Genomic DNA, 72,089 nt, shown 5'->3' with positions numbered 1-72,089 from the left:
ATTCTGAAAAACTTGTGTCTGTCACTGAGTTTGTTATTTTCCCAATACTTAAATACCGTTCTTACAAGATCAGTGGCCAATACCAATGACTGTGATTTTTGTTATCGTATATAATGAAATGCCAACATTTGGAAAATCTACATAACTGCGAGCCACTGTTTTTCAAATGACCAATGTATTGTGCTACAAAACTATGTTGGATTAAAATATCTATTCAAAGTTCAATAAATTTTGAGGTAACATAGTCCAAGAAATTCACTGATTATGGTTTCAGGTTCCACATGGCAACTAATCTTTAAAGAATTTACCACAAAACAAATAATGTTAACAGACCATGTGAACAAAGGACACAAACCACACAATCATCTCAACAGACACTGTTAACATGGTGAAACCCCATTTCTATAAAAAACAGAAAAATTAATCAGGCATGGTGGTGCGCTTCTATAATCCCAGATACTAGGGCGGCTAAGATGGGAGGATCAATTGAGCCAGGGAGGTGGAGGTTGCAGTGAGCTGAGATCACACCACTGCACTCTAGCCTGGGTGACAGAGTGAGACCCTATCTCAAAACAAAACAAAACAAAATGGCTTGAGCCCTTATAAACACTGCCAGTTTCTTAGAACATAAATTTACCATATGGCCCAGCAAGTCCTGAAAACATATCCACACAAAGACTTGAACATAAATGTTCATAGGCAGTATTATTCATAATTAGCTGAAAAGTAGAAATAATCCAAACGTCCATCATCATCTCATGAATGGATAAACAAAATGTGACATCCATAGAATGAAATACTATTGGATAATAAAAAAGAATGAAAGTACTGGTATATGCTGCAACGTGGATAAAATTCAAAAACATCAAGGTAAAAGAAGCCAGACACAGAAGATCACATAGTACATGATTCTATCCACATGAAACATGAAGAAAATGCACATCTGCAGACAGAGAACAGACTAGAGTTTGCCTGAGGTTGCTTTTGGAATACGGACTGACTGCAAATGGTTACAAGGGATCTTTTTTGGGTGACAGAAATGTCCGAAAATTGGACTGTAACAGTTATACAACTCTATAAAGTTACTAAAAATCACTGGGTTATAAATTGTAATTATATAAATTAAATTGTATATGGTATGTAAATCGACCTCAATAAAGCTGTTAAAAAATAACAATTTGTTGAGTTTTGGTGTAGTATAAAATGATAATTTCTACAACTATCTGAAAGTTATCTTAAAATATTCCATCATTTTCTAACTGTATTTCTGTGTGAGGTTAGATTTTCTTCAAATAAGTAACCCGAAATAAACTGGAACAGATACTAGCTGTCTTCTGTTATGCTAGACGTTAAAGACATTTGCAAAAATGTAAACAGTGCCTGACGACTTCTCATTAAAAAGAAAATTGGGGGAGACAGATTATAGGCTCACACCTACAATCTCAGCACTTTGGGAGGCTGACGCTGGAGGATCGCTTGAACCTGGGAGAGAGAGGCTACAGTGAGCTGTTATTGTGCCACTGCACTCCAGCCTGGGAAACAGAGCGAAACGCTGTCTCAAAAAAAGGGCTGGGAGGTGAAGGGGGAGGACAGTTATTTTTCACTAAAAAATATGTAATTTATGTTAACATGTAATGGGTTTTCTACTATTATTTTAAAGTAAATCAATAAATATTTAAATTTTTCCTCAGTTAATTTTCTTTTTTTTTTTTTTTTGAGATGGAATCTCACTCTGTCACCTAGGCTAGAGATTGCTAGGCGCAATCTCGGCTCAATGCAACCTCCACCTCCCACATTCAAGTGATTCTCCTGCCTCAGCCTCCCAAGTAACTGGGACTACAGGCACGTGCCACCACGCCCAGCTCATTTTTGTATTTTTAGTAGAGACAATGGGGTTTCACCAGGCTGGTCTCGAACTTCCAACCGCAGGTGATCCACCTGCCTCAGCCTCCCAAAGTGCTGGGATTACAGGTGTGAGCCACCACACCCAGACCTCAGTGTTAGCTTCTAACATAGTAAATGTTGACAGATATAACCTGCATAAAAAAAAATTGAGGTTCCTCAATAAATTTTTACAGTATAAGGAGGTCCTGAAACCAAAAACTTTAAAAAGCACTTCACAACCAGGCCTCTGATTTCTAACCTGGAATGTCCCTGAAGCACCTTTGCCAGTTATCTGTCCTAACTGGCCTCTCTCTACTGATCTCTGCAGAGCGTTCTTCAACAGCTGAGGCCTGCAAAGAAAAACAAACAAACAAAAAAACAGTGATAAATACATTAATGAAAGAAAAATGTAAAGAAATAGATAGAGTTATTCCCAGATCTAGAGTTCTGATTACTATTATTATTATCTTTTTTTTTTTTTTTTTTTTTTTTTTGAGATGGAGCTTTACTCTTGTTGCCCAGGCTGGAGTCCAATGGCACAATCTTGGCTCACTGCAACCCCACTTCCCAGGTTCAGCAATTTTCCTGCCTCAGCCTCCCGAGTAGCTGGGGGATTACAGGCATGCACCACCACACCCAGCTAATTTTGTATTTTTAGTAGAGACGGGATTTCTCCATGTTGGTCAGGCTGGTCTCAAACTCTTGACCTCAGGTGATCTGCCCACTTTGGTCTCCGAAAGTGCTGGGATTACAGGCGGGAGCCACCATGCCCAGCCTCTGACTACTATTATATGTATTAGCTTTGTTAAAACGAAAAAAAGTAGTAACAAATTGCTGGCATCCTTAAAAAGAGGTACTCTTTTCTTTCAAGTAAAGAAGCTAAGTCATTATCTATACATACAGAGTCTCATACCATATAGAACCAATTTCTAAATTTCCAAGACACTCCAAAAACCCACCCACCACTGGTTGCCACTGGACCACAGCCATGATCAAACTAAGTAATCAAGCAAAGGATGGACATCTTAAAAGTCTCATTCAACTCTGGAATTCTCTGAGGCCAACTGTGAACACCGGCCTGTCAGAAATGCATACATGAAATTAAGAAAATCAAGAGAACTCTTGAAATAACTAAGAGTTGAAAATTAAGAATCTAAGAGGTCTCCAAATAAATTAGTATGTTTAGAGAAAAGTATAGGGTATAATACTGCATCTTGGGCTGTGCTCACTTTTTAATGTAAATAGAGAAAAGCCAAAAACAGAGTATGAGTTACATCTTACATGAGGATTTTTTTTTTTTTTTTTGGATACAGGGTCTCGCTCTGTTGCCCAGGATGTAGTGCAGTGCCAAACCATGGCGAGCTGCAGCCTCAATCTCCTAGGCTCACACAATCCACCTGCCTTGGGCTCCCAAGTAGCTGGGACTAGCTGGGTGTATAAGTGTGTGCCACTATGGTTGGCTAAATTGTTTTGTTGTTGTTGTTGTTGTTGTTTTGGTAGAGGTGGAGTCTCCCTATGTTTCCCAGGCTGGTCTTCAACTCCTGGCCTCGAGCAACCCTCTCACTAAGGCCTCCCAAAATGCTGGGATTACAGGCATGAGGCACCACGCCTGGCTGAAGATTAGATTTTAACATTTGACTTCTAATGCCATATGACAGACCTAGAAAATTTCGAAAGACACCTTCTTCAAGGCCAACTCAGAGTCTCTATGTACCCAATATGTCCAGCTCTTCTTCTAGGGTTGCAAAAAAATCACTGTTATCAATTAAGAAGGTAACTTGCATGTTATATAAAAAACCAATGTCTTGGTCGGGCACGGTGGCTCATGTTTGTAATCCCAACACTCTGGGAGGCCAAGGCTCGCGGATCACGACGTCAGGAGTTCGAGACCAGCCTGGCCAACACAGTGAAACCGTGGCTCCACCAAAACCACAAAAAAAAATAGCTGGGTGTGGTGTCAGGCAACTATAGTCCCAGCTACTCAGGAGGCTGAAGCAGGAGAATCATTTGAACTCAGGAGGCGGAGGTTGCAGTGAGTTGAGACTGTGCCATTGCAATCCAGCCTGGACAGCAGAGCAAGACTCTGTCTCAAAAAAAATAAAATAAAATAAAAAACAAAACAAAACAAAAAACATGATGTCTTTAAATATTAGAATCCTGTTTAGCACGCTGTGATGGTCATAATATAAGAAGTTGGAACTGAGATTAATAAGAGTAACATTAGTTGAACATTTACTAGGTGCCAAGGACTATTCTAAGTGCTTAGCACAGACTAAGAAACTCAAACCCTATGAGTTAAACATTTTTGTTTTTTCTTTTTTTTTGAGACGGAGTCTTGCTCATCGCCCAGGCTGGAGTGTAGTGGCGATCTTGGCTCACTGTAACCTCCGCCCCCAAGGTTGAAGTGATTCTTCTGCCTCAGCCTCCCGAGTAGCTGGGACTACCGGTGCCTGCCACCACGTCCAGCTAATTTTTTGTATTTTTAATAGAGATGGGGTTTCACCATGTTAGCCAGGATTGTCTCGATCTCCTGACCTCATGATCCACCCGCCTCGGCCTCCCAAAGTGTTGGGATTACAGGCATGAGCCACCACACTCGGCCCATTTTTTTCTTTTTTGAGAGAGGATCTCACTGTGTCACTCAGGCTGGAGCGCAGTAGTATGATCACGGCTCACTGCAGCCTCGACCTCCCAGGCTCAAGCAACCCTTCTGCCGCCTCAGCCTCCTGAGTAGTTGGTACTATAGGCACATGCCACTACACCAGCTAATTTTTGTTATTTTTTTTTTGTACAGAGGGGGTTCCACTATGTTGCCCAGCCTGGTCTTGAATTTGTAGGTTCAAGCGATCCTCCTGCTTCGGCCTCCCAAAGTGCAGGGATTACATGTGTGAACCGCAGCACCTGACCGGCAGAGAGGTTTTGGTTGGTCATTATCGACCAAATACAACGTGTGGGCCATGTTAGGAAAAACAACTAAAATATCATTTTGGAGACAACTAGGGACACCTGAACATGGACTGGGTACTAGATAATAATAAATTATTAATGTTGTTAAGAATGATTTAAGTGGCCGGTGAGGTGGATCACGCCTGGACTCCCAGCACTTTGGGAGGCTGAGGCAGGCAGATCACCTGAGGTCGGGAGTTCAACACCAGGCTGACCAACATGGAGAAACCCCATCTGTACTAAAAATACAAAATTAGCTGGGTGTGGTGGCACACACCTATAATCCCCGCTACTTGGGAGGCTGATGAGGCAGGAGAATCCCTTGAACTCGGGAGGTAGAGGTTGCAGTGAGCCAAGATCATGCCACTCACTGCACTCCAGCCTGGGAAACAAGAGCAAAACTCCATCTCAACAATAAAAAAAAAGAACGATTTAAGTATGATGGTTAATGTTCTCTATGTTTCTTTGTACATGTTTGAAAATTTCCAAGATAAAACATTTAAGAAAGTATTAAGGGCTCCTTCTGTCATATGAAGATACAATGAGAAGATGACAATCTGCAACCCAGAAGAGGCCCTCACAGAACCCAGCCATGCTGGCACCCTGATCTCAGACTTCGAGTCTGCACAACTGTGAGAAATACATTTCTCTTGTTTATATGCCAAAGTAACAACAATAATAAAAATAGTCAAGGCAGATCTTTGGTGATGATATTAGACTAAAAACTTAAGGAAGTAAAGGAACTGGCAAAGTGGTTTATGGGGAAAAAACCATTCAGGTAAAGGGAATGCAACAGAAAGGCTGTGAGACCAGTGAGGGAGTGAAGAGTAGTAGTTTAGGTCAGAGATACAAGCAAATGTAGTGCCTTGAATTTAAAGGCACTTTTAAAGATTGATTTTTTTTTTTGTTTGTGTTTGCTTTCCCCCCGAGATGGAGTCTTGTTCTGTCGCCCAGGCTGGAGTGCAGTGGCGCAATCTTGGCTCACTGCAACCCTGCAACTTCTGCCTCCCGGGTTCGAGCAATTCTCCTGCCTCAGCCTCCTGAGTAGCTGGGATTACAGGCATGTGCCAACACGCCCAGCTAATTTTTGTATGCTTAGTAGAGATGAGGTTTCACCATGTTGGCCAGGATGGTCTCGAACTCTTGACCTCGTGATCCACCCACCTCAGACTCCCAAAGTGCTGGGATTACAGGCGTGGGCCACCACACCCAACCCTAAAGACTGATTTTTTACCTGTGACGGGGTTGGGAAGACATGAATGTTTGAGTAGAAAGGCGACATGACACTGGGCACAGTGGTTCACACCTGTAATCCCAACACCTGGGTGGCCAAAGCAAGAGGATCACTTGAGGCCAGGAGTTAAAGACCAGTCCGGGCAATGTAGGGAGACTGTCTCTAAAAAAAACTTAAAAACTATTAGCTGCATGTGGTGACACATTCCTGCAGTCCCAGCTACTCGGGAGGCTGCAGTGGGAGGATTGTTTGAGCCTAAGAGTTTGAGGTTGCCACGAGTCTCGATCTTGCCACTATACTCCAGTCTGGGCAACAGAGCAAGACCCCTGCTTGAAAAAAAAAGCAAAAAAAAGTGACAAGCTGGGTGCAGTGGCTCATGTCTGTAATCCTTTGGGAGGCCAAGGCGGGCGGATCACTGGAGGCCAGGAATTTGAGATCAGCCTGGTCAACATGGTAAAACTCCAAATCTACTAAAAATACAGAAATTACCCGGGTATGGTGGCACAGCCTGTAATCCCAGCTACTCGGGAAGCTGAGACAGGAGAGTCGCTTGAACCCAGTGGGTGAAGGTTGCAGTGAGCCGAGAGCACACCATTGCACTCCAGCCAGGGAAGCAGAACAAGATTCCTTCTCAAATAAATAAATAAATTTTTAAAAGTGATAGAACTTACATTTTTCAAAAAGTCTCACTCTCACTATGATGGTAAGAACATACTGAAAGGGAGCATGATGAAAGCAGTTAGGAAGTTATTGCTCTAATACAGGTGAGAGATGATGGTGGCCTGGAAGAGAATGGTAGCGGTGCAGGTGATGAGTAAGTAGTATGTTTACTATTTTATTTTATATTTTATATTTTATTTTGAGATGGAGCCTCATTCTGTCACCCAGGCTGGAATGCAGTGGTGTGATCTTGGCTCACTGCAGACTCTGCCTCCCAGGTTTAAGTGATTCTCTTGCCTTGGCCTCCTGAGTAGCTGGAACTACAGGTGCGTGCCACCATGCCTGGCTAATTTTTTTGTATTTTTAGTAGAGATAGGGTTTCACCATGTTGGCCTGGTTGGTCTTAAACTCCTGACCTCATGTGATCCACTTGCCTCCCAAAGGGCTGGGATTACAGGCATGAGCCACAGCACCCAGCCTATGTACTGATATATTTTAAAGACAGAGCAAAATAATTGCTTATAGATTAGAGAAAGGTGTGTAACAAAGAGAAGAGACCAGCACAAAGCCAGGGTTTTTGGTTTCAGCAAGTGGAAAGATAATATTGTCATGAACTGAAATGAAGATAATGTGGGAAATGCAAGGATTTTTGGGGGGAGCGGGAGCAGAGTGGGGATCAAGAGTTCAGTTTTAAATCAGACATCCAAGTGGTGATGTTGAACAGGCATCCATATACACAAATCTGAAGTTAGAAGGGAGGTATGGGCTAGATTCATAAATTTGTGAATTAATAGTTTATAGCTGGTATTTAAAGCTTTGCAAGTGAAAGGAATCACCAAGCAAATGTGGACATAAAAGATGAGAGGCTTAAGGTATAACCCTGAAGGCACCTTTATATTAAGAGGTAAAGCAGAAATCCTTAGAAGATTGAGAAAGGAGGGGTACAAGGGTGTGGTGTCCTGGAAGGCAAGTAAAGAAAATGTTTCAAGCAGGTAGGAGTCATCAACTGTGTCAAATGCCATTGAGAGGGCAGTTGGTAAGGACTATGAATTGACCACTGAAATCTGCAAAGTGAGACTGACAGAAAATATTCAGGTAAAGTGGTGAAGTAAAGTCTGACTAAAGTGTGGAAAGTGGAAGGGAAGACATTGTAGATACCAAGTACAGAAAACTTACATTTTGATGAAACTGTATTTTTCTTCCTCTTTTGTTTGGCCAAGCAAGAATGGCTGAATTTTCAAGTTAAATGTGTATATGACAGGACTCCATTATAATCAAGAATTAGAGAAAATCAATATGGCTTCACGTAATAGAAAAAAGTTTCAATGGAAAAAATTACCATTAAAAAGGCCATGAGAAAAGGTCTTCAGGCTCCTTAGCACCTTTGGGTTGACAACACATCTATTATCCGGTAAATTTTGTTTCAGCATAAGGTCATGACAATATGTTTCAAAAGAAGTGGAGCAAAGGCACACTGGTAGCAACACACCACCTTACATAAGTAGAGTAGAACCACAAGAAAAAAAAATAGGGGAGGATATGGTCTCCACTCACCACAAGGCAGAGAATAAAGGGTGTGAAAGGAAAATAAGGCTTGGGATCCCCAAATCAGGAACCAAAGGGAAAAGTCAAGCTGGGAACTGCTTAGGGCAAATTTGCCTCCCATTCTATTCCTAAAAAAAAAAAAGATAGCCACTAAGATAAAAAAGCTACATACGTCCCTCACAATTTGTCTACAAAGGAAAATCCTTGCAAAGGACAGAACTCCAAGTCATTCATCTACTCACTGAGATAAATGCATATCTGTCTCCTTTGAAAAGGTAATCAGAAACTCAAAAAGAATGAAACTGTCTTTTATTTACCTATGACCTGGAAGCCCCCTCCCTGATTTGAGTTGTCCCACCTTTCCAGAATAAACCAATGTACACCTTACATATATTACTGTCTCGTGTCTCCCTAAAATGTGTAAAACCAAGCTGTGCCCAGACCACCTTGGGCACAAGTTTTCAGGACTTCCTGAGGCTGTGTCACGGGCACAACCTTAACCTTGGCAAAATAAACTTTCTAAATTGACTGAGACCTCTCTCAGATAATTTGGGGTCACATAACGGAGATAAAAGTGAAATGCGAGCCCCAGTGTTGCAGGTGGGGCCTGGTGGGAGGTGTTTGAGTTACAGGGATGGATCCCTCATGAATGGCTTCGTGCCTTCCTGGTCGTAATGAGCGGTTTGTTTAAAACAACTGGTTGTTTTAAGAGTGTGAGATCTGGTTAAGAGTGTGGCACCTTTCCCTCCTCTCTTGCTCCCTTTCTTGCCATGTGATACGATGGCTCCTCCTTCCACCATGATTGTAAGTTTCCTGAAGCCCTCACTAGAAGCAGATGGCTGCACTATGCTTCTTGTACAGCCTGCAATTACCATGAGCCAAATAAACTTTATTCTTTATTAAAGAACAGTGAAATGTTTCCATCTTTAAATGCATCATACAATGCATTTTTGATCCATAATTGTGTCTGCCCACTACCACTACACTCAGCATGTAAGAAGCATGAAAATATCAGCACATTAATTCATTAATTTAGAACTTTCTGCTTCAATGATTCCCTTTTCTTTTGCACTATTTCACTAGCTCTTTAATTTGGCACTCTGATGACCACTACTGATTTTCTGAAAATGTGGCTTGTGGACTGAAGCCTCAGCAATTCTAAATGTATGCCTCAATAATGCAAGTAAATACTGGTACTCAACTGTATCAGGACATTGTGCACTCAATATAGTAGTCTTCTGTAGACAGAAATCTGGATTTAACATAATTTTCTAGAAGTCATCTCACACAAACACTCTCAGAGTCTGCGAATTACAAATTTAAACAAATTGATATATCTGCATGAATCTACAACTGAGCAAATGGGACAATCTAAATGATCTGTCAAGACGTTAAGTGGCAAATTTTACATATGAATTACTAACGAAATTATCTCAGAATTTTAAGGTGCATGTTTAAACGATGAAAACATTCTGCTATTTCTGTGTAAAGGTGTTATTGAAGCCTGAATTCTCATGAAATATATATATGATATATATGTATGTATGTATATAGCATACATATATAATGTTTTCTGAGACAGAGTCTCACTCTGTCACCCAGGCTGGAGTGCTAGGATTATAGGCGTGAGCAACCGTGCCCAGCCTAAAAGTACATTTTAACCCAATACCAGACTCAAAAACTATACCCAGATGCAATTTTTCTTCCTGTTTTTGTAAATACGAACATTCTTCTCCCCAACACATATGATTTCATTTGTGTAAAGTATTTCTACAATAAAATAAAATGTCTTGTACTCATTTATGTGAGAAACTGAAATAGTATTTTCTACACTTTTTTTTTTGTTACAACTCTGAAGCTTTTTATCCTTTTTTCATAGACTTTTCAAACACTTTCAAAATGAACTTTATGAATTTCTTTCTGGTGCTGTACTTCATTCTTTAGTTATTAAAGGCTAAGAATAAATTAGGACCTTTAAAATCTACACTCCTTTTTACTTTTATGTGTTTTTTTTTTTTTTTTTTTTTTTTGAGACAGAGTTTCGCTCTTGGTGCCCAGGCTGGAGTACAATGGTGCAATCTCGGCTCACTGCAAACTCCACCTCTTGGGTTCAAGCAATTCTCCTGCCTCGGCCTCCTGAGTAGCTGGGATTGCAGGTGCCTGCCACCACACCCGGCCTAGTCTTTTTTTTTTTTTTTTCTTTTAAACCTGGTAGAGTAACACTTTTAATGTTGTCAACTGTTAAGATATTTAATATCTGAGAAGACACAGAGTTCAATATTAAATATCTTAACAGCTAATAACATTAAAAGAGTTACTCTATCAGGCTCTTACAAAGAAACATAAGATTTGGGTTTGGAAAAAAAAAAAAAAACACAAAAAAAACAAAAGTAGGCCAAGAATAGTAACCGGTGCCTGTAATCCCAGCTACTCGGGAGGCTGTGGCAGGAGAATCGCTTGAACCCAGGAGGTAGAGGTTGCAGTGAGCTGAGATCGTGCTACTGCTCTCTAGCCTGGACAACAAGGGCGAGACTTCATCTCAAAAAAAAAATAAAATAAAAGGCCGGCCACAGTGGCTCACACCTGTAATCCTAGCACTCTGGGAGGCTGAGGCGGGTGGATCACTTGAGTTCAGAAGTTGGAGACCAGCCTCGCTGACATGATGAAACCTTGACTCTACTAAAAATACAAAAATTAGCTGGGTATGGTGGCAGGCACCTATAGTCCCAGCTACGTGGGAGGCAGAGGCAGGAGAATCGCTTGAACCCGGAAGGCGGAGGCAGGAGAATCCCTTGAATCTAGGAGGCAGAGGCTGCAGTGAGCCGAGACGGTGCCACTGCACTCCAGCCTGGATGACAAGACCAAACCTGTCTCCAAACAAACAAACAAACAAACAAACAAAAAAACTATACATGGAGATATAAAGAGAAACACATACTGGGGCAAAAAAAATAAGACCAACAAAAAAGGTTTATTCTTAGCTAAAAGTAATCCTTCCTCAGTATTTAATCTATCTCCTTTCCCATGAAAAGGCAGCTAAAGGAAGTAACACATCATGTTTTAAAAGCCAGGCCAATGGCTCATACCTGATGTCCACTCTAAGCTTAGGATAATACTGAGACACATATTTCCTGATGAGACTGTAGGAAGCTTCTTTAGGTTCACAAAGGCAAGTAAAGGCCAGTGGGAGGACATCCTCCAATTTCACTTGTGGTTCTGGATCCACTGCAGAGCTCCTATTCTGAAAAATAATTATCAAAAATTATGATCATTATAGAATGTAAATGCTTCTACATACAACTCAAGGGCTTTCCTCAGTTGATGATCAAATTTGTCAATTTTGTGGCAACTCCTTTGATACAAAATTTTCAACTGAGAGCATTAAAAATACATCTAAAAGCTGGGTGTGGTGGCTCACACCTGTAATCCCAGCACTTTGGGAGGCCAAGGTGGGCAGATCACTTGAGGTCAGGAGTTCAAGACCAGCCTGGCCAACATGGTGTAACTCCCCTCTACTAAAAATATAAAAATTAGCCAGGAATGGTAGCCTGTAATCCCAGCTACTCAGGAGGCTGAGGCACAAGAATTGCTTGAACCCAGGAGGTGGAGATTACAGCGATGCAAGACAGAGCCACCACACTCCAGCCTGGGTGACAAGTGAGACTCCGTCTCAAAAAAAAAAAAAAAAAAACAACAAAACAAGAAAACAGCCGGGCGTGGTGGCTCATGACTATAATCCCAGCATTTTGGGGTGCTGAGGTGGGCTGATCACCTGAGGTCACAAGTTCGAGACCAGCCTGACCAACGTGGTAAAACCCTGTCTCTAATAAAAATACACAATTAGCTAGAACTGGTGGCATGCACCTGCAATCTCATTTATTTGGGAGGCTGAGGCAGGAAAATCACTTGAACCCGGAAGGCGGAGGTTGCAAAGAGCTGAGATTACGCCATCGCACTCCAGCCTGAGCAACAAGAGCAAAACTCCATCTCAAAAAACAAAAAAAACACATAAAAGTAAAAAGGAGTGTAGACTTTAAAGGTCCTAATTTATGAAGTGCAACACCAGAAAGTAATTTTGAAAGTGTTTGAAAAGTCTATGAAAAAAGGATAAAAAGTTTCAGAGTCGTAAAAAAAAAAAAAAAAAAAAAAAGTTTAGAAAAACATTATTTCAATTTCTGATACAAATGAGTACAAGACATTTCACTTTATTATTGCAGAAACACTTTATACAAATGAAATTATATGTGTTGGGGAGAAGAATATTAGTATTTACAAAAACCGGAAGAAAAATTGGATCTGGGTAGTTTTTGGGTCTAGTATTCAGTAAAAATGTACTTTCAGGCTGGACACAGAGGCTCATGTCTATAATCCCAGCATGCTGGGAGGCCGAGGCAGGCAGATCACCTGAGGTCAGGAGTTGGAGGCCAGCCTGGCCAACGTAGTGAAACTCTGTCTCTACTACAAGTACAAACATTAGCTGGGCATGGTGGCACATGCCTGTAGTAGTCCCAGCTACTGGGGAGGCTCAGGCAGGAGAATCGCTTAAATCCTGGAGGCGGAGGTTGCAGCAAGCCAAGATCGTGCCACTGCACTCCAGCCCGGGCAATAGAGTAAGACTCTATCTTAAAACAAAACAAAACCAAAAAAACTCTTGTATCTTCTCTAGTTTAAAAGATACTTCACAAAAAGCAGTATAATTCAGCCGGGCGCGGTGGCTCACCCTGTAATCCTAGCACTTTGGGAGGCTGAGGTGGGCAGATCACTTGAGGTCAGGAGTTCAAGACCAGCCTGGCCAACATGGTGAAACTCCATCTCTACTAAAAAATACAAAAAAATTAGCCAGGCATTATGGCGAGTGCCTGTAATCCCAGCTACTCAGGAGGCTGAGGCAGGAGAATTGCTTGAACCCAGGAGGTGGAGGCTGCAGCTAGCTGAGATCATGCCACTGCACTCTAGCATGGGCAACAGAGCAAGACTCCATCTCAAAACAAAAAGCAGTATAATTCATATAGCTGCCCATAAGGCACATAGGCTTAACCAGGTTGGACTGCTTGGATCTGCATCCTGGCTATTCTACTCACTAGATGAACAAATTATTTATAACTTCCCTAGACTTTAGCAGAAAGGCTAAACTTTGCACACTGCCAGGCACACAGCAAACACTCAATGAATGTTGCTATTTTTGGTAGCAGTAACAGCTCCACAGCACTCAAACTGTGGTATACTTTGTCTTACCTTTCTGTTCTGGATTTCTGAGGTGTTTTTCTTGATTTCTGAACCACAACAAAACTTCCAGAAGCACCTTTTCCTTTAACTTAAGTAAATTAATTTTTGTTATTCTAGTATTTATAACTTTACATCAGGCTAAGGAAATTACAGGGCATGGTAATGTAAGAGCTAATGTAAAGTGGTGTTTACTTCTTTAGAGAAAAAAAAAACAGTCAATGAAAAGTCAAAAGACTTCAGATGAAAGTTCCTTTACGTACCATCTAGCTGATGTTGAGTAATACTGTACAACCCAGTTAACCCTCTGAGCTTTTGTTTTCTCATCTACAAAATTTTGAGAAGATGCTACTGTTATACTAGGTTAAACAGTCTATTACAAACTTTCAAAACGAAATAAAAAATCAAAATAAAAATGTCCCACAGAAGGAAGGGATATAATCTCTTAGGGAAAATAAGAAAAGCCCTCACTATCTTAAAAGCTCCTTGGAAAAAGTTTAGACCCTAATTAGTCTCAGGCCACATAACTTCCCATAGTTTACCAACGATACATTATTCCTTATGGGAAGGGTTATCTAACAATTTTTCCGCTGGGCACGGTGGCTCATGCCTGTAATCCTAGCACTTTGGGAGGCCAAGGTGGGTGAATCATGAGGTCAGGAGAACGAGTCCATCCTGGCTAACACAGTGAAACCCCATCTCTACTAAAAATACAAAAAATTAGCCGGATGTGGTGGCGGGCACCTGTAGTCCCAGCTACTCAGGAGGCTGAGGCAGAATAGTGTGAACCCGGGGGGCGGAGCTTGCAGTGAGCCAAGATCATGCCACTGCACTATAGCCTGGGCGACAGAGTGAGACTCCATCTCAAAAAAAACACAATTTTTAGCCACTGCACACAATGCTAAGTTTTACCACATATTTCCAGTTCACAAAGCACTTTCATAAAATTTTAAAGTTGATCCACAATAGGCCAGGCACGGTGGTTCATTCCTATAATCCCAGCACTTTGGGAGCCGAGGTGGACAGATCACTTGAGGTCAAGAGTTTCAGACCAGCCTGGCCAACTTGGTGAAATCCTGTCTCCAATAAAAATACAAAAATTAGTTGGGTGTGGTGGCGGGTGCCTGTAAACCCAGCTACTCAGGAGGCTAAGGCAGGAGAATTTCTTGAACATGGGAGGCAGAGGGTGCAGTGAGCTGAGATCGTGCAGTGAGCTGAGACTGTGCCACTGTGTAACAGAGCAAGACTCCATCTCAAAAAAAATAGTTGATTCACAATAATTTACATAGGCTACAGCAGGTCATAAACTAAAACATGAAGCCATTGCATAAGGTTTGCTGACATGTACTATGTTACACAACAGGTCCTTGGCTCTAATAATCATATTAACTAGGTTAAGACCTTTTAGTCAATGATCATTCTGTTTTATTTTAGAGACAGGGTCTCACTCTGTCACCCATGCTGGAGTGCAGTGGCACAGTCATAGCTCACTGCAGCCTCAACTCAAGCAATCCTCCTGCCTCAGCCTCCTGAGTTGGGAGTACAGGCATGCACCCCTACATTTGGCTAATTTTTAAATTTTTTGTAAAGGCTGGGCATAGTGGCTCACGTCTGTAATCCCAGCACTTTGGGAGACTGAGGTGGGTGAATCCCTTGGGCCCAGCAGCTTGAGACTAGCCTGGGCAACATGGCAAAACCTTGTCTCTACAAAGAATACAAAAATTATCTGGGTGTGGTGGTGCACACCTATAGTCCCAGGTACTCAGGAGGCTGAGGTGGGAGGACTGCTGGAGTTCAGCAGGTAGAGAGTACAGTAAGCCAAGACTGCACCTCTGCACTCCAGCCTGGGCCAGAGTGAGATTCTGTCTCAAAAAGTAAAATAGAATAAAGAAATAATTTTTTTTGTAGAGACAGGGTCTCACCTTGCTATGTTGCCCAGGATGGTCTCAAACTCCTGGCCTGAAGCAACCCTCCAACCTCGGCTTACAGGCATGAGCCACTGCACCTGGCCATCAGTGATAATTTTAAAGGCCATTTAAATATCAGTTTTACATTTTGAGAAAGCTAGACTCTCAGCTCCACACAGCAGCAATCTGTTTTATTCAGTAACAGACCTTCAGACAACTGGCACCTAGGAGACAAGACATATCTGTGAAATTAAGTACTAGTTCAAAGTCCCTAAGTAGAGTTTAAATGCCTGAGTGGCACAGAATTCTATTCTGATCAAACAGGCAGTGGGTATAGAAAAAGCATAACCAGACTCTATGAATGTGGTGAACTAGGTTTTTAAAGTTAAGACGTTAGTAGTTATTTCATCACTCTGGACCTCTGAAGAGGGTAACATATTATAAAGTTTATTCTAGCTTTAGATTTCTATGGTTCTAAGCCTCCATGCACTATCCAAGGTAAAGTAGACTTATGCCTGAAATCAACATTGGTTCTAGTGCTAGTCACATTTCACTCAGGCTTCTCTGATACTCCTAATAGGCTTTAATGGTTAGATACTAATCAGTTAAAGTGAGCATATTTATGAAGCTAAAAATTAATACTAACAAGTCTATCATGTAAGTTAGGCTTGAATGGAAACAAACCTAAGACAAGGGCAATTATCATCTTTGTTATTCCTTTTTTTTCCAGACAGGGTCTCACTCTCACCGAGGCTGGAATGGTAAGATCATAGCTCATGATAGCCTCAACCTCCCAGGCTGAAGTGGTCCTCCTGCCTCTGCCTTCAGAGTAGCTGGGACTAGTGGCACATGCCACCAAATCCTGCTAATTTTGTATTTTTTCTAGAGAAGGGGTCTTGCTATGTTGCCTAGGTTGGTCTCGAACTCCTAGGCTCAAGTGATCCTCCCAACTCAGCCTCCCAAAGTGCTGGGACTACAGGTGTAGGCCACCATGCCTAGTCTCATTTTTGCTGTTTCAGTAGTAGGATTCCTTACCTTTTTCATGTTCAGTGCTACACGATTTCAAGCACAAGCAGCCCCCAAAGAAAAATCCAATTAAGAACAAAGCAAACTAGAAAAAAAGTTACACTATTTAAGTGGCACCAATGTTTTCAAAACCTAGCCTCAGATAATTCAACTAGGTTAAACTTAAGGAATTTCATCATTATGCAACTTATTTTTTAACAAAAAGACACAAAAAGCCTAAATGTTACTAACTGCAGACTTAAAGCTAATACACAGTGAAATGATCTTACTACTAACAATTGTGTAATACCTGTTTGATGATGCCTCTATTTAATTCTCTTTTCAGTGCTTGTTTAAGGAGATAAGCCCTTCTCTCCGGCTCCAGAGAAGGATACTTATGGATGATGTATTTTCGAATAGCAACCACTGATGCACCACTCTTCTAGAAGCATGCCTAGAAAAGATTTATCAAACCGTATACATTAAATCAGTTGTTTTTTTATTAGATACAGAGCCTGACATATATTTTCAAAATAAATTATTTTGGAAGTGAACTTGATAATGGATGACAAAAATGGTAGGGAAGAATGAACTTCAGAAGACTTCAGTTCATAATGGCTGCAGAGAAATAACAGAATTACTAAATATTTCTACTACAATTTTAAATTGTTCAAAACAGCCTAAAAGTTCATACTGAACATGAAGAACATTCTATGTATAATGAAGAACCTCTTTCCATTTTAATTCCATTCTATATTTAGAAGATGGATCTTTGGCATCAAAATGAGAAAAGCAGAACAAACCTATCACTTACAGGATCACAGATCTGGCCCATTTTAAGGCACGAGCTTAAGGAATGAGCATGCCAGGACATTTTCCTGAAGGCTCTGTATGAATGTCAGCAGAGAGAAGAATCAAAGATAATCTAAATAAATGGCATAAAACTGGGTTGACACACGGCAAAGTCCTGAAGGAGAATTTTGGGTAATAGTGAAGGTGTTCTATTTGAATTTAATGTGCCCTCTTCTATTTCCATCCTATTTTACTTATACTCCATTTGACTAATGCACCTGGAAGAATGAAGTAGCTCATTATGTCACAAAGGCAGCAAATACTTAATTTTTTCCAATGCTTAAAGTTTTGTTTTCCAACTGGTCACTGACTTGAAATCAAATGCTTTAAATTTTGAAGCACACAGAAGTAGCATCTGTCATTTATCTAATGGGCCAGTCCATCAATTTTGTACTGCCACGGTGTCTATTAAATGAATGTAGCACTTATTCATTCTCACTGAATAAGAACTTCATTGAATGTTTTTATACATTTGACAACAAAGAAAAATAACTCACAGGTTGATGGTCCAGAAAAGATTGTACAACACGGAACAAGCTGTATTAATATGAGTCATGTAATTCAAGTCTATGTCTCTGAAGTATTAATGACCTACTGAGGTTTACTCCTTATCTTACAAGAAAACACAAAGCAAATAAAATCAAGCAGAAAAGAACACTAAGGCTGAAACAAATAATCTTTTGCTCCACCCATCTGACAGTGAGATGGCAGTAGATATCATGATTCCTGTTTGATACAGAAAATGGTATCCATGGTCTGCAATAATTTGTCATAATGCATAGAATACACATTATCTATATAAAATCAATCATCTGCATAAATATGCACAATTATATTCAAACCATTCTTTAAGCCAAATTGATATCATTTTAATTTTTTATTTCACTATTTTAAAGTTTTAGTCCTTTTTCCATCCTCACTATGATGCTGCTCCTTCAAACCCAGGCTGAGTGGTCATCAAGTGAAATCCTTGAAGAAAGGCTATACAAAGAACAGAGATTTCACTACAGTGAGGTGATCTAGACCAATAAAGTTTTCTTAATGAGATGAGAGCATAAGAAGTCTTGAAGGAGTAAAGGGACAAGTCTGAAGGCAAACCCGTTTTCCAGTTTATATGTTAGTGCTATCTTCTCACATTCTAAGAATGACAACCAGGCTGCTCTTTTTTATACACATCCCACCTCTTCTGGTTAAAATCATCTGTATCCCTGTCTCCTCAATCCTGCCTCAGATCCTAACAACAGGGTCCCTGAAAGATATGTCTGTTCGAACTCCTCTTATCATCTGATCATAAGAACTAAACAAGGCAAAATTAAAAGACTTATACAATAAAGGCAATGTCAGATTAGAAGATAACCTTTAAAAATTAAAATAGAAAAACCACATCTAACAAAAGTCAATGGATTATAGCAAATCATAAATCTATGTAAGGAGGATAATTTTTGTAGGCACTTTGGAATATCTAGGTGATAAAGCAGTGTTTATAACAGGGTTCAGATGTGAAAGATATCCACTACCAAGATCAGACACTTAGCTTTACAAATGAACCTAGAGATATTTTTTAAACAAAAATTCTCAGTATTTTTCAGTTACTGAGTCACAATTAGATTAATAAGGGCAAGGACTTTGCTAGCCTTAGTTAATTTTATACCAGTAGCAGGGGCGCCCGACAGAGGGAAGGTAGTCCTTAAATGTTTGTTCAATGAATTAACATTTTCAGCCTTCAAATAAAAACTGTACTTAATCGATAAACCGAATTTAAAAATTCTAAAGTTAAAAATATTTGCTATAGCAAATGTATATTTTTTTTAAAAATTAAGTGTTCACCAAATGTGATTATATTAGAAAAACATGAACTCATAATGACTTTCCTATCTTTAAAACTCCTTTAGGAAGCAGAGCAAGATTTATGTCTAGATAGAAATATACCATTTTCAAATAAGAAAAAAATGAACATAATAAATCTAGGATGAATTGCTTGAAATAAAAACTTGCCCTAATGGCCTCAGTTAAGATTGCATCCATCTTGGGACGTGGGGAAGAAGCCATCGGTGTTTGTTTCTGGGCCCTGGCTAGCTGGCTGGCAGAAAGGGTAGCCCAGGAAGGAATTGTTTTTTTTCACTTTCTTCTCCTTTTCTTTAGACTGATCTTTCTCACTTTAAAACAAAGAATTGTTATTATAGAAAATAAACTCTCTAGAAAGACGTATAAAGTCAGAAGGAGGAAAAGACCAGGGAGGGATGAAAATTAATGCTTTAATTTATTCACAGGCTAAGGTGATATGTACCATAAGCAAAATTTTACAAAACAAGTCTGTCTTTAAAAACTGGGTACCATAAATGAATTAAAAAGGTATTTTTCTCTTAGGTGCAGAAGAGAGGAGTCACATAAATTAGCACTGGTATAAGGGCTCAGTACACAAGAGAAAAGAGAATTTTAAAATGCATATTAGTTAGCAACTACAACAGATGCAATATGGTATAGTGGAAAAAACTCAAGCTCTTAAGCCAGAAAACCTTTGTCTGCATTTTCACTCAAACATTTACTAGCTAGCTATATGATCTCAGTATATGATGCGAGTCTTTCTCCTAAGCTATAAAATAGTAATATAAAACCAACTACTTCCCAAGGTGTTGCAAGAATTATAAGAGTATGTTTATCAAAGCAATTTTGTAAGATTTAAAGAATTATATAAATTTTATTCTGAGTATATAATAGTGCTCTGTGCACCTAATAGATGCATTAGAACATTTAACAACAGAGGATAGGCTGGGTGCAGTGGCTCATGCCTGTAATCTCAGCAATTTGGGAGGCTAAGGTTGGAGGACTGCTTGAGGCCAGAAGTTCAAGCCCAACCTAGCCAACATAGTGAGATAACATCTCTATTAAACACACACACACACACACACACACACACACACACACACGATAGTCGCTATAAATTCCACAGACCTTAGCTATACTTAGGAAACTCAGAGAAAGAATACCCTGAATATTACAGCTAGAAGGTAGAGTTATTACTAAGTTATTCTTTTATGGTCATGTGCTGCATAACAATATTTTGGTCAACAGACCACATATACGATGGTCGTCCCATAAGATTATAATGGAACTGAAAACCTCCAATTACCTGGTTAACATGATAGTGGTGGTAATATCACAGTGCAACAAGTTACTCAGTTGTTTGTGGAGACACTGGTGTAAACAAACCTACTGTGCTGCCAGTCATATAAAAATACAGCACACTGGCTCATGCCTGTAATCCCAGCACTTTGGGAGGCCAAGGTGGGCAGATCACAAGGTCAAGAGATCGAGACCATTCTGGCCAACATGGTGAAACCCCCGTCTCTCCTAAAAATACAAAAATTAGCTGGGCATGGTGGCACACGCCTGTAGTCCCAGCCACTTAGGAGGTTGAGACAGGAGAATCGTGTTAACCTGGGAGGTGGAGGTTGCAATGAGCCGAGATCGCGCCACTGCACTCTAGCCTGGGTGACAGAGTGAGACTCTGTCTCCCAACAAAAAAAAAGCACATTACAATTATACATAATACTTGATAATGAACAGCTATGTTACTAGTTTATGTGTTTAGTATACTATACTTTTTATCATTAGAGTATATATGCTTTCTACCTTAAAAAACAAAGTTAACTGTAAAACAGCCTCAAGCAGGTCCTTCAGAAGGTATTCCAAAAGACAGCATTGTCATCATAGGAAATGACAGGTCCATGTGTGTTGCTGCCCCTGAAGGCCTTCCAGTGGAAGATCTGGAGGTGGAAGACAGTGATATTGATGACCCTGACCCTGTGCAGGCCTAGGTTAAGGTGTGTGTGTGTGTCTTAGTTTTGTTTTTTTTATAGATATGAGGTCTCCCAATGTTGCCCAATCTAGACTCAAATTTCAGGACTCAAGCAATCCCCCCACCTCAGCTTCCTAAGTAGCTAAGGTAGCTAAGGCTACAGGTGTACACCACTGCATCTGGCTTTTGTCTTTGTTTTTAGTAAAATTTTAAAAAATAAAAACTTTTAAAAATAGAAAAAAGCTTATAAATTTAGTGTAGCCTAAGCATATAATGTTTACAGAGTCTACAGTTGCACAAGGTAATGTCCTAGGCCTTTGCATTCACTTATACTCACTCACCCAAACAACTTCCAATCTTTTAAGGTCAATTCATGGCAGGTGTCCTACAAAGGTATACCATTTTTTATCTTTTATATCATATTTTTACTGTACCTTTTCTATGTTTAAATACACAAATACTTACCACTGTGTTATAACTGCCTACAGTATTTAGTACAGTAGCATGCTGTACAGGTTTGCAGCCTGGGAGCAACAGACTATCCCATAAAGCCTAGTTATGTAGTAGGCTGTACCATGTAGGTTTGTGTAAGTACGCTTTATGATGTTGGCACGATGATGAAATCGCCTAAAGATGCATCTCTCAGAATGCATACTCATTGTTAAGCAATGCATGACTCTATTTAAAAGTAATTTCTAACTGTTTGACCAGTTATGAAAAGAGTAGAATGAATACTACCAGCTCTCCTGCAAAAAAAAAAAAAAATTAAAAATTAAAAAGTAACTGCCATCACCTTATATAGATACATATCAACAGCAAATTTTACTTTCAGATTCTCAAAGTCAATTCTCCAACTGAATACTTCATCAAACATATATAGACTTTTACGTCACACTACCAATAGCTTGATACAGACTAATGCCTTCTAACATAAGCACACAAAAGCAACCCACTCCTGGCACAGAGGTAGGAATAAAATAGTGAAGTGTCTTCTAGGTCAGATTTTTATAATTATGTTTCATTTCTTATTGAAGTCTTGCCAATGCTTAAAATATCAGATACTCCCACAATAAATTACAAGCTCAAAAACATATTCCAAAGTCAATGACAGACTTTTGGATCATTCAAACCATTGTGTTCTGCTAACTACAGCATATTCTAACAGGTCATACAACTATAAAATAAACCTATTTCAACTGGTAATTCTAAAAATTAAATCTAAATAGCAAATACCTAGCATAAGCCAATGTTATAACACTTTAAAACAATCTGATCTAAAGTCCTTTTACACATTCTTCAAATACAAATAGCAAGAAGACATAACTCCTTACTCCTTTTTGGTTTCCTCAGAAGACTTATTTTCTTCTTTCTCTTCATTCTCAGGTTTCCCCTTTGGCTGCTCTGCCTCACTCAAAGTAGCAGGTGGAGTTTCATTCTCTTGTTCTTCTACAGTGGAGACAGATTCCTCTGAACTTATGTCTGGTTCTAAAAAATCAGGTGAGCAGAATTGCATAAGCAGATGTATTCCAATCTGAGTCAATAAAAGGGTAAAAGTTTATCTTATTAAATGGACCAGCCAAAGTCTCCAATTAACAAATGAATTCTAGAATGAAAACAAATGACCACTAATGCAGTTTTCTTACATTCTTTATGTAAGAATATACTTCAAACCAAAGTATATGCTTGAAGAATTTGATCATTTAAATTATGTGAACTACTTATTGCCATAATGACAAGGACTTCTTTGTGGCCTACACATAAAGAGAATTTTAAAATCCCACTTCTTTCTTAAAACCAAATTGCATAAGTACAATTCTAACATTTATACTAAGCGAGTGATTTCCATCCTCCTTTGGCTTTCTCTGCTTCTAAAATTGTTTTCTATATGCTTAGGATCACAAAGTATTATGGATAGAACTTCACTATAACAATGGTATCTGGGGATAAAGCTAGTAACTGCATTTAGGTTTTCCAAAATAAAATGTATTTTTCATCATGATATATCTTTTACTGCCCCTCATGCCAACAACTTGACCTAAATGGCTGCACGGGCAAGAATTTACTATTAGTTAGTCAGGTTTATTTATACTTTGTCTTACTCTAAAAAAGATGAAAAGCTAAGAATCATTCACGGGTTTTACTGTAATAAGACTTATAAATTTAATTTTACATTATTTTCTCTTCTCAAGAGTAACTGCTCAAGAGTTATGGCTTAATAAAGTTCAGTCACTCAACGAATATTGAATATGTAGTTTGTATAAGACTGTTTCCAACTCACTGAACTACTGTCTGGGTAAAATGTAGAGTTTATAAAATTTAAAATGAATGAAGTCTAATTTCTATGTACAAAATACTATGTACAAAATGGGATAGAGAGAAGATTAAACAAATACACAACTTGTGAAGTGACACTGTTTCTTCATAAACTCTTGGTTGACTTTTCTAATACTTTACATCTGAACCCTCTGGCACGTATTCTGAAAACTGATGTTATTAGTGATTTAGTGGCTTCAACTGGCTGTTAAACATAGATTAAGATGGACCACCAAGTGGCTTGTCCCAGTGCTGGACAAGATAACCTATTTTCAACTTACCAGCACCCATTTACTTTTTCAAATATTCAGATTCTCATGTTTCTTAACTGCCTTAGGCTAGGGTGCCCAAATTGCTTATAGCATTCATCGAAGGATTTAGAGAAAAAAATCCAGGCTCAGCCAGAAAAAAGAGTATATTGACTTATTATTGACATCTGTCCTGATGCACCAAGGGATACAGGAAACAAGGATGCACGTATTTTCTATTCTTTTTTTTTTTTATGGAGACAGTTTCTCCTGTTGCCCAGACTGGAATACAATGGCGTGATCTCAGCTCACTGCAGTCTCTGCCTCCCGGGCTCAAGCAATTCTTGTGCCTCGGCCTCCTAAGTAGCAGGGATTATAGGCAGGCATGCACCACCATGCCCAGATAATGTTTGTAATTTTAGTAGAGACGGAGTTTCACCATGATGGCCAGGCTGGTCTCGAACTCCTGACTTCAGGTGATCTACCCGCCTTGGCCTCCCAAAGTGCTGGGATTACAGGCGTGAGCCACTGTGCCCGGCCCTCTATTCCTAATACATGCTAGTCAGCAAATAATTGATTCTAACAGCCACAACAGAGGCAGCACAGTGTGCTCATCCCTGAAAAACTTGAGATAAAAGGCAAGAGAGAAAGGAAAAAAGGGAAAAGACAAGGAAAAAACCAAAAAGATCGTGAGAAGAAAAATAAACATGGGAAAAGGAGAAGAGATGGTTACAGATGCCATAAAGGAGCACCAGTACTCCATACTGATGGGTCTATGTTTCTTTCTATTTGTTATGCTCCCACCACTGACTGGCCCATCTTTTCTCTACCGATACCTGTTACAGATCAACGGATCACCATTTGCTTCTCTTAAGGCCTCCAGATGATTTCTGGAAGAACTTTCCACGTCTATCCTAAAGGCCCACGTTTTCCATTCTCCCACACTGCATTCATCCCGATGACACTTTATGTCCAGAATGCTACTCTTTGGCCATTCCTGTCATCCCCAACCATTTTTCTGTTTTTAATTCCAACATATCATTTTCACCTTCCAAAAATCTTTACAGAGAAGATGAAATCTTACTTTGCCCTCATGGTCTGGCAATGACATACCAATAGCTACTGATTCTCTCTCTAAATGTTTCCCCAAAATACTTAGCCATGAAAAAAGAATAATTAAGTTCAAAGGAATTTATGGGACACTCCAAATTGCAGTATAACTTTTGATGTTTTAAGTTGTGTCACCATTTTACTTTACCTGGCTTTTCTTCCTCCCCTTCAGCAAGCTTGCTTTTGGGACGAGTTTCCCGGGTAGAATTCACAGTTCGACGAATCGGCATGGTGCTATCTTCTACCTTCTAAGAAAAGAGATGACCATAATCAAACATGTATTAAAAAATTCTGTTTTATCTCTTTCTCAAAGGGCCTAACGGGGTGTCAGAAGATGTAGGAGAATTCTTCAAGTCGACTCCAGGATCTGATGCAAATTACTTTTAACAAGTTTTTTTGAAGTGAAATATGATTTTTAAGATACACTTTTTAAAGTATGTTATTTTAGCTTGAATTTCAAATGGAAACACATAATTATAGTTGATTTGCTATAAATTTAGAAGGTTGGAGGTTTTCTCAGGAATTTGAGGGAAAAAGGAAGATGAAAAGAATCTGATTTTGTTTCAAATTCACAACCTAAACTCCCCAAAGTAAGGGAAGGAGCATGTACCAAGAAGGAGGACCCAGCAGGGCCTGAAGTCAGGGATTGATCCAAGAGTGAGCTTCAAGAATGTGTCAGCCCCTACCTCACCTAACTTGTCCGCGTGGATCAGCTGAGCCCCTACTATAAGTGGGAGTGACTTAGGATGGACGAGTTTACCTTGAGACGTATCAGTCGCCATTTTAAATAATTTCTAGGCCCGAGCACAGGTTACACTCTGAAGCCTCTGCTATTAACCACAAGGATTTTTCCTAATGGTTTCAGTGTGGTGAAGAATCAACCTAAAGCACAGAAAAGACCTGGTGTGAAGATTAAGAGAAACAAAACTAAACTAAAACTTCTAAATTTAATACACATCCAAAGGGAAAAAATATAACTATAAAATGTATAAAGTGACAGATGATTTGGTTACTCAGAAAGATAAAACTACTAAAATATAGACTATAAAAAGCAGCAACTAAGACGAATGCATAAGCCACAGCAGCTGTTGCACCTTCCGCATGAACAAAGACAAGGGCAAGGCAGCTCGTAAGGAACCTAGCCCCATCCCCTCCTGCCACCATCAGGAACTGAGGAGGACAGAATAGAGAGACTGAGGAACAGTCAAATGTTCGTCAAAGATCAGTTTACAAAGAGAAGGCTTTTGTTGTCACTGTTCTCAAAAGGGTAGGAAAATTAACTGTAATCTTAAACTCTATCTCTATTAGAAAAGTACTTTTTTTTTTCTCTATTAAGGGAAAACACAAGGGCAAAAATACTGCTGAATAACCTGACATTCTAATAACTTCCAGACCCAGAGAAGCAAATTTAGACCATCACCTAGGAGAATAAACGTATGCTTCTAAGACTGTCATATTTTTAATGTAAGGAAAACTAGTACAGAAGAATATAATGAAATATTCAAAAATCAAAAACCCATGCAGTCACCCAAGTTTACCTGATCACTAACACCCCCTCTTCCCCAAAAATCTCATCTAAGACTCAATGACATTGTATACAAAAATTCCTCTATTAAAAAAAGACCACTTAAGTGTTTAGATCTATGTGCTAATGAACTATTAACAATGAGTGGGGGAATGACAGTCATTCAACTTCTACATTAAGCTCTAACCTTGTCTAAGAATTTAAGAGCTTTCAACTTGGCAAGTAACAATCCCAACCTACAATAACTAGGATAAATCCAGAAAATTGGAACACAGAGGATGCATTCACATTTATAGGGAAAATATCTTTATGGGAACACCAAGAGCAATGCCAGACTTGTCAACTGTCAGTCAGCTGCAAGCAAATCTTTCAGTCAGCTGAAAGAATTCAGTGCAGTGTAACACACTCACACGTAGTGAACTAGAATATCCATTAATATTAAATTTTTTTTTCCTTTTTTCAGATGGAGTCTTGCTCTGTTGCCCAGGCTAGAGTGCAGTGGCATGATCTCGGCTCACTGCAACCACTGCCTCCTTGGTTCAAGCGATTCTCCTGCCTCACCTTCCTGAGTAGCTGGGATTACAGGCATGCACCACTATGCCCAGCTAATTTTGTGTTTTTAGTAGAGATGGGGTTTCACCATGTTGGTCAGGCTGGTCTCGAACTCCTGACCTCAGATGATCTGCCCACCTCAGCCTCCCAAAGTGCTGGGATTGCAAGGGTGAGTAACCACGCCCGGCCTATTTTTCTTAATCATAAAAAGCCTTATGCAAATCTGCTGGTTATTTTTACATGCAAACATGATACGGAAATAAAACTATCACAATCAGATTATCCTTAGTAAAGTTATATTGCTAATGAATTCATCTTTCTTAATCCACGATAACACTAGCTAGGCTGAAAATGCTACAGTGAAGTCAACAACCTTCAGGAGTATCCGTTCATAGAAATCTTTAAAAAAATATTTTCCCCTTTTGGCACAGTAGCTCATGCCTGCAACTCCAGCACTTTAGGAGGCAGACGTGGGAGGATCCTTTGAGGCTTGAAATTCAAAACTAGCCTGGGCAATATTAGACTTGGTCTTTACCAAAAGTAAACAAATTAAAATTTAAAAACAGGCCAGGTGTGGTGGCTCATACCTGTAACCCCAGCACTTTGGGAGGCTAAGGTAGGAGGATCACTCGAGCCCAGGAGTTCAAGATCAGCCTGGGCAATACAGACCTTGTCTCTAAAAAATAAATTACAAATGGGAATGGTGGCATGTGCCTACAGTCCCAGCTACTTGGGAAGCTGAGATTGGGAGGATTGCTTGAGCCCAGAAGGTTTAGGATGCAGTGATATGAGACTGAGCCACTGCATTCCAAGCCTAGCTGACAGAGCAGAGTCTGCCTCAAAAATAATAATAATAATAACAACAACAACATTATTATTATTATTAAAAACACACACACACACAAAAGGGCCAGGCATGGTGGCTCATGCCTGTAATCCCAGCACTTTGGGAGGCCGAGGCTGATGGATTACAAGGTCAGGAGTTCAAGACCAGCCTGGCCAGTATGGTGAAATCCCGTCTCTACTAAAAATACAAAAATTAGCCAGGTGTGGTGGTGTGCGCCTGTAGTCCCAGCTACTCAGGAGGCTGAGGCAGAAGCATCACTTGAACCTGGGAGGCAGAGGTTCAAGTATGTACTCAAGTTCAAGAATGTAGTACTTAATACTACATTCATTATGTCTGAAGAACACTGAATACCCAGTTATTTGGGATAAATATTAAGAGACTTTTTTTCAAGTCTTTTTTTTCCAAGTCTTTTTTTTTTCAAGTCTTATTTGAGCTGAAAGCTCTCCACCAAATGTCTCCTATGCCACAAAGCCTTATTTTACTGATCTCTCCTGTCCTCCTTGCTCAAGCTCATTTAGGAATATTTTTTTATGAAAATATTCAAGCAATACTTTTTAAAAAAAAAGTATGAACATATAGTATTTTCAATTTGAACACAAAATACTGCTCTATTTGAAAACAAGTTTTAGAAACAATTAAATATTTCTAGAAGGAGAATCAACGTGTCATAAATATCATAATCCAATTTTCCCGTTTGTACTAAAACATTAGCAAATATTTACTGAGAAATTGCTCTCTGCCTGAAAGTATAATGCTTTTGATACACGTTATATGATAAAAACTAGGTACTATTATTAGTAGTATTTTAAGAGTAAAAATATCGAGTCTTAGAGATATTAAGCAATGTGCACAAACAGCATAGGGAAAGTTGGAGTTCTGAAATTCTGACTACGCTGTATGTATGATACGAGAATCAATTCTTGTCAAATGTAACTGTCAAGTCATTGTGGAGATTCGGAGGTCTCTGATTGCTAGGGTCAGTACATTTAAATAGTGTCACAACTTAGTTAAATCTATTTCATTAAGGCAAAATTCCACGTATAATTTCACAAAGATTATTGGCACCAAAAACATTATTTTTCCTTCCTTCCTTCCTTTCTTTCTCCTTCCTTCCTTCCTTCCTTCCTTCCTTCCTTCCTTCCTTCCTTCCTTCCTTCCTTCCTTCCTTCCTTCCTTCCTTCCTGCTTTCTTGCTTTCTTTCTCTTGTTCTTTTGTTCTCTTTCTCTTTCTTTCTTTGAGACAGGGTCTCAGTCTGTTGCCCAAGCTGGAGTGCAGTGGCACAATCATGGTGCACTGCAGCCCCAGCTTCCCGAGGCTCATATGATCCTCCCACCTCATCCTCCTGAGTATCTGGGACTACAGGCAAGCCACCACAACTGGCTTTTTTTTTTTTTTCTTTTTTTTTTCAAGATTGGGTTTCACCGTACTGCCGAACCTGGTCTGCAACTCCTCAGCTCAAACAGTCCACCTGCCTTTGCCTCCCAAAGTATTGGGATTCCAGATGTAAGTCACATGCCTGGCAAATAATATTATTCAATAAGTTCAATTTAACTATTAGATTTTGGACAATGAGAGATAGAATTTTCTATATCATAATTCATCTTGTGTTCTTATATGAAGTAATATATAAGGATTTCAATTCCACTCAAATATATTTATTAGCAAATTAAATTTCTTTTTCAGGATTCCAAACTTTTGTTCAAGACATAAATGCTAAACGATGTCACGAATTTTAATTAGATTAACAGAAAGGTATTCTGGTGTTTAATAACAGTGACAGAATGGGCTATTGGTTTTATTTTCTTTCCCTTTGTCTCTTTCCCCTTTTTAAAATATTTTACTTTTTAGGCACTTTAGAATCCCGTAGATAGAGTTTTGAGAATTAAACAAAACACTCACAGAAACTGCCAATGCTAGGATGAAATATATTGTTACTCTGCTTTGGGATTAAAATAAGGAACTACAGTTTACAGAACTTTTATACTGATACACAGACACTAAAAAGGGAAAGCGTTGGGATGAGAAGTTCTGCTATGCAATCAAGAATCTCAGCCACTCATTTCTGTAGGAGCTGCAGGAGCTCCCTGTAAAGAGAGGTTAGGGAGAGTGTAGCTTCAGAGTTTCTCCATTTTTCCCAGAGGTTCCCCCAAAAGGTCATGACACTTTATAAGAATGCTTCACTTGTGAAAAATAAATATCAAAGTCTTCTTGTAAATTATATTTAAGGACAAATCTTCATTCCATGTTTAATTTATTTAGCTTAATCTGTAGCTAATATTTCATGCTGAACAAATTTTAAATGCTGTAAATGGAGATAATATAATTTATGGATCATTAATGCTTCTTTAGTAATTCAGAGAAAACTTCAAAAGAAATGGCCCCAGAATAAGCCTGTTGATTTGTAAAATTCCATGTCATTGACTCAAGTTTGTATAGCATCTCAAAATATAAATATAGGCATCTCAGATAATACATTTGAAATACCAAATTCCTCTTAGAAAAGAATAGTACTTAACTAGATAGGAATAACAAGTCGCCATTATTTGAATTGTCTCCTATTAATTTCTGTTTTGTTCCTCATGTTTTACTTACGGGGGATATATATAACTTCTGTTGATTTCAGAACTGTTGTATGCAGTCAGTATGAGAATGCAATTTAAGATTCCTTGATGCTTTTTCACACTTCTATTACTACAAATAAGAATACAGTAATATTGGCAAAGAGAAATGACCAGTTGAATAAAATTTTTCTAGTAAATCTGATGAAAATAAACATTGTTTATGGCTTTCTTACATCAATATTGTTATGTCCTAGACTACCTTATCTGAAATTAAGGCCTTCAAATTATAATTATGTGCAAATGTGTAAAATATCATCACCTAACACTATATAACATGTTCTATTTCTATACTGTGATTGCAGGTTTATAATTCTGGAAAGATACACAGAACATAAAATTTGCCTTTTTAATCACTTTAAGTGCATGGTTTTGTGGCATTAAGTATATTTGCACTGTTGTGCAACAGTCACCACCATAGACCTCCAAAACTTGTCTTCTTCTCCAACTAAAACTCTGTACTCATTGAACACCAACTTCCCATTCCTCTCCCTCCCCCTCCCCATAGCAATCACCATTCTACTTTCTGTCTCTACAAATTTCACTAAGTAACTCATAGAAATGGTGTGATATAGAATGTTTGAATTTCTCGGACTGGCTTATTTCAGTTGGCATATCTTCAAGTTTCATCTATTTCTTAGCATGTTCAGAACATATTTTAAGGCTGAATATTATTATGTTGCCGTATATACCACATTTTGTTTAACCACTCATCCGTCAATATTCACATGGGCTGCTCCCTCCCTTTGATTATTGTGGATAATGTTGCTCATGTACACGCGGCACAAACATCTGTTTGGTCCCTGCGCTCATTTATTTTGGATATGGATTTGCATTTTAATACAAAGGAGAAATTACACAGCTTTTTTAAAGTGTCCAAATGGAAAGGAGCACAACATCAGTAAAATATTCGAAAGTAGATTAGGGGAAAAAATAGGGAGAGAATTGAACCAAAATTTAATAAACAGCGTAAGAGAGTTTCAAGAGGAGGAAAAAAATTGACAATATAAACATAGAATTAAGTAGCGAAACGTCGATATTTAGAAAATTGTCACATGTACTCATATGTCGCCTGTGAGCTGATATTTACACTATTGTTTTATTCCAGGTTTCCAAAACTAAGTGCAATGTGTGAGTTTCCTGATGCTAAATAAACTGAAACTTGATATATATTTTGATGTATTGTCCTTGAGAGCAGGCTGGTAGTAATTGGTGCAATTTTAAATTATGAAATGATAGTAAAGTCAATCTGCCAAACTGAAAAAATGTATATATACAATATGTATACGTTTCTCAAAACCCCATTGTATCATACAATTAAATTATGATTTAAAGCTACCTGACAATTACTGGAGGAAAAAATAAAACATTTGCATTAATATTACCATAATTGTGATATTATTGCAAATATCAAAGTGTGTAGTACTTAGGGATAAACCTGCAAAAAAGAGAAACGTTTGAAAACTATGAAACTACAAAATATTGTTAAAATAAATAAGAGGGTAGAGGACCTATAAAGGCAAATTACTTTGAAAGGAAAGTAATTGAAAGGAAACCATTACTTTGAAACCAAGTGCTGTTGGAGAATTAACAGTACCTGGTTTCAAGACTTATAAAGTTACAGTACTTAAGACCATGTAGTACAAATATAGATATACACATGTATATCAGCTATCAGCTAGTATTTAATAAAGTTCTTAGACCATTCATGGACATAACATTTTCAACAAATGCTTCTGAAACAATTAGATATCCCTGTGTGTGTGTATTTGTGTGTGTGTGTGTGTGTGTAGCTCAGTACTTCACACCTGAGAAGTATGAGTGTGCATTACCAAGGGGATCTGGGAAGCTTTGAGAGTATTGGATATGCTCACTGATCCCTTCATGGTGATTGTTTAATGGGCACATGTATACATCAAATTCATCTCATTACACTTTAAATATTGGAAGTGTGTTTTATGTTCATTAGACATGAATAATCTGTAAATTGTTATCAAAATATTCACTTACTGTACTTTTATTCATTTTACTCTCTCTCTCCACAGACCTTCAGATAGAAAGTACAGTTGAAAGATATTTCATAAAGGAAGAAAAGAAGTATGAATGCAGGTGAGAGACACTTCTCAGATTTTTTTTTTCTTTTCAGTGCAATCCTGGTCTTTTGTGACTAGCAATATTTTTATGTGCAGAAGTAGTAGAAAAGATAAATATTTTGTACAGTAGAAAAACGCATAATTTCTGTGCCATGGAAGAGATAACTCACAAAAATGACAGCTTCTGACTATGTTAGATACTAACCAGTATTGTAACTAACCAATGATCTGAACTTAACATTGGCTGTAAAGCTCCTTTACTGTTCCTTGCAATGATTTGAACCTATTACTGGAACCGTCATGGCTTATTGAGTTGAATAATATTGTTGATATGTGTTTATCTTATATTTGCACTACAGTCATAATTTTACTTCTTAGAAAATTATACATTAACAAAATAAACAATGCTTGAAATTGTATATTTTTTAATGTTTCAACTGTGATATCACTCCACATGCATCTTTAAATTCTTATTTGTTAAAGGATAGCAAATACAGAAAGAATTCTTGTGATAATAGAGAACACAGAACTGTTGAAAGGTGTTGAAGCTGAGCTGGAGAGAGTCACCAAAGCTGGCGCGGAAGCTGGCAAGGTCGGAGAGTTTCCTGCCTGGGCACAGCTTGAGCTCGCCGTGGTGCCTCCACCAGTGGCAGAAACTGCAGACCCAGCTGGGCCCTGAGGCCTCCGCCCTAGCCTCCCGCCGGCCAGGAGCTGTGCTGAGGTCCCAGATAGGCGAACCTGGCGGGGCACACCTGAGGGAAGGCGGCCCATGTTGGGGACAGCAGCAGGAGACCAGGGGCCAGGGACCCACCTCCCGCCACGGGGCCTGCCGTCCACCTGGCCTCCAGAGCCTGGTGTGTGTCCTGGTCACGAGGATGCACAGCAGGTGCCCAGGAGTCACCCTCGACCATGGCCTATGGCTCCCCCAGCCCTGACGCCTGGTGCTGAGACTTCAGCCCTGCTGCCTCTGCTCCCACCAGGCCGGGACCTGCCCTCCTCCTGGGCGACCTGCAGCAGGGGGCATGCACACTGCCCGGTGGCCTGCACTGCCCCTGGCCGCCCATCCCCTCTCGCCCCTCTGCCCCAGGCCAGGACCTTCCTGTAGCCCAGAACCCACCTTCCTTCCGCGGCAGAGCTGCTCCGCTTCCGCCACCCACAGGGAAAAACGCAGATCTCCAACCACAAAGAAATCCCCATGTGACTCCTCTGGTTGGATACTGCCAGTCCCCACATTTACTTCCAGGAGTTTTCTTGGCAGAAGGTGTCCCATGTTTGATGTTTCACCAGCGATGAGGCTGAAAAGTGACAGCAATAGAGAAACACATCAGGCTTTCCGCAACAAAGATGACCTTCCTTCTTCAAATCTCAGCAATCTCCAAGGCCCACGAAGGACTCAGGACAAGATGACTGAGCTGGAGTACTCTGCCCAGGAAATGCAGTCCCAGAGCGGGTCACCTCCTTAGGGCAGGCCCAGGCTTGTCCTGGCTGCCCAGGTGCTTTTCTCTTCACTCCCACCCAATGCAGGGGATCCCACAGACTTGGCTTTGGGAGCTCCCTGCACCTCCCTCCACAGGAGCCACCTCCTGCCCGCCAAGCTGGGGCCTTCTGGGGCGTCCTGGGCTGAGAGGGCAAGGAGCCAGCTCCGCACGCTGGGGAAGGAACACTGCCACACTGTCACACTGACACACCGCCACAAGAAGACACCACCACACGGGCACGCCACCACATGGCCACATGGACAGACACACAGACACATGGAGATATCACCATACGGACACACAGACACACCACCACACTGTCACATGTACAGACACACGGAGACATTATGACACGGATACACTGCCACACTGTCACATGGACGGACAGACAGACATACGGAGAAGTCACCACACGGGCACAGTACCACACTGTCACACGGACACAGACACATGGAGACATCACCATAAGGACACACGACCACACTATCACAGGGACACACAGACACACAGAGACATCACCACACTGTCACAAGGACACACTATCACTCTCACAGAAACACAAAGACACACTGCCACATGGACACTGCCACACACACAGACACACCGCCACACTGTGACATGGACACACCTCCGCACTGTCAGACACCACCACACAGACACTGCCACATGGACACAAGGACACACAGACACATTGTCACAGGGATACACAAACACACTGTCACACGGAGACATCACCACGCAGATATATGAACACACCACGACATGGACACAGCACCACACAGACACTCTGCCACATGGACAGAAATGCAGACACACTGCACACAGACACACCACCAGGCTGCCACAAGGTCACACCACCACATTGTTGCCACACTTTCATGTGTCAGCTGGCAGTGTGGGCCCCACCACTGTGGGCTCTAATAGAGAAATTACTTAGGCAGATAGTGAAGCCAAAAGAATTTCCATCGCCTGTTTCATTGCTTTGGCAGTGGAAACGCGCATGGCCTCTAAAGTGTGGGTCCCAAGGTCATGAGGGCCTGTGGGATGGAGGCCAAGGTCTCTTTCCAGTCTGGAATGGAGGAAGGCGCGGTGGCCGAGGGGCTGCATGTCTGCATGTCCTCCCGGCAGCAGGCCCCTGAGGACTTTTATCCTCCTGAGCCGCGGGGGTCCCTCAGAGGTGTCTAAAGCACCGGGTGGGGCAGGGAGACCCTTATAGGCCTTAGGAGCTCTGGCCAATTAGTGGTCAGTAAAACGCAGAGGTGAACACCATAGAACCACAGGTCCAGGAGAATTTTTGCAAAAGCTCTGAGGATGCCCTTTTTTGTCCTCCCACTACAAAACTGTTTTAAAAAGGAAAAAATCCAGCAACGTCCGGGGAAGGTCAATACTGAGTGTCAGTGCGGGATGCTTCGGCTGATGGGATCCCGGTGTCCTGGCCGACAGTGGCCTCGGGGACCGCATCTCCGTGCACCATGGCAGCAAACACCATGGGTTTGTGGGCGGATGGCGTCCCTGCGGTCATACTGGCTCCTGAGCGCGGAAGGACAGACAAGACCGGGGACCTCTGGGTGTTCCTGGTGTCTGCCAACTTGATGGCATTACTCCTCCTTGAAGTCCCAGATTTGCAGAAGCACCTGGTTCCTGACGGAGGCTGTGGGCCTCTTGGCCCGGCTTACCAGGCAGCAGCGCCAGCCGTTCTCAGCCCCACCTCCTTCCATCAGACCAAAGCCTTTCTGAAACTGCCCTTCTTGGGGGCCTGGAGGCAGCATCCTGGGCCTCCCTGGGGCCTGCGGCGCTGGCAGCAGCTCCACGTTGAGGTCGCCTTCAGCCTGCAGCGCGGCGCGCTGGAGGTCCCTGAGCCCAGCGTGGGGAGTCCAATCCACAGGTGCTGGTCCCCGGGTGCCTGCTACAGTCTCAAAAGAACCTGGAGGCGACATCCAGGAGCACCACCGCGCCACCAGCAGGGAGACTCAGGGCGAGGCGAGCCCCTTAAGGCGGCCAGGGAAGAAGCAGAAGGCCAGGAAGGCTCCCCAGAGCTGATGTGATCTCAGGCCGCGCGCCCTGACCGAGTTCCTGGTCTCCAGCAGGTCTTGCCAAAGACATCTGGGCTTTCTGGGCGACGTCCAGCATGAGCTGGAGCTTCTGGAAGGCGGTCAAATGGCCCTTTGGAGATTCCACGGCTTCGGATCTCTACTGCAGGATGCTCCACTGTGTCTGCCAGCCTCTGTTGTTTTGCTGCGGAGTAGCCTCGGAATGACTAGAAATAAGAACGCTGGGGTGACCCAGTCGTGCCCCAGGCATTTCTGCACATGGTCACGGCAAAGGCAGGCACGCAGACAGAGTGTCCAGTCGGCTTCGTGAGAGTTCCTTATGGTTTAGTGAGAGACTTGGTCCCACGCTTGTGTCCTCTCATGTTTTCAGTTAACCTGAGGTCGCCCAGGGGCTCCTCTATCTCCACCCTGTTCTCCTCGGGCTGAAGCACAAAGTCCCCCATTTTCTCCTCAAAGGGCTCACAGAGCCACTTCTGCAGGCAGGAGGACAGCGCCTGGGCTCAGTGGCTGACCTGAGAAGCCACATCTGAAGGAACTGCTGGGTGACTATGGCCATAAGTCAATCAAAGTAGACTTTCCCTGGCTTGCTGTGCTATATCGATTTTATTTTCATATTTTAAAAGAGGCAGAAGAGACGTCCTAGGAAATGTGCCCAATGCAGATGCTGACATGAAAATGATTACCCAGAAGGAAAACAGCTATTTTCTAAACATCTGAAATCTGTGTAGGCTTTTGGAAAAGTAAAACTAGACCCAGAGCACAATGATACAATTCTGGCAATTTCCACTGACACAGAACTCAGTCAGTCTGAATTCATCTAAGGGTTATAAGGAAAATGGCGCTCCAAGAGGCACATGTAAGATCACTCAGCTGCTGTGAAATAGCCTTATAGGCAACATGGAGTGTCAATTATTCACTATTTAAAGTCAGTGATACAGACTGGGCTACTATCTCTATGGTTCATAAAGTCTTTTTTAAAGGACTGACAGATGATTTATCTCATATGCAGACGATGATTCTCAGCAGTTAACAGTGCAACTTGATAATATCCATTGCTTGAGAAAATCAGATAATTGCTTGAGAGAATTAGGACATTGCTTGAGGAAATTAGGTAATTAAATTACTTCTTTTTAAGAATAGTTTAATAGTTTGGCAAGTAGACTTTAAAATAGGTTGGTAATATTTTAAAGGCTACTTTTAAAGAAGTAGCAATATAACATGATTAATTATGAAAAATAATAATGTTGGAAACAATTCAATTTTCTATCACAGGTAATTTCACAAATATAGAAATACCATCTCAATAATTAGAAGAAGTAGCAGCAATTTCTGTCATTTTCATATGAGTTTCTCCTAGTCCATTTATTTGGTATTAAATAGTGTTTTTAAAATTTGTTTTCAGACAGGGCTAATCTTAAATAATAGAATTTATTTTACAACAGTTGAAGGTAACAAAAAGTAGGTGCCATTTAAAAAAATTGTAGTAGATTGTTTAAAAATGTTGTGGGTACATAGTATGTGTATGTATCTGTGGGGTCCATGAGATGTTGGGATATGGCCTGCAATGTGAAATAAGCACACCATGGGGAATGGGGTAACCCTCCCCTCAAGCGTTTATTCTTCAACTTATAAAATATTCAATTACAGTCTTAGTTATTTCAAAATGTACAATTAAATTTTTATTGAATAGAGTCAACCTATTGTGCTGTCAAATAGTAGGTCTTTTTAACTCTCTATTTTTATACCCATTGACCATCCCCACCTTCCTACCAACAGCCCCAACTACCTTTCCAAGCCTCTGATATCCGTCCTTATACTATGTCCATGAGTCTGTTTTGATTTTAGATTCCACAAATAAGTGAGAACGATGACATTTGTCTTTCTATGCCTGGCTTATTTCACTTAACATAATGATCTATAATGTTCCATCAGTGGTACTGAGAGTGACTGGAACTTATTCTTTGTTATGACTGAATAGTCCTCCATTGTATATATGTACTACATTTTCTTTATCCATTCCTCTCTTGATAGGCACTAAGGCTTCTTCCAAATTTTAGCATTGTAATCAGTGTTGCAACAAATATGGGAGTGCAGATATGTATTTGACATACTGATTTCCTTAAGTTTTGGTATTCACCCAGCAGTGGGATTGCTAGATCATATGGTAGCTCAACTTTTAGTTTATTGAGAAACCTCCAAACTGTTCACCTCAGTGGTTTTACGAATTTGCATTCCCAGCAGCAGTGGACAAGGGTTCCCTTTTCTCTGCATCCTTGCTAGCATTTGTTATTGCCTGTCTTTTGCATACAAGTTATTTAAACTGTGGTGAGATGATATCTCATTGTAGCTTTGATTTGTATTTCTCTGATGATCAGTGATATGGAGCACCCTTTCTTATACCTGTTTGCCATTTGTAGGTCTTCTTTTGAGAAATATCTGTTCAAATCTTTTGCCCCCCTTTTTTAACCAGGTTATTAGATTGTTTCTTAAAGAGTTGTTCGAGCTTTTTATATATTCTGATTATTAATCCCTTGTGGAAGGAGTAGTTTGCAAATATTTTCTCCTATTCTGTGGATTATCTCTTAATTTTGTTGATTGTATCATTTTCTGGGCAGAAGCTTTTTAACTTAGTGTGATCCATTTGTCCATTTTTGTTTTGGTTGCCTGTGCTTGTGGAGTATTGCTCAAGATATTTTTGCCCAGACCAATGTCCTGGAGATTTTCTTCAAACGTTTTTTGTACTAGTTTTATTGTTGGAGTCTTAGCTTTACATTTTTAATCAACTTTGATTTTACTTTCATATGTTGTGAGAGATACTAGTCTGCTTTCATTCCTCTGCATGTGGATATCCAGTTTTTTCAACAACATTTACCACTAGTGTATGTTCTTGGCACCTTTGTCAAAAATGAGTCCACTGTAGCTATGTAGATTTGTTCCTGGGTTCTCTATTCTGTTCCATTGATCTATGGGTCTGTTTTTATGCTAGTAACCATATTCTTTTGGTTACTATAATTCTGTAGTATAATATGAAGTCAGATAATAGAATTCCTCCAGTTTTATTTATTTATTTATTTATTTTATTTTTGCTTAGGATATTAATATTTCTTATACTGAAAGCATTCTATGCTATTTATTATTAGTCTAATTTTATAGTTCTACAATGCTATCCTCTTTTACAAAGCTATGATCAACTCAAGGTGTCCAGATGAGGGTTAGTTGTAGCTATTTGAAAAAGTAGCAATATTCTGGGTGGGTGTGGTGGCTTATGCCTGCAATCCCAGCTCTTTGGGAGGCTAAGGTGGGCAGATCACCTGAGGCCAGGGGTTCAAGACCAGCCTGGCCAACATGGTGAAACCCCCATCTCTTATAATAACACAAAAATTAATTGAGGATGATGGCAGATGCCTGTAATCCCAGCTGCACTGGAGGTTGAAGCAGGAAAATCACTTGAACCCGAGAGGTGGAGGTTGCAGTGAGCCCAGAATGTGCCACTGCATTCCAGCCTGGGTAACCAACCAAGACTTCATCAAATAAACAAACAAACAAAAAAGGAGCAATATTCTGTGTAATTGTTGACAGCTTAATTCCCTATTATGCGGATGAGAGAGCAGAAGATTCTGAATGCATCAACATATCTTTAACATTTCAATACATTACTCGTAATTACTAATGATCTAAAGAGAAAGCAAGAAATTATGGCGATAGTGATATTTACCTGGAAAAGTGTAGACATAAAAGAATAGTAAGATGAGAAATGTGTTCACACAGTCTGTAAGGGCACACAAGAATAAAATAGGGGAGATAACACAAGAGTTTTCAACAGATTTCTGGTCATATAAGTCAATTTATATCAGTTAATTTTTAAAAGGTTTATTTACAAGCCAAAAACTGCACATACTTCAATTGTACATTTTGATTATTGTTGGCATTTGTAGCTCTATAAAACAAACAACATATTCAAATAACCAGTATATCCATTACCTTTACCACCCCAGTTTTCTTGTGTTTTTTCTACTCACTTTCTCTTGCCTATCCCCATCCCATCCACAGGCAACCACTGATCCACCTGCAGTCCCTGTGAGTTTTTATTTCCAAATACATGAAATCATAGGATTGGTATACTTTTTCGTCACTCAGCATCACTATTTTGAGATTTACTCATGTTGCTACATCTATCAATTGTTCTGTTCTTACTAGGGAGTATTATTTCATTATATACATACACCACAGTAAATTTTTCAGTCACAAATTCACCTGTCCATGGACATTTGGACTGTTTTCAGGTTTTGGCTGTTGCAAGTAAAGCTGCTATGAAGATTCATGTAAAATCCTTTGAATGGGCATATGTGTTAGGTTTTCATCTCCACTGGAAGTGGAATAGATAGATATATGGCTATCATGTCTGTAACACAAAAACACAAAGCCTGACAAAACCCATTTCTAAAGTGGAAACTCCACCAGAGAACCTTGAGTCCAGCCTGGCTTTTGAGACTATCTCCTATGTCTGGTGCAATGACTGGTCCTGGGGTAGCCACATGACCCAAGGAGGACCCTGTTTAAACTTCTGAGTTTTCACTGAGATTAATATGCATTTGTTGAAAGAGAAGCCCCTTTGCCTCCTCCCCCAGCTGCAAATGCTTTCAGGGATCACATCATGCTGGAGCATGTGGTTACAGTGTTTCCTAAACTTTGCGGGGAAAAATTGTACAAGCAGGTAAAAATGGAGCAAATACAAAGAGAAAAGCAGTCCACAAATATCAAATAAAAAAGAAAGGGCCTCCATAAAATTATTTGAACTCATGATTAATTCGATAGTCATTAAAACCAGTTTAGTGTACAAAGAATCATCCCCTCCACCACCCTTTATTCCTTCACCAGGTTTAAGTTACATTTTTTAACTTGCAAACAAAAGATTTGTCATTAACTTAGACATCAAAATCCGTTGTCTCCAAGAGCAATCATTCAATTCTGTCCTCTCATTGTTATAATAATATGTTCACTTTATTCTGCATACACCTCCCCTTTGCCCTTGTCTCCCTGTTCTATTCTACTAAAGTTATATCCAGACATTTATTTCATTTTATATCAATGAAAGTGCATACATATTTTTAATCTTACAAAAAGTTCTGAATAATTTTTTGTCTCGTATTCAATTTTAAGCTACCCAAGAAGCACTATTTTCTCATTTAGTATTTTAACTTTTTAAACCCAGGACTTTTATATTACATATTATGTCTTTTTCTAAGTGCTCCGCTTCAATTTACATTTTAAATCTAAGTTTTAAAAACTGTATGTTTTAAATATTTGCATCCTGCATCTCAGGCCTAAATATCCCTTAATAACAAATATTTTCTTTTTTCTGCACATTTTTCACATATTTCAATTGTGAGCTATATTGCCACAATAAAAGTTTTTGTCAACAGCACACATAGGCAAAATATTGTTTCCAAGTGATTGATGATGTGGTGCTTTCAGTCTAGTGACAATCCCTTAAAGTAATCATCATCCCTAAATCTAATGAAATATGAAAGAAATATTTCACTTTGCTTCTAAAATTCAGCCAACAAATATATAGCCTGTCACATACAGCCTGTAACACCAACATATAAAAATTAAAGCAGTTCCTTCTCCACTCCCACTGCTTCACTTGACTAGCCTTAAAATATAATAACAATAATAAAAAAATAAAAGCAAAATTGTTCCTTAACTTATGTTTGAAATTTAATGGACAGACTATCAGAAAAGCACTTATATATATGGAGGGTCTCTATAAAATATAGACTCTCAACTAGAAAAGTAGACATATATGATAGTTAAATTAAAAGCACGATTATATATAGTACCTTGTCAAATGCACAAGTACTTATTTCAGAATGCATGATATAACTGACTAAAGCCTTTAGTGCTAGACCTATGAAATAAAAGGCATTCACAATTTGTGATTCTAGGGGGGAAATATTATTCAAAATAGAAGCATGCAGAACCTTTACCTGATCATGGTAAAAATCTTTCCTACTTCTTGTTAATCTGCGGCAGCTTTTACAAGGTCAGCAAAAAGAGATTATCCCACAGTATAAGCTGATGGCCAAAATTATCTGCTTTACTTTAGTTACTATAATATATATTAACTGTAAATTTATTCTGAAAGAAAACAGATATATTTTTCTCAGAAATGTCTTTAGATGAAGATCTAGCACATCTGTTTAGCTCGCTTTTTAAAATTTTGTTTTTATTCATAAATAAATATATATGGGTACAATGTGGTACAGTACATGTAAATATTGTGAAATGGACAAATTAGGTTAAATAACATATCCTCCACCTCACATATTTATTACATTATGGTGAAACATTTGAAATGTAGTATTTTAGCAGTTTTAAGACACGCACTACATTATGAGTAACTGCTGTCACTTTGCTGTGCACCATATCACCAGAATGTATCTCTCCTTGCTGAAGCATTATCCCACTGAATATTTCCCCCTTTTTCACCCCCCACTCTGCCCTGCTCAGCCTCTGAAAAACCACCATTCTACTCCCAACATCATCCCTGCTCTGCTCAGCCTCTGATAAACCAGGATTCTACTCCCAACTTCCTCCCCACACGCCGCTCAGCCTCTGATAAACCACCATTCTACTCCCAACATCATCCCTGCTCTGCTCAGCCTCTGATAAACCACCATTCTACTCCCAACATCCCCCTCCAAAGCCCTGCTCAGCCTCTGATAAACCACCATTCTACTCCTGACTTCACCCCTCCACCCCGCTCAGCCTCTGATAAACCACCATTCTACTCCTGACATCTATGAGTGCACATTTTTGGATTTCACATATAAGTGATATTATGAGGTATTTGTCCTTCTGTGTCTGGCTTATTTTACTTAGTATAATGTCCTCTAAATACATCCATGCTTTTGCAAATGACAGAACTTCATTCATTTATAAAGATAAGCAGTATTTTTGTATGCATCCTACATATACTTTTAACTTCCCACAGCTTTACTGAGATATTATTCATACATTATGCAATTCACTCATTTAAAGCACAAACTTCAAATTCTTTTAGAATATTAACTGGGTGGACAAATAATCATCATAATATAATTTTAATTTAATTTTAGAACATTTTAATGCTCCTTAAAGGAGACTTGAGTCCATTAGCAGACTTTTCCCATTTTCTCCAGCCTTTCCTAAACCCCTCCTAGTCTAGGCCACCACTCGTCCACTTTCTGAATATGAATTTGCCTATTCTGGACATTTCACATAAATGGAATCATCATAGCACATAGTCATTTTTTACTCACTTCTTGCACTTCACATATTTTTAATGTTCATCCATTGTGGAGCATGCATTAATACATTTTTTCCCTTTTATTGCTAAATAAGATTCTATTTTATGGATTCATTTTATTTATCCTCTCCTCAGTTGATGAACATTTCTGTTGTTTTCTACTTTTTGTTGCTATAAACATTTGTATACTACTGTTTGTGTAGCATTTGTTTTATTCTCTTTTTGGTAAATACACAGGAGTGGAATTGCTGCGTCATGTGCTAAGTCTATGTGTAACATCTTGAAGAACTGCCAGACTGTTTTACATTTTGAAGTCTCACCAGTGGTGTGGAAGGGTTGCAATTTTTCCACATATTTTTATCCACTCTTCAGTTGATAAGCACTTAGGTTGTTTCTAATTCATGGCTATTATGAATAATGCTGCAATGAACATGAAATTGCAGATATCTCTTTTTGACATCTTGATTGAAATTCCTTTGGGCATATATCCAGAAGTGGGATTGATGGATCATAGGGTAAATATATTTTTAATTTCCTGAAGAAGCTTCATACTGTTTTCCAAGATGGTTGTACTAATTTCTATTCCTACCAACACTGTACAGGGTTTCTTTTTCTCTACATCCTCATCAACACTTATCTTCCATCTGTTTTTATAATAGCCGTAGTAAAATGTGTGAGGTGATATCTCATTGTGGCTTTGATTTGCATTTCTCTGGTAATTAGGAATGTTTATGATTTTTTCATGTACCTGTTGGCCTTTTGTATGCCTTAGGAAATGTCTATTCAGGTTCTTTGTTTATTTTTTTTAATAAATATAGGTTTTTTTTCTTATTTTTGAGAAGGTTGAGTTACTTATACATTATTATATGAGCCCCTTATCTGATGTATGCTTTAAGAATGTTATCCCATTTGTGGGTTCTCTTCATTCTATTATTGCTTCTTTTCCTCGGGAAAAGCTTTTTAGTTTTATGCAATCTCATTTGTGTGTTTTTGCTTTTGTTGCCTGTGCTTTTGGAATAATCTACAGAAAATCACAGCTCAGGCAAATGTCAGACAGTCTTCTTCTATATTTCCTTGTAGTAGTTTTAAATTTAAGTCTTTAATTTTGATTTGATGCTTGTATAAAGAGCAAAATAGAAGTCAAATTTTATTCTTCTGTATGTGGATGTTCAGTTTTTTCTACACCATTTATTTAAAATATTTTTTTCTTCATTGTGTATTTTTTAGTTATTTTAACAAAAAAAATCAATTGACCACAGACACACGGATGTATTTACAGGTTCTATATCCCTTTTCACTGTTCTATGTGTCTGTTTGTATGCCATTGCTATGCTGTTTTAATTATTATAGCTTTGTCATATAATTTGGAATTGGGTAGTCTGATGCCTCCAGCTTTGTTCTTTTTGTTCAAGATTGCTTTGGTTAGTTGGGGTCTTTTGTGGTTCCATACACATGTTAGGAGTAATTTTTCTGCTTTGTGAAGAATGACATTGGAATTTCATAGTGGTTGCATTTAATCTGTAGATTGTTTGGGGTAGCATTGACACTTTTACAATACTGATTTTTGAATCCATCAAGAAAGGATGCTTCTCCATTTAATTATGCTACTAAATTTTTTCATCAATGTGCTATAGTTTTCAGTGTGCAAACCTTTCGTGTTCTTGATTAAATTTACTCCTCCGCCTTTGATATATTTATATATCTGTTTTGATTCTATTATAAATTGAATCACCTTATCAATTTATTTTTCAGGTAATAGTTTGTCAGTAGTGTATAGAAACAATAATGATATTTGTATGTTGGTTTTGTAACTATTAACTTTATTGAATTTATCAGCTTTAACCGTTTATTTTGGTGGTGTCTTTAAGATTTTCTCCATCTTAAGATTATATTTGCAGAAAACAGAAACAATCTTACCTCTTCCTTCCGTATATGGATTTGTTTTATTTCTTTGTCTTGTATAATTGTTCTGGCTAGGCAATTACACATAATGTTTTCAGCATTTGTAATTTTACATCAAATCCATTCATTGTAACACATTGATTGCTACTTTTCAACTTGTAAACCTGGACATTTATCACTACTCTTCCTCCAGTACAAGAGTCCATGACGTGGTGTGGGCCCTACTGGGCCACAGTCCAGGGCAGGCTGGGTGGAGGTTCTCTCCTGCAAAAGTCTGCGGCTCTGTGGAGGAAGAGTTCTCCAGTGCCTTAGTCCAGGGTAAGGCAGGAATGCGGCTCCTTCAGTAGCTCAGTCCAGTGTACTGCCCTGCAAGAGTCCTCCTGTACAGGAGTACACAATGCGGCCGGAGTCCTACTGTGCCTTAGTCCAGGACGCCGGGTGCTGGGTCCTCTGGTGCCATAGTCCAGGGCGCGGCAGAACAGGAGTCCTGCGGAGCAGTAGTCCAGGGCGCGCTGGGAGGTGGGCCCTCAGGTGCCACAGTCCGGAGCGCGACAGGGCGGGATTCCTGCCTTCCTATATCCAGGGTGCAGTGGGGCGGGGGTTCCCTTGTCCAGGACGTGGTGGAGTGGGAGTCCTCCGTGTAGGAGTCCTGGGGTGCTGGAGTCCAGAGCACAGTGAGGCTGGGTCCTCCCGTGCCACAGTGTAGGGCATGGCAGGACAGGGATCCTGCCCTGCCATACTCCAGTGCTTGAGTCCGCAGTAAGGCAATGGCCCTCCAGTGCTGGAGTTCACGACCTGGTGGGGTCGGGGTCATTGGGTGACTTAGAACAGGGCATACCAGGGCCGGGGTTCACAGTTCCCACAGTGAGGACCTCGGAGGAGTGTGGTTCCTGCCTTGCTGTAGTTGGGGGAACAGGGGGCAGGGGTCCTCTCTTGTCAGAGTCTCTGGCACTACTGGGTTGGGGGATTTCCTATGCGATAGCCCACGGGGCAGTGAGACTGTGTCCTCCTGTGCCTTTGTCCAGGGCGCAGCGGGGTGAGGGTCTTCGGTGGTAGAGTCCGTAGAGCGGTTGGACCAGAGTCCTCCAGTGCCGTTTTCCCGGCGCGGCGGAGTGGGGGACCTGTCCTGCGGTGGTCCAGGGCATGCGGGAGTGGTGGTCCTCCTGAGCCATAGTCCAACACGCAGCGGGGCAGGGGTCAGCTCGCCCTGCAGTCCACCACACACGAGGCCCCAGTCCTGCTGTGCCTCAGTCGAGCGCGCAGTGGTACGACTGTCCTGCTGTGCTGCAGGGCAGGACGCAGTGGGGCAGGGGTAGTCCAGAGAGCGCCGTGGCAGGGGGTCCTCCAGTGCCGGAATACAACGCATGGCGGGTCAGGGGTGTTACTGTGCCGGAGTCGGTTTGCAGGGTTCTCCCCTCCTATAGTCTAGGGGGAGACGGGACAGGGTTTTCTAGTGTAGGTGTCCAGGGTGCGGCGGGACAGGAGTCCTCCGGTGCTGGAGTCCAGGACGTAGCGGAGTGGGAGTCCCCCAGTGCCAGAGTCCAGGGCTCTGAGGGGCCGGATTTCCCATGCCAGAGTGTAGGGCGCGTTCAGGCAAGGGTCTTGGCGTGCGGTAGTCCAGGGTGCTGTGGGGCAGGGGTGGTTGGTATCTCCATGGTGGGGGTCCCTCTGTGCTGGAGCCCAGTGCTCAGCGGATCGTGGGTCCTTTCAAGCTGTAGTCCAGGGCACGGCAAGGTGTGGGTCCTCTGGTGATCTAGTACAGGGGGTGGCAGGTCCTCCTGGGTCTTGGTCTAGGGCCCGGCAGGACTGGGGTCCTGGAGTCCACGCAGTAGCCTAAGTTGCCGCAGGACCAGGTTCTCTGGAAACACAATCCAGCGCGCTGAGGGGCAGGAGTAGTTCAGGGCGAGACAGGGCCAAAGTCCTCCAGAGCCAGAGTCCAGGGTGTGGAGGGGCGGGGGTTGTGCAGTGGCACAGTCCAGGACACTGCGGGGCGGGGCAGGGCCGGGATCCTCTGGTGCCTTAGTCCAGGGTGGAGAGGTCCTTCAGCAGCATAACCTAGGCCTGTAGGGTCTGGAGGCCGAGAGATGTCCAGCAGGAAAGAGCTGCTAACTAATTCCGGTAGCGCTGCTTTTCTGCCTAACGGAGGTGTTTAAATGTTGATTTTGAAAAAATCTATGAGCAGGTTGCTCCCCCTCTCCCGAGATCTCTCACAATACTTTGTAAAACCCAATTTAGCATCATCTGTGAGGGCAGCTTTTACTGGTTCTGCAGCAATGTTCCTTACTCAGAATCTTTTGGAATATTGGAAAGCGATGCGGATTTGTGGCATGTGAAGAGAGCATGTAGACACACGCTCCGCTGTCATTCAACGTGCCCTAACACCTTCCTCTCCCCTGCAGGTTGTGATAGGAGGGTGCTCTGGGTCACTGAAGAGAGGGAGTCATAAAGGAGCAGAGGCCCTGCGTCGTGAGTGCCATCTGACCTTGAGTGTGGCCTCTTGTTCTAGCCCACGGACTCGCCATGGCCTGACTAAATGCTGGCACTGCTCATACATCCACTTGTAAAAGTTGGGTTGAACATGAGAACATAATCATTCATATTTTGTCCATTTGCATGTATTCCATAACATCCTTTCTCTGCTCTTGTCTCTAATTTACAGCCTTTTTCTTTAAAGAATGAATGCTTCTGTGTTTTATATCCACAGATTTTCTTGTTTTTCCCTTTGGAGCCCAAGGAGCAATGGCAGAATGAGGAACATGACTTTCCTTACAGACAGTTACTCATAAGGCCGCAGCACAGAAACTGCAAGAAATGTCAGTCATAAAGTGTCCCAGTACATTTTAAATTGATGGTTATTAAAATCCTTCTTTATCTCTAAGGGATCTAAAAAATTAGACAGTTCACAATTTAAACATAGTTGCCCGTAGCCTGACTCAAAAATCAGGAGAGGCTCCATATGAAGTCTCCTAGTGCTCACCTTGGTGAGGGTCTAGTTGCCTAATGGGTTGGTGTAATGACGTCATTCTAACACAAGCAAAACACAACTCCCTTAGAGTTGTTAAAAAAAATCAGAAAATAGAAAAAAAATAAGGGAGAATAAAGTACTGACAGGAGAGAAAAAAGAAGAGTTCCTTGGAGATTTGAAGGAGGTGAAATGGGCAAAAAGTAAATTTAGCAATTAGATTTTAAAGTCAGTGGATAATTAAGTCGAATAATTTATTCTTATGTCCATGTATTTTGGTTTTAAAGTTTTGATTAATACTCACGCAACACTAATTTATAACAAATTCGTTTATTTTCCCATTGTCTATTTTTACTAGTGAGTTTGTAATAAATATCCACTAGTAATTTTAGTACACCGTAACCCTTCAAAAGAAGCCCATAGAATAAACTAATTTTTAAAGAGTCATATTTTATTCAATGTCTATTTATACATGTTATTAGCAATAAACTCTTTTATCTTTAATTTTGAGAAGCTTTACAAATACAGAAAAGTAGAATGACCAGTAGTGCTTGCAGCGAGGACTCAGATCTGGAAAAATAGGTCTACTCGGTTGTTACATTGTGTTTATGTCATACATTTCACTTATGTTTATCAAATAAAAATTAGAATCTATAAAATGTTGATGAAAAGGAAAACATTCTGAGTAAAGTTTAGTCCCATGTTTCTTCCTCCAAATCTCTTTGTTCTACATTAACAGGTCAGGATAAGTATGAATGGGGAGGCTGAAAAAGGGACATCCTTGCGCATGTGGTCCCCAGAGCCATCTTCTCCAAGTGGGACTTGGGGAATATCTTTCTCCATCCAGGACATCGGGGCATCCTTTCTCCATCCAGGACCTGAGGGATGTCCTTCTCCACACTGGACTTGGGAGGTGTCTTATCCACCCAGGACTTGAAGGGGATCCGATTCCATTCAGGAGTGGGGGAAATTCTTCTTCATCTGGACATGGGGCGCATCCTTCTCCATCCAGGACTGGGGTTTGTCCTTCTCCATATAGGACTTGGGGGACATCCTGCTTCATCCAGTACTGGAGCTTATCTTTCTCCATCCAGGACTGGAGGTTGTCCTTCTCCATGTAGAACTAGGGGACATCTTTTTCCATTCAGGATTTGGGGAGCATCCTTCTCTATCCATGACTTCAGGGACATCTTTCTCTATCCAGTAACTAGGGGGCATCCTTCTCCATCCAGGACTTGGGGGGCATCCTTTTCCACTCAGGAATTGGGGGGCATCCTTCTCCATCCAGGACTTGGAGGACTGTCTTTCTCCATCTAGGACTTGGGGGACCATCTTTCTCCATCCAGGACTCAGGGGACATCATTTTCCATCTAGTAACTAGGGGGCAACCTTCTCCATCCGGGACTAGGGGGCATCTTTCTCCATCCCAGAACTGGGGGGCATCCTTCTCCATCCTGGAACTTGGGGGCATCCTTCTCCCTTCAGGACTTGGGGGACATCCTTTGTCATCCAGTAAACTAGGGGGCATCCTTTTCCATCCAGGACTGGGGGGCATCCTTCTCCATCCCAGAATTGGGGGATATCCTTCTCCATTCCGGAATTGGGGGGCATCCTTCTCCATCCAGGACTTGGGGGACATCTTTTATCATCCAGTAACTAGGGGGCATCCTTCTCTATCCATGACTGAGGGAGGCATCCTTCTCCATCGAGGACTAGGGGGAATCCTTCTCCATCCAGCATTGGGGGTCTTCCTCCTCCATCCAGGACTTAAGGGGTGTCCTTTTCTGCACTTCTTTGGATGGCAGCCTTTCCTGTGCAGTCATTCAGAAAGTCAGGCTGACACATGTTGTCCTCTTGAACTCTGGCATCTCATCTCTATTCTGGGTGAATCCCTTCATGTTTACAGTGATTTATCATTAAATCACTGTACCATTTTTTCCTTAAATATATGGGGTGTGTTTTTTGTTCTGCTTTCTGTTAGTCCTTTGGTTCCCTACTCCGGTTTTTTGTAATTTCTTTTGCAACCGAATATGGGTCCCATTTGGTAAGTATTACATATACTAGCAAATGATGTATGTTCAGCATTTGTTGTGATTTTAAAACCTTTTATAAACACATAACATCTTTGTCTATTTCCCATTTAAATTCAGAAGTATGGGTTCCAGCATCCCTCTCTAGACTTGCTCTATCCTGTTAGTTTCTTTGTATGTCCTGGAGGTGAGGCCAGCATTGGACTTGACGTTGCTTCACCTACACGGTTCTATTGTCTGTCCATGTGCAGTGTCTATCCTGTTGTTTATGATTTCTTCCTTATATTTTATTTGAACTAAAATTGATTTTGTGATAGCAGCTTGCTTTCTGTGAATATTTACTTAAATGTTTATACACTATTTATTTTATTTTTTCTTTCTTTAATTTGAAAGTGCTGCTTTATTATTGATACTTTTGTATTTTAATATATGAGGTTAATCCCTCTATGTTTGGTAGGAAACAGGGATATATTTGAACTTATTTCTATCATTTGATTTTTGAATTTTGTATTTGCAAAGTTTTATCCTCAATTCTCTTTTCCTTTCTTCAGATTTCTTTTCTTTTCTTATTTTTTTGGGGGGACAGAATTTTGCTCTTGTTGGCCAGGCTGGAGTGCAATGGGGAGATCTCGGCTCACTACAACCTCTGCCTCTCAGGTTCAAACAATTCTTCTGCCATAGCCTCTGAGCAGCTGGGATTGCAGGCATGCGCCACCACACCCGGCTAATTTTGTATTTTTAGTACAGACAGAGTTTCTCCATGTTGGTCAGGCTGGTCTCAATCTCCCGACCTCAGGTGATCCACCCCCATTGGCCTCCCAAAGTGCTAGGATTAGAGGCATGAGCCACTGTGCCCGGACTTTCAGATTTATTTTCAATCAACATTTCATTTTCCACTTCCTTCCTATGCTGGCGTGTAGGTTTTCCAGGCTATTTACCTTTATCTAGTGTCAAAAATTCTTTTGGGAACTTTTGAGTTGTCACCCAGTAGTTGTAAGTATATTGGATATTGCTGTTTATCTCCCGGTGCTCTGGTTATAATCTCCCCTATTAATACTTTGTAGTCTTATTGTTGTAGATTTTTTTCTATTAATTTCTGAGATATAAGAATTAGAATTGTCATACTGTGGATTTATGCATTTATCCTTTTAATTCAATAACTTTTGCTTCATGTATCTTGTTATTTTTCTTGGGTGCGTGCATGCTTATGATTATTAGGTGTTCTAAGCAAATGGACTCATTAGTATAAAACATCCTTCTTTATCCCTGGTGATGCTTGTCTTTCTTGTAGTCTGTCATATCTGCCATTAACACACTGGTTGCAGTTTTTGATAACAAAGATTTACATGGTGTATATTTGTCCATCTTTTCAGTTCGAATCTATTTGTATCTTTATCTCATAAGTGTATTTCTTTTTAAAAGCAGATATTGAGGTTTCCTTTTTACCTACTTTGACAGTCTCTGTTCCACCTTCCTGGTCTTCTTCTGGATTATTGTAGTTTTAGTTTGTTTGTTTGTTTATTTGTTTTATGGGTTTTCTTTCTTTCTTTCTTTTTGTATGGATTTTGCACTTTGATTTTTTTTTTTAAACTATGACTCCTCGTTTCATTTATTTATGTTTGGTGACTTCTTCAGAAATTAAAATATAAATACTTAACATATATTAAATATCATAACACTTATATAAAATACAAAAACCTTACCTTACCCTCCTCTCATCTTTTGTGCCATGTTGTTTTGGATTTTTCTTCTGCACATGTTGTAATTCCTGGAGGATGTCATTAAAATAGTAATTTCCCCTTCACATATTTACTATTTTTGGCACACTTTAATCTTTTCTGTGAACTAGAATTTCCAATTATTATCATTTTTCTTCACCCTGAACAAGTTTCTTTTGCATTTATTGTGGTTTGGGTGTGATGGCTACACAGTCTCTCAGACTTTCTTTAACTGAAAATGTACTTTTCTCCACTTCAGTTCTAAAGGCTGCTTCAGCAAGTTCATAATTCTAGGGACTCTTTCGACTTTGAACAGCATGAAGTCTCTGCTCAGCAGTGCTCTAGGCACCATCTAACACATTATCATAGCCAGTTGTGTCAAATCCGTCATCGGTCATAGAACCCTTTGACAGGTGCTTCTTGTTGCTTAAGTTCTAACATTTCATAGTCTTCAGAGACATGGAGAAGTAGAAGTGCTAGTAGCAGTACTAGCAAAACCAGGTTAAGCCCTAAAAATAATTAAGAAGCCATTGCATGCACGCACATGAACATTTAACTTCAGCTAAAACGCTTTCAAAGGTACTACTTTATCTCTATACAAGGTTATAACACAAATTAAAATTTTAAAAATATTTTCACTTTACATATGTGGAAACTGCAGCTCAAAGAATTTAAAAGACATGATTGAAACCCCATAACTAGGTAAAGATGGTCAGATCTGGAGCCCGCATGTCTGGGTCCCCCCACGCCCTGGTACAGAGCGTGTGAGGTTTCACCAGGAAGCTCTTTCAGCTCAAGGTTTAGCTCTGGGGAAGTGCAGCAGGCAGGCCCGCTTTGCACCCTTTTTCCAGCAGAAATCCAATGTTTGTTCAAGTTTCTAGTTCTTTTTGTTTTGTTTTGTTTCTTACCATCATGGCTCTGGGAGTTATTTATAAAATTTAATTTTAAAAGAGACAGTCCCCATCATTAGGGTTCCTTGGAAACTTATGCAAAAACAAAAAAATCCTGGTAGATGAGAAACTTCTGCAAAATTGTTAGTTATATATATATAATATATATAATTGTAACTAAAGAAATGTGTACCACAGTAATAATTTATTACTGTCATTTTTTTTTGCCAGATTTGAGGGCAATTTTTTAAGTTCTCCACATGTGGTTTACTGTGGACCAAACACTGGCATACTTCAGGCTGACAATCTGCTGACAACCCCTTCTTAGTTCCTTCACTTGAAAAATGTGAGGGTGCCCTGTTCATGTGCCTGGCAAGCTCGTAACCCACTCAGGAGAAGGACAGTGGCCACTCAGGTCATCAGGTGAACTTGTGACGAGGCCATCAAGAGGCTGCACCTGAGCTCCAGAAAACGAAATTCCCACTGTCTACCTATTTCCCATTTCCAACCAATGCCCCGCCCCTGCTCCAAAGCAAGTCTCCACCTCCTAGGAATGCTTGATTTTCAATATTGCTGAACAGGGGTCGTAGAAAACAAACTGAACAAAGACACAAATGAAGCCTTTAACTCAGTGAGCAAAGACACAGCACCTCCCCACCCCCACAACAGCTCCAGAGCCACACAGCTGCTGCCAGAGCCTGAGCACAGGCCTGAGCTCTGGTCCATGGATCTCACCAATGCATTTCTTCCCTCTGTGTCAAAAAATGTATCTATACATGGGATTCGTTTACTTGGGACATAAAATAATATATACCTCTAATTTCGTCCCAGAACTGTGTAAACCGGCCTGCTGTCTGCCACAATCCAGTCCTCGCCCTGCATCAGGGGCTTAGATGGGGGAAGCCGGCGGGCTGGAGGCCTGGGAGTCACAGGTGCTCGGACAGGAGAGAAAAGCACCACAGAGAGCCAGGACTTGCCTACAAGTCACATTTGTAGGGGTCTAGTGGTCTGGGCAGGCTGGGAGATGCTCTCTACAAGAAAGACAATAAATATTGCCCCACATCTCCCACCACCAAACAGAAAGTGCAGGTGGTCAGCCCCAGGGCTCACCTGCCCTTTACCAGGGTCATGAGTCAGGCCCAGACTGTGCCCTCCACGCTACCATCAAGGGGACTTCCTGCCAGACTGGGACAACTGCACCAAGCCCTGATGCCCTGGGAAGGACAGGGTTGTGTTTGACAGAAAGAGCTAAACCTGCCGGGATGAACTTGCCTTTCCCCGGGGCCATGGGATGATTTATAGAAAGTTCTACCCATCAGGACAAGACTTCACATGACACCATCAGATGAACTGATTTCATGCCACAGAAGGAGGAAGAGGGCACATGCCATAGGTCTGCTGGTCACAGCACACACATGCTCCTGAGAGCTTCAGACCCAGCAGTGTGGCTCAGGTGCCAGGTCAGGATGTGGGAGGACACCGTGTCTGGGTGAATCTCTCACCTTTGCTAGCTGCCTTGTTTCACCAGGTAGAAGATGTGGCAATGGGAGCATAGCAGCAGGAAGTCCAGTGTCCCCCAACCTTCCACATCACACCCAGGACCTCTGAGGTGCATCTATATCCTGCACATCTAGGCTCCAAAAAGCAGGAGGTCCTGGTTTCCACAGCTGTGGGGCTTCTAGCCAGGGCAGGTCCAGGTTCTCTGAAAAAACAAGCTCTGGGTGCTGCTTTGTCCTCAGGCTGCTCCTCCATGGGACCTGCGGGCAGAAAAATGAGTACCACCTGGACCGTGGTGTCAGCTGGAGCAGGACTGTGCTGCCTGGGGAAGGAGGGGCTCCACGCAAGTGCCTCTCAGTACACAGCATTTGATGACATGTGGACAAGTGCGGGAGCTCTAGACCAAGGACTCTGTGGTGAGCAAGGCTCAGGGCCCCTTAGGAGTGAGGGCCTGGGTTACACCACCAGGGGGTCACCCAGACCCTCAGCAGAAGGTGGAGGGGGTGGTGATCATTACCTATGCGACCTTGAGATGGGTGGCAGCCACAAGACAAAGGGTTCATTGAACCCACATTTTGTAACTAGCACCCAGGAAAAAGCCCAGAATTTAATAAAGACAAGGCCCCTGTCAGTGCAGTGCTGGCTGGGGCGCACCCCCTGGTGCACACCCAATCCTCCCCCAGGGCCTTGGCTGTGAGCTTTGATTGTAGACACACTTATGCCATGGCCCCTTCAGACTGCTCCTTTCACCTCTGAAAAACCAGACAGGATGCTTCTGTTCCTGGAAACGTGAATGCCCTTCATGTGCTTTTTACTTTGGCTATAAACTCTTCTGCAACCGAAATATATACAGAGGCCTTGTGTGTTCCCAAGGTTTCCAGGCATCTCTGAGAGTTTGCTTCTCAGTTCCCAGAAGGAGTGACAGCTCCAAAGCATGTGCTGCTGGTTTCTCATCTCCGTGTATTTTTGTTCCCTGTGGACAGCATGTTTCTAACCTCCTGGCACATGCTTGGCTCAGATCTTTGAAAAAGCCAAGGGTGGGAGGCAGAATGATGTGGAATGGGCAGAAACTATGAGTAAAGGCTGGCCTCACCCTAGGAGGAGATAGAATGCATTAGCCCAGTGAGAGTGCCAGGGAACCCACACAGCAGCCTAGGGAAGGTCAGGGAATGGAGCTGGGGTTTCAGTTGTCACCATCCCAGAGTTAGACTCAGCCAGGTGAACAGATGATTCTCCTCCACAGAACCCTTGGGCTGGCACAAAACATGCGATTCACACAGAGAAAGACCAGTCATATCCACCCCCTGTGGCCTCCACATACCTGAGCCCGTACCTGATATATCGCAGAACAAGACTCCACAGCCATGCATCTGTTCTCTCCAGGGCATTTTATGATGAGAAAGGGATTTACTTAACATGATGAAAATAGAAGAGGAAATAACCTTGATAAGGACATAGTTCCACACCCGCCATCCAAGACCTAGGAATAGTGCTCAGCCAGGGCCCAGCACTTCTAGGGCTCTGGGAAGCTGCAGTGGAGTTGGGGTTGGAACAAGGAAGAGCGGCCATTTGCAGGCAGTGTGGGCACCAGGCCCGGTGCAGGGGAAAAGCCCAGTGGCAGGATGAGAGGACAGCAGAAACCTGGCAGGGGCTATGCACGCCCTCACCGTGGGAAGGGGATACACTCCCAGGTGGAGCCACTGTTTAAATTGAAATCACTCAAGTCCATCACCGGAAAACACAAAGAGGATTGTCTTGCCAGAGATTAGTGACCTGGGACTTAAACAAAATGCCAGTTCACAAATGGACGGATTCTTAGTTCCACAGACCTCGTGTCTACAGTTGCAGTAAACAAGACTGAACTCAGCCACGCTCACCTGCAGACACTGAGATGCTTGCCAGGAGGCTGTGGAGTGGAATACAAGACACGAATGCTGACAAGGATGGGAAGAGCCTCCCCTTCCTGGCTGGGGGGAGGGGGAGACTTGGCCAATTCAAAAATAGATAACAGAAGGTCTCAGAGCTCCAGAGGCAAGAGCTACTTGGGCATTCAGAGATACTTGGATGATGGCATTGTCTTCAGTAGAACCCTGAAAAAGCACCAGGGACTCCCAGGCAACTTAGCTTAAATCTCTCTTGAGTAGAGCTACTCTTTGAGATCTCCATCAAGTGGGTGAGCCTTCATCACCATGACAGCACATAATAAAGTCGGCCTTGTTAGCAGCAGGGACAGGCCTGATCCTGAGGCAGGAATCTTGTAAACCCATATAATTTAATTTTGTGTAAGCTCAAGCTCATCACTGAGATCATCCTCTGTATGATGATCCATGAGGCCACCATGAACAGCATGGATGGACCCAGGCCACGGATGGGCCCTCTTCATCCTGGACGAGGAGCCCACAGTCGCCATTGTCCCTCAGTCAGAATAAAATCAAGACAAAAGCAATCAGAAGACCCATACACCATGAGGCTGAGCCTTTTTTCAAAGATGTCAGAATAGGAAAATAATAAAATGGAAAAAAACCAGAATTCCATCCCCTGAGTTGCTTCAGAGGCCTCCCCAACTCCAGGCCACCAGGTGCAGGGGGCCTGCCGAGGAACTCTCCCTGGGTAGAAACTTCTCTGGTTTTTGCCTTCCACCCAATGTTGGCAACTTCAATTTCATCTTTTTCGACATCATAGCTAACGTTAAAAGGATGCAGGTCAAAAAAGAGTGATGTGCTGCAGCCCTGACAATGCTCCCAGTGAGAATTTGTGCAAAACTCTTCCCTTGACCTGCAAAACCAGGTCCAGGCGGGGTCTTGGGGCTGTGATGACTGCATCTCTGCCTCCTCCTCTCTGCAGTGTGGTCACTTCACAGGCAGAGCATTCGCACCTCTCTAGCTTCTCACCAGCCCAGGATGCAGGGAAGAAGTAGCTTATCAGCACAGTCTTCGAATATTTTGCTTTTCCAGCTGGGCTCCTATGAACAATGTGTCCAGCTGTAGGTAAACAATGTGTGCAGATAATGTGAGAGTGACAGCACCGTGTCAGGATCATGCAAGAAGCTGGCCAGAGGCACAAGTAGCAGATGGGATGCTGATGGGGGTGACCGAAATCCAGTGTGGGGCAGCTGTGTGCCGTGATCAATCTGCAGGAGTAGGGAAAACAATAACCCTGGGCCTCGCTAACATTTGCATGGGAGAACATTGACCCAAGTCCCCAGGAGAACGTGGAAGAGAACCGCAGGTCATTGTCAAAGGCAAAAGTAACTGCAGAGTTTTCTTTCTGGTTCTAAGCAGATGGGAGGGGTGTAGCCTGCAGAACCAAGGGTGTGGGGGTCCTAGAATGTTGTTGGTGGTTGTTCAGTAAAGGGCTTCACTTCTCAACCTGCAGAACTTTCTGTCTATGAGTGTGGGTTACATCTACACATACACACGAGATCATATACTCTCACTCAGCCACCCACATCTAAACATGGGAGTATTAGGAAAACTAGGAAAGCAACATCCTACTAGATAACATTGCTTGCAGTGAAACCATTTAAACCCCTGAGCCTCGGTGTCACCAATTAACACTGCGTGTAAGGAGAATACCTGCCTCGTGGGGGTTTGTAAAGACAGAATGTAAAAATAAAATGTAGAGTGCTTGGTAAACTAAAGTTCTAAATAAATATTGGTTATTACTATTATTATGTCAGAAGTACTAGTCATAAGACTGAAATACTTCAGTTTAATAAGAACTCAGTGGAAAGAAGTTGGATAAATTTGTGAGTTTGAAACTGCAATAGAAATTTAAAAATGCAAATTAATTTATTAATGTATTCATGTTCATTAACTTATTTATATTCAAATGAATTAAATATTTAGTGCATGCTCAGAGCTGGGAACACACCACCATCAGGGCTGCACAAACTCTGTCCTCAAAGCGATTGTTTCCAGATGACCTCAGAGGAAAATGAGAAGGAAACACCGGCAATTTCCTTCAGTGGATACCTTAGCTGACTGCATAGCTCATGTTAAGTCAGTCTTCATGAGGAACTCAGAATGTTTGGGGCTTCGGTATTAAAACTACAGATCTCTATGGCAAGCCTTCAGAGCTCCTTCGATTAAACATCAGCCGCTGCAGTAGCGTTCCCTGAGAAACCCGCACACATTCTGAATAGTTGCATGAGTTTCCTTTCCTTTTGGGCCACTATATGTGGAAAAACACTTTCACCCATGACCCTAACTGTCCCAAACTGCAGAAGAGGCAGATTGTAGCCAGCTAGTCCCTGTCAAAGGCCTGTTGCCCTCTTCTGGGTCAGCCTTGTCTACCCAGCCTGAGGTGCTCTCTGAGACAGCCTAGCCACCACGCCACACGCCCCTCAGCCTGACCAGAGCATCAGCATGCTGTGCATGGCCGTTAGCTGGGGTGACTCAGAATTGTGTGCTGTGGAGCAGGGCTCCGAGTGAAGCATGTGGCCACTCAGGCCGTGGAAATGATTCAAGCTCTTACTCCTCTGTCAGCTCAGTGCCTGCACAGTGTAAAGGAAGCACATCTACTGATTTCTTGGCCAAAAGAGCAAGTTGATACATTTTTTAAAGCTTTCACATTTTGTCTGAAAGCAACAGTGGGCCTTGTTCAACTAGAATCTCATTTCTCCAGCCTAATTTTGCTGGAAAGACCCCCAACCCAGGCAAGCCCCTGGAGGAGAGAGAGCAGCTAGGATGCTGGCACCAGGTGGCTTTCTTTCCCAGCCTTCAATATACTCAGTTACAAAATAACCACAGCAGAGGTTTGATAAGATTATCTCCAGGCCTTTTTCAGGTCTAAATGCTATCATATTTTCTACCAGAATACAGTATTTGAATCAACTCTTAGGGGCCCCAGCCTTCAGCAGACACTCTGGTGAATACAGCCATTTTTCTAGACTCAAAAGCATGGTTTGCAAACTGGTTTGTTCTTTGCAGGAGAAAACCACACGCGTGACCATTGAGGCCCTTGGTTAGCAGAGTTGAGGGGATTTTGTCTGGCTCTCACCTTGAGGTCATCGTCAGCATCCTGAAGTCACTTGCCGGCCTCTGTGCAGATGTCCCCTAGAGGGGCTTCAGTCTCTTGAAGTGAAACAGTGAACACAGGACCTGCCTGGACTTCCTGCCTCACAGCACAGCACCACAGCCTGGCCTGCCCTCTGCCTGATACTTGGTTGGGAACTTTACTCCATGAAAGCATCCAAATAAAAATATACAGACTCCCCACCTATCCCGTCTGCTGTCAGGTTCTAATTCCTCCACAGACATCCCATCACGGAGCTTTCCATCGTGACGGGGGACTCCTGCACTGGACTCCATCCCTCCCCTACTGGAAAAGCACAGGTGCTGTGGCATGAGTTCAACCGACTGAAATTCCCTGATCTTCAGAGTAATAATTCTAAAACAGGGCCACAAATACCCCTGTCAGTGTACTTGGAAGAACCTCTCATTACTTGAGGCCCCAGAAATGCAGACACCCCTCCCGTTTTCCAGTGTGCTGTCAACTCCAGCATCAGAGCTCTTCCTGCCGTGGGCACTGGTAATTGACTTACTGGAGAAAGTCAAGCTTTTAAGTCCCAGGAATACAGGGTTCCTATTTCTTTAGACTGTGTTTATTTTTACACTATTGCTGGTAGAGTCAGTGTGTACTGAGTGAAGATGAAGCAAAAGTGTCAAAGAGTGATTGCCAAGAAGATGGAAAATGATCTGCAGTTTCTACTTCCTTACCCAGCAGGCGATGTCTCTCCTGTGGCATCAGACAGCGGAGACAGTGGCGCTCAGTGTGGGGCCTCCTGGCTGAAGGAGGGGACAACACGGTGTTCCGTCTCCCTAGATGCTGTATGCACCTCACCTGGCTGGTGATTTACTTGAGAGAAACCCATGTGTGGAGTAGGGAATGCTGCCTTGGCATCTACCCAGGTCCTGCTCTGGACTCTGCCTCTTACCAAGGGTGACCTGTGGGCTTAACTCACCTGGTGGCAGTGAGAACCCAGTCCCCACAGATCCAGGCACTTCACAGTTCACAAGGTGAATGCTCAAGATGATAGAATCTTCCATTGGCTCATCTGAGCACAGCACTCCCACAGCATCAGCTCCATTCACAGCCAGCTGCTCTGCTGAGCGCTGCTGTTTTCCAGGAATTGTGAATGCCCGGAGTCTCCACAGGTTGTCAGCTTGAGTCCGGAGAAGGTATATGTATGTGGAGAATAATAAATAGTGAATTTTGTGAAAGTTAAAATGAAAGAAAATGAAATGGAAAAAAAACTTGAATATAAAAAGGTCTTTACACACCATTTTTGCTTTGTTTTTTGCTTTCGGTCCTTTTCAGTTGGTCACAAGGTCTAGCGCAGGTATTAACATATGATGTCAGTCTTCAGGCTCAGTGAATTCCTCTGTCTCACCTTGCAGGGGATATAGGAACTTGCAGGTGGCAGAATCCTAAGAGCCTGAGGGATCATGGTGCTTTCCATGCAGTGATTCTGTGACTACAGGCACCTGCCTCTCAGAGGAGGAATTTTCAAATCTGTCACAGCTACACTTGCAAGGGTGTCCTTTGTCACTTTTTCTGATGGAGAACTCGGTTGTTGTGAAACATAAAGTTTCTGATATTTTGATCCTCACACTTCCCACACTAAACAGTGGCACTGCATTCTGTCCCCCAACTTTGAAAGGGGAAGCAAGAAGTTAGGTCCTGTCTGAATCTCCAGGTGCTCCCTGAGGAATGTCCAGAGGCTGCTCTGGCTTGGGACAAGCAGTGTCTCACAAGACCAAAGTGCCTGGTGGCACAATCCTGTCAGCCACAGAGGCCGGTGCCAGGGCCATCACCCCAGACAACATGACCAGTCCCAGACTGCTGTCCCAGACAGCACACTGCCCATCAGTCCAGGGAACCCTCTATTTACCATTACATAGTGTCGAGGGACTTCATAGAAAATGGTCTTGTGGATGTTGTGAGCTTCTTACGGTTCTCTAATAATAACCCCATGAGATGCAGGCCCTGAGCACAGGGGGAGCTCAGTGTGCGTTCCTGTTGTAAGGGCAGGATGAACGGTCCAATCAGAGGCCTGTGGCATTGGGCATGTGGGCATGTGGATCTGGTCAGCATCTTCTGCCTGCAGCTCTTTCTTCTCCAGCAGTGCACGGCATCTGCGTTAGTCAGGGTTAGCCAGAGAAACAAAACCAAAAGGATGTGAGTGTAGATGCAGAGGGAAATTTATTATAAGGAGTGGACTTGTGATTGGCAATGCCCCAGATCTGCAGGATGAGGGGGCAGCTGGAGGCCCAGGAAAGCCCTGTGTGGTTCTGTTCCAAGGGCTCACGGGCAGGAGGAATTCTCTCTGTTTGGGGAAGGGCAGGCCTCTTGTTCCCTGTGGGCTTCAGCCTGATGGGGTGAGGCCCCCATGCTGGGAAGGGCAAACTGCTTTACTCCCTCTGCTGATTTAAACATTAACCTCCTCCAGAAATACCATTGAGGGTAAAGCCTGACCACATCGGGCTCCCCGTGACCAAGTCAAGCTGACGTATGACTGAAGGTCACAGCGTCTGAGAACTTTCTCTTCCTCCTTACATCAAAACCCCCATGTGTGTTTACAGCAAAACAAATTCAGAACCGAGGCTCTCCTGGGTGCCCCTGTCCAGACACTCTGAATGAAAGTCCGAATTCCAAATGGGGCACCTGCCTGCTTCCCAGGCCTCTTCTTCCAGGGATTGGGGTTGGGACGTGGGTCTGGGTGCATCCACTTCGGAAGTCCACACTGGGACGCTCAAGGTGGAGCCATAGCACTGGGCCAGGGCTATGGGTTCCTAGGGGCTGGTTTTCCAGGAAATAAGAAAGAAGCCACTTGCATAAGAGACAGAGTTGAAGCCCTGACCCTGAAGTGCTGGGGCAGTGGATCCGTTCCTGTCTCTGCTGAAACTAACCAGGGTTCTGCTATTCACAATAAAATATTCCCAGCTAAAACAAAATGTGCCCTATGGTGACCCTGCAAGAAGTGTCTTTGTGAAGTCAGTACTACCAGGTTACTGAAGTTCTATATCTAAACTGCTGAACCCAGACAGTGACCTGGATGACTGTTAGACCTGGAGGCTGGCTCTGATACAGGCCTGAGGCTGCCTAAAATCACTGCAGGAGTGGAAAAGGCCAATTGAGTGTTCATTTGACTTTTCTGCAACTGCACAAATTATGCCAGGCCTCTTTACATTCTAAGCCAACAGGTGGGATTCAAGAGCCATTCTCCATTGCTTTTTTTTTTTTTTTTTTTTTTTTTTTTTTTTTTAAACTTCGTCGAAGATTAGATATTGGTGAGTATGTGGCTTTATTTCTGTGTTCTCCATTCTGGTCCATTGGACTCTGTGTCTGTTTTTACACCAGTAGCTGTTGTGTTGGTTACTACAGTAACCTCGCAGTGTAGTTTGAAGTTGGGTAATGTGATGACCCCGGCTTGACTCTTTTTACTTAGGTTTGCTTTGGCTCTTTGGGCTCTTTTTTGGTTCCATACACATTTTAGAACAGTGCTTTCTAATTCTGTGAAAAATAGCATGGGTAGTTTGGTAGGATAGGGTTTGTAGATTGCATTGGGCAGTATGACTATTTTAATAATTTTGATTCTTCCAATCCATGGCCATGGAATTTTTTTTTTTTTTCATTTGTTTGCCATCTGTGATTTCTTTCAGCAGTGTTTTGTAGTTCTCCTTGTAGAGATCTTTCACCTCCTTGGTCACATATATTCCTAGGGATTTATTCTTTCTGTGGCTATTGCTAATGAGATTGAATTCCTGATTGGGCTTTTAGCTCTAACATTATTGATGTATAGAAATGCTACTGATTTTCATACATTGATTTCTATTTTGAAATGTTAACGAAGTTATTACTTCTAGAAGCCCTTTGGTGGAGTCTTTAGGGGTTTAGGTATAGAATTATATCATCAGTAAAGAGAAATAGTTTGACTTTCTCTTTTTTGATCTGGATGTCTTTTATTTCTTTCTCTTGCCTGATTGCCCTGGCTAGAACTTCCAGTACTACATCCAACAGGAGTGGTGAGAATGGGAATCATGTTTTCTTCTAGTTCTCAAGGGGACTGCTTCCAGCTTTTGCCCATTCAGTATAATGTCGACTGTGTGTTTGTCATAGATAGCTCTTATTATTGTGAGGTATGTTCCTTTGATGCCTACTTCATTGAGGGTTTTTTTCTCTTTAACACCAAGGGATGTTTAATTCTATCAAAAGCTTTCTTTTCTGCATCTATTGAGTTTTGTTTTTAATTATGTTTACGTGGTAAATCACATTTTTTGATTTGCATATGTTGAAACAACCTTGATTCCGGAAATCTAGAGGGTGACGATGAACTTTTGGTTGCGCTGCTAGATTAAGTTTGCTAGTATTTGGTCGAGAATTTTAGGTATATATTTATCAGGGATATTGGCCTGTAGGTTTTTTTTTTTTTTTTTCCCTTGTGTCTTTCCTAGGTTTTGATATCAGGTTGACACTGGCTTCACAAAGTATTTAAGGAGGAGTCCCTCCTTAACTCAGCAGGCCTCAAGAGGTTGCTAGGATTCCCCCGCCTCGCCCCCAGATTCCTGAGAGTGCAGCACAGCCTGTGCCCTGGGTGTCACAAAGACCGATGCGGGTCCCTCTCCCCGGGAATGGGCAGGCCTGGGTCCTGTCCACAGGGCCCCTTGCGGGCGCTGATGCAGGATAGATCATCGTGCATGAGGTGGGGGCAGCGCTGGACTCCAGGGCCCCTGCCTGCCTCCTGGGGAGCCCAGTGACCCAGGCAGCCCTGGTAAGGCCGCAGGTGTCTGGGCCCTACAGAGGCCCCCGGGCTCCCACAGGACAGATGCGGAGAGTGGGGCCGGGGAGGCCCTGCTACCCTCCGGACTGTCCCTCCAGCCCCCAGCTTTCTGTGATTCTCTGGGCCCCCTCTGCAGAGGGGCAGGGGATCCACCCTGGATCCTGAGGTGCTGAGCTTGAGGGACCCCAGAGCTTCAGTGAGGCCGCTTCCTTTGCGAGGTGAAGCTGAGGTTCAGAGGAGGGCAGGGGCAGGTCCCGGGTGCTCCCCAAACAAAGGAGCCTATCTGGGGGCTGGGGTCACAGGGAGCGCTCCTGCGACCTCTTGGGCCCTAGAGCCAGGGAGGATGAGAGACTAGGGGCCTTTCGTCGACCCCTGGGGCTGGGCAGAGGCTCAGCCTGTGCCACAACCCTAAGCTGCGTCTGGCCCGTCTGAGCCACGGGCCCTTTAAGGGGGGGTGGCGCTTCAACCTGGAGCGGGACGCTGCCAACGGGCATGTGCCCGCGTGCACATGCAGCCCCAAAGGAAGCCGAGACTACACTTCCTGTGAGGCCTCGGCAGCAGCGGCGGCGGAGCGGCTGGTCAGAGGGAGCTTCAGAGAAGCCGTGGTGGGTTCGGCGTGACGGTGGAGGAGGCGGCGGGTCTCGGTAAGTGTCCGGGGCATGGACCCCACCGGGAACCCTCTGGACTTCCCCTGCTCCTTTCCGGTCACTCCTTGCTTTCGGGCTCTGACTTATTCTGGGCATCTGGGCCCAAGTCGTCCGCGTGGAGGCGGTTGTGGGGTCCTGGCCTTGGCAGCGTCCGCCCCCCTGCCGCCCCTTGGCCCAGAGCCCTGGCGGTGAAGCGCGGGTCCTGGGTTCCTCCTAGCCCCATGGGCTTCTGAGCTGGGGTCTAGGGTTATTTTTGATGCCTCAAGACCTTTAGCAAGACACCTCACTAGAGCAGGGGACATGTGTAGTTTCAATTCTTTGAGGAGTCTCTGGGTATTTAGCTGTTTTCCAGAATGTGTATCCTAATTTTCAGTTCCACCTACAGTGTGTGAGTTCCCCTTTCTCGAAAACCACACTCGCATTCCTATTTTTTTCTTTTTGTTTGTTTTGTTTTTTGAGACAGAATCTTGCTCTGTTGCGCATGCTGGGGTGCAGTGGCGTGATCTCGGCTCACTGCAACCTTCGCCTCCCGGGTTCAAGCAATTTTCCTGGCTCAGCCTCCAGAGTAGCTGTGACTCTGGGCACCAGCCACCACACCCGGCTAATTTTTGTGTTTTTAGTAGAGACGTGGTTTCACGACATCGGTCAGTCTGGTCTCAAGCTCCTGACCTCAGGTGATCCACCCGCCTTGGCCTCCTAAAGTGCTGGGATTACAGGCCTGAGCCACCGCTCCCCGCCCCTCCTATTTCTTAAAATTTTTTTTAGGAATATTTAATAAGTGTGAGATTATCTGGGTGTGGTTTTGAATTACAGTTTTCTAATGCATAGTTAATTTTAAGGACCTTATATCGTATCCGTTGTTCTTTTTTATGAGTGTACAGAATTGTCCAGGTTCTTTGCGAAATATTTGATTGTTTGCGAAATATTTGATTGGATTCTTTTGCTACTTTGTAGTGTTTTTTGTGTACACATCAGATGAAAACTCGTGAATTACAAGATTGCCTAAAATTTTTTCCTAATCTATAGGACGCTTTTTTTTTTTTTTGGAAAGTAGTTTTCTTTGATGTGCAGAAACTTTTCAGGTTGATATAGTCCCATATGTTTATTTTTGTGTTTCATGTATGTAATTTTGGTCGCCCATATAAGAAAATATTTATCAATGACAAAGCATTTAGCTGTTAGTGAGGTTTTTCTTCAAAGGTATTTGTTTTTCTCTTTGCAGAGGTGAGCAGAGATTCAAGTAACCCAAAATACCTGTTCATCCTGTGCTTTAAAAGCTTTTTGTGGTTTACGGTCTTTTGGCCTTCAATTTGGGGGAGGGGGTTTTGTTTTTCATACGTCGTGTAAAACAAGGGTCCTGTTTCTCGCTTCTGTGTCCGGATATCATTTTTCTCAAAGGTATTCATTGAGCAGACTCTGCCTTCCACATTGTGGTGTTCTTTATGAAAGTCAGTTGACTATGTCCATATTTGTGTTGATCATGTTTTTGCTCTCCCTGTTTTTGTCCACAGTTCTAGGTATTTTCATTTATGCAAGTACCGTATTTCTGCTGCATAACTACAACTTGGCAGTGTAATTTGATATTGAGGATTGTGGGTTCTCATTTTGATTGTATTTCTCAGGGTTCCTTTAGATATTCATTGCCTTTGTGGCTCTCTGTGATTTTTAGCAATATGTATTTATTTCTGTTAACTTTATTTCACAACACAAAGGTCTATAATTAGGGGTACATTTTCATACATATAGATGGGGTAATGATCAAATCAGGGTACTTGGGAGCTCTAGTCCCTCACACAGGTATTATTTTTGTGTGGAGAGAACATTCAAAATTATCCCTTCTTGCTCTTTAGAAAAATATAATATTGTTAACTCCAGTCACCGGAGCTGAGGAGAACATTCAGATGTATTCCTTTAATGTTAAGATAACTTTGTTTCCATAACCAATCCTTCCCCATTCCCCCTCTAGCTCCCAGACTGTGGTAATCAATATTGTGCTTTCTACTTCTTTAAGGTAAACATCTTAACATTTCACATGAGTGGTATCATGCAGTGTTTGTCTTTCTAGGCCTAACTCGTTACATTTAGCATAATGTTTTCCAGGTTCATCTGCGTTGCTCTAAATGACACTGTTTCATTGTTTTGATGGCTGAAGAATATTCCCTAGTGTATGTATATGAGAGTTTCTTGATCTCTGTATCTGTGGATGAACAGGTGGGTTGAATGATACCCAGTAGTGGGACTGCTAGATGGTTTGGTGTTTCATTTTTTTCCTATTTGCAGGACCCCTCAGCTGTTTTTTATAGTATTAATACTAATTTACATTTCCACAAACAGTTCCCCTTTCTGGAAATTCATACCAGGATTTTTTTTTATTTTTTATTTTTTTTTTTTCTGTGAGACAGAGTCTAGCTCTGTCACCCAGGCTGGAGTGGAGTGGTCGATTTTGGCTCAGTGCAAGCTCCACCTCCCGGGTTCATGCCATTTTCCTGCCTCAGCCTCCCGAGTAGCTGGGACTACAGGCAGCCGCTACCACGCCAGGGTAATTTTTTGTATTTTTAGTAAAGACGGGGTTTCACTGTGTGAGCCAGGATGGTCTTGATCTCCTGCCCGCGTGATCCACCCACCTCGGCCTCCCAAAGTGCTGGGATTATAGGCTTGAGCCACTGCACCCAGCCTAGGAATTGTCTTTTTAAATACTTTAATCTTTTTGTAATGTTCATTCTAGTTGGAGTGAGATAAATTCTGAGTGTGGTTTTGATCTACATTTTTCTCATGAGTAGTAATGTTAACCCCATTTTTGTAAACATTGGGTCAGTTTCCTGTGTTCTTTGCAGAAATGTCTATTCAGGTCATTTGCCCAATTTTGATCTGTGTTTTTTTCTGTTGTTTTGGTTTTTTTGCCAGCTGGCAGTGTTACTAGCTTTTACATTTTCAAAAATAACCCCTTATCGACTGTATGTTTGCCCAAACTTTTCTTATAATTTTCGGTATGCTTTTTCATTTTGTTCGTTGTTTTCTTTGTTGGGCACAAACTCTTCAGTGACGTGGTCCCACATGTGTAGAATTTCTTGGTTAGCTGTGCTGTTGGTTACTAATCAGGAAAAAACAAAATTGCTACCAAAGCAGTCCATTGTCAATGATTTTTTTCCTTGTATTTTTGTTACTTTTTGAAAACCATGAGCATACATCCAAGTTGCCCTAAATATACACACACCAGAGGTTGTCTTTATAGGAGCTTTATGGTTGCAAGTTTTGTGTATAATCTTGAATCCTTTTGAGTTGATTATTGTGTATCTAGTACCATAAGAGTCCTGTATTATATTCTATATGGATATCTAGTTTTGGAAACCTTCCCCATTGTGTTATTTTGCTGGTGTTTTGAAAAATGTGTTCACTCCGTAGAATTTTGTGTTGATTCTTGAGCATCCTCATTTTTCTCACTGGTCTGTGTTTCTCTGTGTATGCCAGTAACATATGGGTTGGTTAACCAGGGATTTTCTAATAATTAGAACTCAGAGAATGTGATGCATCCCATATGGTTTGTATTTCTCAGGATAGCTTTGGAAATTCAGCATGTTTCACATTTCCACATACATTGTGGCATTGTTTCTTTCTATTTCTTAAAACACTATTTGCCATATATTAAATGTACATGATCAGAGGGTACAAGGAAGATTTTGATACATGTATATGTTGAGTAATGATAAAATCAGGTTATTTAGCATTTCTTCACCTCATATAGTTTTTATTTTTTGAGTGGTAACAACATTCAGAATCTTTCCTTCTAGCTACTTTGAAACATATGATACATTTGTGTTAAGGCTAATCACCCTGCTATGGAATAGAAGACCAGATTTGATCACTCTCATCTGAGAGTGACTTTGTACCCATCACTGATTCCTTCCCAGACCGCCTCTACCTCCCCTGCAGACTCTGGTAACCCCTATTGAATTTTTTACTTCTAGGACGTAAAGTTCTTTTCAGTCTACATCCCTGAGATAACATGGCATCTGTCTTTCTCAACCAGGCTCATTCATTGGACTTGATGTTCTCCAGGTTTCGTCATGTGGCTGCAGACGGCAGGATTTTCCAAAGCTTTGTGGCTGAAACATATTCTGTGGTGTATCTATACAGCAGTTTCCTCATCCCTGCAGCTGCGTATGCACAGGTAGGTTGGTTCTGTACCTTGGCCACAGTTACAAGTGCTTTAGTACCCCTGGGAAGGCATATAGCTCTCTTCAACCTAGGATTTCAACTGCTTTAAATGTGGAACCACTGGTGGGGCTGCTAGCTGACATGGTAGTGGTACTGTGAATTTGTTCAGGAATCTCTAGCTGTTTTTCAGAGTGTGTATACTAATTTACATCCCCACCAGTAGTGTTTAAGAGGTTACCCTTCTGTAAGTCTATACTGGATGTCACTTTCAAAAAATCTGTGTTTTGTTTGTTTTGGGTAGTATTCATTCTGAGTGGAATGAGACGGAATCATAGTGTGGTTTTCATGGACATTTTTGTGAGGATTAGTGATGTCAATAAAGTTATTTGAGAAATCCCCACATTGCTGTCCATGGTGTCCAAGCTAGTTTTCATTTCCACCAACAGCCAACCAGCATCCCTTTCCTCCTGTGCCTCACTGCCATTCATTCTTGTGGACTGTGTCACAATTGTCATTCTGACCAGTATGAAATACTATCCTGTGGGTCTTTTGGTTTACTTTTCTCTGCTGATTACTGAGGTAGAGAAATGTTGTTCTGTCTGTTGGTTGCTGTAAACCTTCTTCTGAGATGCTTGTTTTCATGCCCCTTGCCCTTCCTTCATTGAGTTTTTGTTTTGCTGATTTATTTGCTTAAGGTCTTTGAGGTAGATCCTGGATATTAGACTTCATCAGATGCATACGTGGAAACATTTTCTCCCACTGTGTAGGCTGTCCGTTTACTCTGTTGGTAATTTCTTCTGCTGTACAGCAGCTCTTTTGTACATTAGGCCCCACTTGTCAATAATTCTTTTAGTTGCACTTGCTTTTTACACATTTTGTAGAAGAACGCCAAAAGACACAACGAAGAAGGGGGAATCTGCTTAATAAATTGTTTTAAAAATTGGATATCCCTATATAAAATAATAAAATAGAACCCGTATTGTGTAAAAGGCACAAGAACCAACTCAAAATGAATTAGAGACTGATACACAAAGCAGGGACATAGGCATATCGGTGCTGTGCCAAATCCTCTGTCAAGAAGGGTATTTCCTAGGTTCTCCTGCAGGCTTTTCATAGTTTGCGGTCTTGTATTACATCTTTCATTCATCTTGAGTTAGTTTCGGTACACAGTGAGACACAGGGGTCCACTGCCTTTCTTCTGCAACTGGCTAGCCATTTATCCCAGCACCATCTATTGAGAGGAGGGAATCCTTTCTCCAAAGCTTATTTTTGTGGATTTTGTTGAAGATCAGATGGTGTTAGGGGTGCGGGTTTACGTCTGGGTTCTCTAATCTGTTCCACTGGTCTGTGTGGAACGGGGTCCCTAACTTTTCAATGGAATGTAAAATCAGGAAGTGTGACACAACCGGTGTAGTTTGTATTTCTCAGCGTTGCTTTGGAAATTCAGGGTCCACATGAACTTTAGCATTGCGTGTTTACATATTTTTTAAAAGGTTGTCCCTACAGTAATGGCATACAATGGGGGAAGTTAGAGCAGGGCATTTTGGTTAATGCAGATACAGAGAAATGCTAAAATCAGGATATTTAGAATCTCTGTTATCACAAACTGTTGTTAATTTCTTTGTGATGGAAACATTTGGAATCTTGCATTTACAAGATTCTCTATTATCACAAACAGTTAATTTCTTTATGGTGAAAATATGTGAAATCTTCTTTTCCAGATTTTGTGAAAAAGGTGTGATGATGTGTTAATTTACTCTAGTCACTGTGCTGTGGAACAGAGAGGAACAATTCATGCCTCTCATCTAAGTGTAACTTTGTACGTATTTCTGATCCCTGCCCATGCCCCCTCTTCCCTCCAACGTCTGGTAACCAGTACTGTGCTCTCTAGATTTATGCAATAAAGCCTTTTATTTTGGATTCTACATGAGTGAGATGTGGCAGTGTTTTTCTTTCTCTGCCTGGTTTAGGTCATTTACCATAATGTCCTCCAGATTCAACAGTATGGCTCCAAATGATGACATTTCATTCTGTTTTTCTGGCTAAAGACTATTCTATTTGTGTACATCTATCACAGTTACATTATCCCTTCATCTGTGGCTGGACAGGTAAGTTTATTCTTTATCTTGGCAGTTGTCAGTAGTGCTGCAGTCCACATAGGATGGCAAATATCTCTTGCATGGACTGATTTCTTTTGCCCTGAAAGTATACTTAATGGTAGAATTGTTAGATGAAGTGGTAGTTGTAGGTTTAATTTTTGGAGGAACCTCTCACTGGTTTCTGTAGTTTGTATACTAATTAACGTTCTTACCAAACGAGTTGCTCTCTGGAAATTTACACCCACATTTGTGTCTGTTTTAATGTATGTTATAACTTTGATAACATCCATTTGAATTATAGTGAGATGGTGTATGTGTTGTTTTGATCTTTCTCATGATTTGTGATGCTATCCAAGTTCTTAAAACTTGTTTTCAATGTTATGTCTTCTTTGCAGAAATGTCTATTCAGGTTATTTTGACTCATTTTGTTTGGTTATTAGTTTCTCATTTGTGTTTTTGCTAGTAAGTAGTGTTAGTGGCTTAGACATTTTGAAGACAACCTTTTATCAGATGTATGTTTGCCGAAACCTTTCTTGCAAACTTCAGGATGACTTTTTAATTTTTTTCATAGTTTTTTTTTTTTTAATCTACTTGGGCACAAACTCTAGAACGGGATGCATTCCCACGTGTGTCTGTTTCTTGGTTCCCTGTGACGTAGGTGTCTGATGAAGAAAAACAAAATCATGTCCAAACTAATCCATCACCCATGAGTTTTCCCCCTGTATTGTTTGTTTGGTTTTGACACAGTGTGAACACAGATCCACATTGACCTAAATATACCCACAGTGTATGTCTTCTCTTTGGGGGAGCTTGATGGTTTCAAGTTTTGTGTATTAGTCTCTAATTCATTTTGAGTTGATTGTTGTGCCTTTTACACAATAGGGGTTCTATTTTGTCATTTTATATGGGGACATCCAATTTTTAAAACAATTTATTAAACAGATTCCCCCTTCTTCATTGTGTCTTTTGGTGTTCTTTTACAAAATGTGTATACTACCAAGGAGTTTGGGTTCGTGATTGAGCTCCCTCATTCCCTCTGTTGGCCTGGGTGTCTTGGTTAATGCCAGTCATCTGTTGTTTAGATAACTAGCTTTTCAATATAATTTCAAATGGAGGACAGTGATGCGTCCCACATACTTTCTATTTCTAGAAATGCTTTTGAAATTTAGGGCATTTCATGGTTCCATGTGAATTTTAGCATCATTGGCATCCTTTTTTTTTTTT

General features: G+C 41.7%; 1 protein-coding gene and 1 pseudogene across 1 annotated transcript; both read right to left on the bottom strand.

The window, feature by feature from the left end:
* Nucleotides 1-19,261: 19,261 nt before the first annotated feature.
* LOC103215435 (heterochromatin protein 1-binding protein 3-like) lies at nucleotides 19,262-24,970 on the bottom strand. Its single transcript, XM_073004819.1, has 3 exons — nucleotides 24,875-24,970; nucleotides 22,387-22,540; nucleotides 19,262-19,412 (listed from the first exon to the last, which is right to left on the bottom strand). Exons 1-3 carry the CDS (start codon nucleotides 24,954-24,956, stop codon nucleotides 19,262-19,264), a joined length of 387 nt encoding a protein of 128 aa, XP_072860920.1. The 5' UTR covers nucleotides 24,957-24,970.
* A 21,563-nt stretch (nucleotides 24,971-46,533) lies between these two features.
* LOC140708622 (uncharacterized) lies at nucleotides 46,534-47,605 on the bottom strand (annotated as a pseudogene).
* Between the last annotated feature and the right edge of the window lie 24,484 nt (nucleotides 47,606-72,089).

The sequence above is a fragment of the Chlorocebus sabaeus genome, chromosome 2, assembly GCF_047675955.1.
Source record: "Chlorocebus sabaeus isolate Y175 chromosome 2, mChlSab1.0.hap1, whole genome shotgun sequence".
NCBI classification, from domain to species: Eukaryota; Metazoa; Chordata; class Mammalia; order Primates; family Cercopithecidae; genus Chlorocebus; species Chlorocebus sabaeus.
Note: the sequence above shows the minus strand (reverse complement) of the source record. Positions and strands in the feature narration are given on the sequence as shown.

Coding starts and splice junctions, on each gene's coding strand:
- LOC103215435 (XM_073004819.1), bottom strand. CDS start 24,956: ATGCCGATTCGTCGAACTGTGAATTCTACCCGGGAAACTCGTCCCAAA. Junction 22,541..24,874: donor AGGGGAGGAAGAAAAGCCAG/GTAAAGTAAAAT, acceptor CTGATTTTTTAG/AACCAGACATAAGTTCAGAG. Junction 19,413..22,386: donor TCTGAGGAAACCAAAAAGGA/GTAAGGAGTTAT, acceptor TTTGTTTTAAAG/TGAGAAAGATCAGTCTAAAG.